The 72,089-nt window shown below is 41.6% G+C and overlaps 2 protein-coding genes and 1 non-coding gene across 4 annotated transcripts in view; all 3 read right to left on the bottom strand.

The window, feature by feature from the left end:
- The window catches only part of tcp1 (t-complex 1), a 14,495-nt gene extending 4,757 nt beyond the window's left edge, over positions 1-9,738 (bottom strand). The window contains exons 1-8 of the mRNA XM_036562157.1: positions 9,541-9,738; positions 7,358-7,443; positions 7,092-7,220; positions 4,871-4,968; positions 3,465-3,575; positions 3,075-3,256; positions 1,612-1,738; positions 1-135 (exon numbers count right to left, since the gene is read on the bottom strand). The exon at positions 1-135 is cut by the window's left edge and continues 41 nt beyond it. Of these exons, the coding sequence (XP_036418050.1) occupies positions 1-135; positions 1,612-1,738; positions 3,075-3,256; positions 3,465-3,575; positions 4,871-4,968; positions 7,092-7,220; positions 7,358-7,443; positions 9,541-9,613 (941 nt within the window). The 5' untranslated portion in view covers positions 9,614-9,738. The remainder of the gene's footprint in view (positions 136-1,611; positions 1,739-3,074; positions 3,257-3,464; positions 3,576-4,870; positions 4,969-7,091; positions 7,221-7,357; positions 7,444-9,540) is intronic.
- On the bottom strand, positions 5,041-5,177 carry LOC118801795. Its single transcript, XR_005006577.1, has one exon. It is a non-coding gene; the product is annotated as a small nucleolar RNA SNORA29 (small nucleolar RNA).
- A 5,546-nt stretch (positions 9,739-15,284) lies between the features above and the next one.
- LOC118801785 (pleckstrin homology domain-containing family G member 1) lies at positions 15,285-70,325 on the bottom strand. 2 transcript variants are annotated; one of them, XM_036562154.1, is made up of 18 exons: positions 70,129-70,325; positions 49,061-49,497; positions 39,315-39,415; positions 39,023-39,092; positions 35,362-35,408; positions 31,562-31,712; positions 30,729-30,860; positions 27,656-27,838; positions 26,452-26,547; positions 23,914-24,000; positions 22,244-22,274; positions 21,962-22,051; positions 21,810-21,845; positions 21,671-21,693; positions 21,360-21,530; positions 20,922-21,041; positions 18,891-20,826; positions 15,285-18,492 (listed from the first exon to the last, which is right to left on the bottom strand). In XM_036562154.1, exons 2-18 carry the CDS (start codon positions 49,382-49,384, stop codon positions 17,477-17,479), a joined length of 4,614 nt encoding a protein of 1,537 aa, XP_036418047.1. In that variant the 5' UTR covers positions 49,385-49,497; positions 70,129-70,325; the 3' UTR covers positions 15,285-17,476. The 2 variants fall into 2 exon arrangements, with proteins under 2 accessions (XP_036418047.1, XP_036418046.1); XM_036562153.1 differs by lacking the exon at positions 70,129-70,325 and adding an exon at positions 63,314-63,495.
- Positions 70,326-72,089: the final 1,764 nt, after the last annotated feature.

Genomic DNA, 72,089 nt, shown 5'->3' with positions numbered 1-72,089 from the left:
ACGCGGCGTACGGCCATGGCTCCCACATCCACAAAGTACTTCAGACACATGTCGTCAATCCCACCTGTCGTCAGGACAACATTCGCCCCTGAAGCCAAGATCTTCTGGATGCGCTCCTTAGTGATGTCCGACTCCCTGAGACACAAAATTCAACACCAGGATGAACAAACCGAATAAACGAATGAATAAACAGCACCGAATCGTCTAGAACAGGGCTTCCCTTAAGGTATCTGTGGCTCACACAACCATCATGAAACAATCATGAAGCTTTCACGGCCCACAAGAAAGTTTACCTGCCGCATAGTTTCAAACGCAAATATCACAATTTTCTGTTTGCAGCCTTTTGTCTATGATTGATAAACTCTATATGATCAAAAAGAGACCTGCACTGAAAATATGACCATATCTAGTTAGCTATGACAATTACATCAAACATCCATTTTGCCAGACCATCACTGAGCTCAACCTACACAGTCAGGTATTTTTGATCTTTATTTTGGCAAAAATTAAACCTGTTAAAAGCTGCTGGCTCTTTATATTGCAGTGACATTACACCAGTAAACGAATAAATAAATGAATGAATGAATGAATGAGTGTCAACACTCTCCAAGCAGCGCCACCACACCCCACTGGCTGAAAAGCACAGCTCTACAGAGTTAATATTAGTGCGGGTCACTGGAAACAGACTATGTGCCAAGATGGCAAACAGCATGAATGTATTTTGCAGAATTTTGGCTAAAAATTTGTGCTGCACTTGTTCAGTATAAAAGGCCACAGTGACGATGACAAGAGGTGCGTCCACCCATTTCTACCGTAGTGTAAATAACAGGGATATTTAAAACGTTTAAGAGAAACATTGACTTACAGGTACCAAGGCTTAATACAGCACATTTAATAATTTGTTTTATTGTATTTCTAATATATTAAAACAGAAAAATAAAAAAATTGAAAAATGTGTAGTAAACTGTGATATTTAAGTGTCCTCTCTGTAGAAAATGTGTGTTATTTTCACTTCAACATCCAGAAAACATGTTATGTGACCAGAGCTGCTCAAAAACATTTGCAACTGTAAATACGCTGCTTTTTTAAGTCAGTTCAAGGTGTGATCTTTAACATGGCAGTATTAGCAAAGCAAGCTTTGGTGAATTTTGCTGTAGCGCCATCAGAGATGATACCGTATGACAGCATGACATTGAGAAACAGTGTACGACCCAAAGACACATCAGAAACACCAGAGCGTGTGTATCTGAGTAAAAGGCTTTGGGTTCACCTTCATTTATCCCACGCGTATAACTACACACACTACAGTCAGTGTGGCAGCAATAGAAATGGGATCACAGGCAGTTCTGCGTGACGGGCTGTACTGAGTGGGGAACTCCAGCCCAGAGGGGCCGAATTCCTGCAGTTTGGTGATTTTCCTGCTCAAACTCACCTGATTCATCAGTTAATTACCAGGTTTACTTTGTGTGTTTGAGCAGAAAATCACCAAACCGTGCTGAACTCCAACTCTCGGCTCCCTCCACTGACCCACACACACTACAGTCAGTATGGCAGCAACAGAAATGGGACCATGGACAGTCCTGTCTGTGTGAGAAAGATCAGCGGTCAAACCTCTGTCTGATCTGGTCCAGCTTCTCTGGGTCACTGATGACGACCTGCACTCCCAGCTTCATCTTGGTCTTCTGAAGGCTGAAGTCCAGACAGGCGATCTTGGCGTTCTGAACACGTTTCGTCATTCCTGACAAAGAACAGACAAAACTCAGCTTCAGAAAGGCAGCTGCTGCTTTTAGCCACGTGACCTGCCTCTGTCCATGTTTATGGGAAACTGTGTGTCAATCAGAAACTACATAATCAAGTCTATTAGAGATGACTTTGGTCAGGCCGCCACCCACACAACTCCCCAGACCTCAACACATACACACACAGAAAGACACACAATATCTCAACCGTACACGGAAGATTCAGCTTCAGAAACTGTGTGAATCATCGGTGGGTGGGATTCTTTTATGGTAAGGCTGATTATTCAGTAACTACTCCATAATTAGTCAACAACTACAGTGGCTGTGTTTACATGCAAAGACTGTAAATTAAGACTGAGGTGTTTATTCTCAATCTACTCAACAATCTGATGAAAATCTCCGTTTACATGCTCACTACAAGTAATCAGATCCAAAATGACGCGCATGCGTAGAGAACCGCTTAGTGTAGATGTTACCATGACAGCGAACATCACGTGAGTCCAGTCAGAGTGAGATGAGCAGCAGTGAGCAGTGCTTGTGTTTATAAATGCTTTAAAATGATGTCAGACTCAGGAAAACGTCCTTCACATGTCCTTATTAAAGAAGGCCGAGAGGAAGACGTCACGTTCTGATACACATAAGCTGGACGTAACAGATTATTAGGCTGCATGTAAACGTGGCTACTGATTTATCCGCAAACCACTATGAATTTTTCGGTAAGTACTATGAACTACTCAAATAACCACTATATAATATTTGGGAACCATTATGAAATATTCACTAACCACAATAAATTATTCAGTTGCTGCTATGTAGCTAATGTGCTGCGGTTAGAACAGTGGGGACTTAAAGCGTTGGCGCAAACTAGGGCTGAACGGTTAATCATATTTTTTTTATTTATTTATACTGAAACCACCCTTTGAAAGTGTTTTTCCCCCCTAATGGCAAAATCTGCACATTTAAGTATGTTTTACTTTACTCACAGTTGGCTCAACATGTTATAAGAAGACCCTGAACTCATGAACTGACTGTCTGGAATAGATTCAGCATTTGAGGCTCAAGCCCAAAAGATGCGCTGGAGTTCAAGGACAAAGAGGCAAAGAGAAAAGCCTGGGGCTAAATTTATAGAAAATAATTGCATTTTAACTTCATTTTTACTGCAATTACAACATTTGGCAAAAAAAATCGCTATTAAATATTGTCCATAAGTTGTTCAGCCCTAGTAAAAACCCTCAGGAGCTGAACTCCTTTGTGTATCCACACCATCATTCAGGTACTACAGAGGAAACAATGAAGAATGAGCACATGAAACATCTCCTTCCTCTCTGAACACACCTTGTGAGCCGACGGTGCAGTTGAGCGCGTAGCCGTTGACGAGAATGCTCTCCTTCTGGCTGCGTCCGTGAGCCTTCAGCACGTTTACGGAGTTGATGGGGTAGCGAGCCACTCCTTTACCGTCCACAAACTTCACCGCCAGGGCAGCGTCCACCACCATGTTAGCGAAGAAGTCGGCGTCACTGAGGGGCGAGAAGTCAAGGCCCAACAGCGGACAGGCACCAGAACAGGCACCAGAACAGGCACCAGAACAGGTGCAGCTCTAAAGCCAGATTTTACACAATTTTACACACACACACACCCCACACGCCTTTGCAAACATACTCCATATATGAATATATATATATATTAAAATGAAATATATATTAAAAATGAAGAAATTAAGGATACACTCCGATGATTTTGGAGGACATGGAGGTTTTAGCAGCGTTCACCAAGCACTCTCTGCCCAGATCATCTGTGCCGATGGTCAGATTCTCATTGATGTAGCGCACTGCTTCCCTGAAAATGGGGAAAAAATGAGAAAAGAAAGAAAGAGGTAAACAAACAGGACAAACTGAAAGCCCCCTCATCAAATTCACATGGTTTTATGTACTAAAAACAGTCGATTAACACTCTCCAAATGCTCTTTACCCACTAGAATCAAACAGCCTGTGTTTGATACGGTGCCTTTAAGAACAATGTATGTAAATGAGCTCTGTTCTGATTGGCTGCTATGTGTTGTGCCTCATTTAAAAAGGAGTTAGAGCTGAAACACTCCTTATAACTTCATGAATAAGTGAATATACAGTAGTACAACAGTTACACAACTGAGAAAATCAGAAATCAGAATTAAATCAGAAGCCGTTTATCTGGGGAGTCGGTGTTTCTTTATTTGGATGGTCCCCTTTAGATGCTCTACAGATACTTAAATCATTATCACACCTTCTGGGGATGTTCAGTTGATGATCAACATTATGGTTAGGATTCGTAGATCTATGTTTTGCTTTGAGATTAAGGTTCGGGATAGATTTCATAAACTCTTTCACACTGAACATTTAGACTGTTACTTACAGACAGACAGAGCATTTACAAAGCATCTACAGTGAACCATCCAAATGAAGTGTTACCGTTTCTTTGCTCAGAAAACACCAACATTGAAATACATACAAACAATGATAGAACAGGTTGTGATTTTACTGATGTTACTGTGTTTATTTAACCATTTGCAAACCTCTCTTCAAAAAAGGCCAATATTATTTATAGTTATCTTTCAAAACTTCGTTTGATTAATTAATCCTTCATTATGTTGAATCAGGTGATGGACTTTCAAAAATCCATGCACCTCAGAGAGAAATCTGGAGCCAAACTGTTCTGAAAACCTCAGGACTACTTTTATCCAAATAAGAAATTCTTACTTTTTACTACAGTTTCTTTTCACTGTATTTATAAGTATTTGTATTTCTTGCAATGACAAATTTTTACCAGCAAAAACACTTTTTACCAAGATAAATGGCTTTAATTGATGTGCTCTGGTGCTTTTATACAGTACTGTATGTTAATGTGCTGCTTTTTGTGACTAAAACAATGACCTTACACTGTTTACATATTATCTCAGATTCTTATTTCAAAACATCGGGAAACGCTGTTCACAATATCCACCCTATGTAGCACCGTTTTCCAAAACAACTCTACCTCATTCCTCACTCAACACATGCTTATAATAATAAAGAAAGACAGAGTCTGACTTGAGAAAGAAAGAATGCATCTCTGTTCTTAATAAAGCTCCAAACGTGCTGACGGCGGGCGTCTCTTACTTGCAGGCGAGCCTGTATCCGCTGATGATGGAGGTGGGGTGGATCTTCTGCTTCACCAGCTCGTCTGCACTCTTCAGCAGCTCCGCGGCGATGATCACCTGAACGAAACAGGAAATACAGGATTAAAACGAAGGCTGAGGACATTCGAGAGCAAACTGACCAGCGCTGTGTTCGTACTGTACTATCAGTTCATATAGAGGCTGCAGGAGAGACTGCAGACCCTTCAGACTCTGACAGAGTTGCTCTATCCTGTTAGCATAGCCACACACCCTGATCAGGAGCAGGAGGGTGGTACTAAAACAGGACACACTCAGGCCCAGTCCCATCTCTCTTACCCCACCCCTTGTTTGAGTGTTGCCCCTTGGAACTGAGTTACTGAGGTTGTGGTTGAAATCCTCTACGAAATGAGACCCTCAAATAAAAAGAGCATCACTTCATTAACAGCTACCAGCGCTGCTCTGTAGGCGACCCTGCCAGTCTGCAGTGACAGCAGAGGAGGGTAAAGTTCAGCTCCTCACTGCTGGGCTTTAGTTACATTTAGGGCATCATATGACTTCAAAGAGGGGGCAATTATTTATCATCACCCACCCCTAAGGACCAATCCTATTTCACTCCTCACCCCTACCTCTTACTCCTCTGTTTTGGGCATTCGCGTCTAGGGGTAGGGTGTCCTGATTCATGTTGAGATGGAGGGGGAGGGTGAAGTGATGGGGCTACATGACCCTCCAAACAGAGGTTTTTCAGAGACTCCAAACAGAGAGATATGAAAAAAAAGAAAAACTTCCAAGACGGCTGAACAAGAGACCAAAGAAACACACAAATGTGAGAATTTTCTTTGTTAAAAATCACGATAACCACTGTATTTTCTTAGTTTAATGTCGTTTCAGTGTCTATGTTCCTTTTTCTTATAAGCATAAAAATAATAGTAGTGCTAATGTCTCGGTAGCTGGCTAACTTTCCTGTTCCACCTTAAATAGTCCAGCAGTTCTGACGCCTGAAGTGCCAGAATGTGACTGCTGCTCCATTAGCTGGTGAATATCTGACTTCAGCATCACATCACTGAAGAATTAGGGGTGGGTGATAATAAATAATTGCCCCTTTGAAGGCGTATGATGCCCTAAATGTAACTAAAGCCCAGCAGTGAGGAGCTGAACTTTACCCTCCTCTGCTGTCACTGCAGACTGGCAGGGTCGCCTACAGAGCAGCGCTGGTAGCTGTTAATGAAGTGATGCTCTTTTTATTTGAGGGTCCCATTTCAGAGGGAAGATTTCAACCACTACCCCTTATAACTCAGTTTCAAGGCGGAAGGTGACACTCGAAAACAAGGGGTAGGGGTAAAAAGAAGAAATTAAATTTAGCTAGCTACTGAGACATTAGCATACTACTAGTGATTTTTATGCTTGTTATGAAAAAAGAACCAGAATACACTGAAACGACATTAAACAGATCATACAGTGGTCACTGTGATTTTTAACTAAGACAATTCTCACATTTGTGTGTTTCTTCGGTTGCTTGTGCTCCATCTTGCCGGGTTTTCTTTTTTTCTCATAACTCTCTGTTTGGAGTCTCTAACACGTCGCCCTGCCCCTCTATCTCAACAAGAATCGGGACACCCTACCCCAGACCTGAACATGCAAAACAGAGGGGTAGGGCTAAGGGGTAGGGGTGAGGGGTGAGATGAGACTGGGCTTTATATTATCACCCCAAAACAGCCAATTAATTCTGTTTGAATAAGTCTGAGAGCTACATGAATAAATGAAGAACGGTAGTCTGGAAAGGAGACTATCTGAGTGAGGTTTAAAGTCGATTCCACTGTTTTCATTTTATTTATAGTTTTATCAGAAAACCCACCCCTTACTCTAAATGTGATTAATCACCTGGGACAAGTTCAGTTCTTTGCTTATGAGCTGAAGCTACAATGCTAACGCTAACTTCTATTCCAATAGCCTCGCAGCTCCAGAGTAAAACTAGGCGCAAACACTTCAGACACCAAAACAAGTTCTGGCTGATCAGTTACATTTGGAGTAAGAGGGAAAAAGCGAACAGTCCATTTTGTTGGTCAAATCTCTGCGAGTGTTCTGTCCTGGTTTACCTCCTACTGTGTGCACATGTTGTAGGTCACCTGCTGAATGAATGTGTGCAGAAATAAACAGACCCCCACAGCTGCGTGAGAAACTCAACGACTACATCAGAAGGAGAGACGACTGAAGAGGCATCTTACTACAGATGTGGTTCCATCTCCGACTTCCTTATCCTGCAGGTCTGCCAGCTCGCAGAGGACTTTAGCCGCAGGATGTTCCACCTCCAGCAGCTTCAGGATGGTGGCCCCGTCGTTCGTGATGGTCACGTCCTAAAGTACAACATAAACGTTACCGTTTGCACTGAGTCTCCCTTCACAGCCTTCATGCTTTTGGTTTCTACTGTTAAAACAGGCAGGTCCATCCAGTAAAGCCTAACCGAACAGGAGCTGAACGCTGCTGCACTTACACCAATGTCGTCCACCAACATCTTGTCGAGTCCTACGGGGCCGAGGGAGCTCTTGACGATGTTGGCGATGGAGGCCGCAGCCATGACTGTGGAAAAGAGAGCAGGATGGAGAGATCAGGAGAAAGTCTTTGTAAAGGTGAGGAATGACAGACAGGGGCTCGGCTGATCTTCTAACCATTATATCTCTATTATAATTAACTAACGATGCACAATCATATCAGAGTCATACTGACTGACAACCGCTTACAAATATTTAAAACTGATATTTAATGACAAAACATCTGGATTACTTGAACGATAAATATATGAAAACAACAAACGCTAAATACAAAACATTCACACTCCAAACGAACAGATACACATGAAAAGTGGAATGGACTTTTCTCTCCAAACACACACCATCAGCCACAAGTTTACATGTTTATTGATGTGTTTGTCTTTTAACATTTTCCTCACTTTATAACATTAATAAAGCCATCAAAACTATGAATAAGTTTTTAAAGAATTGCTTCAGTATAAAAATGCCTTTGAACAAACAGACTCAATTAGATTAGATTCACATTTAGTGTATTAAAAAACTGCTAATGAAAACTGATGCCTGTTAATTTGGGCTGAACGATTTGGGGAAAATATCTAATCGCAATTTTTCTGACCAATATTGTGATTTAAATGCCATTTTCTATAAATTAATTCCAGGCTTGTGTTTGGCCGAGACCAGAATATCCACTTTTACTGGCACGAAGCTCGAACACTGAGTGGGTCAGACGACCAGCTAGTTGTGACGGTTGTGATGTCACAAATACAGAACATGCGTGTTTTGTTGCTTCTGATTGGTCCAGCTCATCTACGACACTGTTGATGTATTATATAATAAAAGATTTGCAGCTTTTAAGATTTGCACATTTGCACTCTTGATATAAAACCGATTGATCTTTCAGCTCTACTGTTAATCGTGTTGCGGCACAGTTAACTGATAACAGAAGAGCTGGACGTCAGGAGGGGTGATGGAGTGGTTTGCTGATTGGTGCTGACTGCAAACAGTGGTCTTCAAACTACTGAAATGCATTACACATAATATTTAACATCTGTATACCTGCTGTATTTGGCTCTGAATCTTCAGACGCCAACATTACACAGAATTGGACCTTATCTAAACTCTCAGCTTTAACTTTTCTGTTTATATTATTCACTGACGCTTTCTGCTGCATGTAAAGCTGCTGTGAACACAAATTTCTCACTTCACAACGAGTCACCTCCTCTTTTCTTTCCCACACTGTTAGAAAAGATGGTTCTTCAAGGGTTCTTTAGTAACAGAAATGGTTCTATTTGGTATCATGAACACTCAAAGAACCCTTTGCATGATTAAAGGGTTGTTCGGATAGATGGACAACGTGCTGCAGATGGATGGAGTCAAAGAACCCCTTTAGTACTTTACAGAACCCTGTCCAGTCCAGATCTGAGCCCGATTAAATCAGATTAACCACAGCACACAGCGAACCGTTTAAGGCGTTGTTACCGGCCCGTCTGCAGGGGGCAGCACCTCTGCTCTCTCAGTGTGATAACAGGCAGAAATAACGCGGTAAACATCCACAAACTAAGGTTTTACACTGTGCAACCCTGGCGGACCGAAACTCGACCGGAGGGCTGAAGTTTAATCCTTCATTATTTACTGAACACCGTTAATAACAGGAGACAACAGGCTAACGACACTAGCCGCCCGGCTAACGGCGCCAGCAGAAATAACGGAGCCCCGCACCCAGCACACAGGGCAGCGGCGAGGCCGAGAAACGCGTGTGACGGACATTAACGGCCCCGTTAAAGCGGATAAACGCGGATTACAGCGGTAATAACGGCGGCTGAAGGCGATTCTGAGCGGATTTCATCCGCACGTGGACCCGGAATGACGAGGCGGCAGTTAGCGGTTAGCTTCTTTCTCGAACCTCCCGTTCCACCTTAAATGGTGCTGCGGTTCCATTCAGGCGCCTGAAGCGGACCGCGCAGCCTCAGTGTAACGGCCGCGCCAGTTAAGGTGGAACGGACAGCGGCGCGTGCCGGAGTGAGCGGTGTTAGCGGTTAGCATTAGCAGCGGCGGATAAACGGCGCTGGTTTCGAATCGCGTCGCCGGAGTTTTAGTCCGGAGAGCGGCAGGAGGCTCTCCTGCGTCCCGGGCGGGGAGAACTGACCGTTCTGAGTCCGGACGGACTCTCCGGTGGTTCTCTGACCGAGAACATTGAGCGGACCGTCCAGCGCAGACATGATGGAGCCGAGAGAGGAGCGGGGAGCCGCGCTGCACTCTGGGTAAAGACCAGCCGCTCCGCTCCGCCTAGAAACTTCTAGCAGAGCCGGTTCACTTCCGGTTCCTCCCGCTATGTCAGAGAGAGCGAGAGAGAGAGAAAGAGACACAGAGAGGCAGAGAGAGAGAGAGAGAGACAGACAGAGATAGTTCATCTCTCAGACGCTAGAGGGCGCTCCCGAGCGAGTCCAAAATGAATGGGTTGATATGGAGCATTTGAGCAAAATCATAGTTTATAAATGCTGAAACATTTTTAATGTAAAAGATTACAATCATTTCCTGAACACAGAACAGCATAAAACATCTTAACACTGCTGTTATATTTTTAAGAGCTTTTAAAACTCGAGTTATAGGAGTTTAAAACAGCGCCTCATGTACGTTCATGACGTCAGTGAGCGCGAACGGCCAATGAGCTGTTCCGCTCGCCAACCAATCAGCGCTCAGTATCAGTAATGCTAACCAATCAGCGCTCAGTAGCAGCAATGCTAACCAATCAGTGCTCAGTAGCAGTAATGCTAACCAATCAGCGCTCAGTAGCAGTAGAAAAGCAGTAGCAGTTTGCTGTAGAAAAGAGGAAACATACAGGCGAGTTTCCTTTGCTTTTTTAGTGAAATCCATCCTTCTACTGTCTAAAACTAAAGGAAAGTTCTGGTTCAGTGATTAGAAACTATTTTAACTTTTCATTTTTAGACGTTGAGCTGCATTCACTCCCATTCATTGATTGATTGGTCAGCATTACTGCTACTGAGCGCTGATTGGTTAGCATTACTGCTACTGAGTGCTGATTGGTTAGCATTACTGTTACGGAGCGCTGATTGATTGGCATTACTGCTACTGAGTGCTGAATGGTTAGCATTACTGCTACTGAGCGCTGATTGGTTAGCATTACTGCTACTGAGTGCTGACTGGTTGGCATTACTGCTACTGAGTGCTGACTGGTTGGCATTACTGCTACTCAGCGCTGATTGGTTGGCATTACTGCTACTGAGTGCTGATTGGTCAGCATTACTGATACTGAGCGCTGATTGGTTGGCATTACTACTACTGAGTGCTGAATGGTTAGCATTACTGCTACTGAGCGCTGATTGGTTAGCATTACTATTACTGAGTTCTGAGTGCTGAATGTCCTCCTACAGTGGAAAGACGTGCAGTCAGGTGTATTGGAGATGCTAAATCGCCCCGAGGTGTGACTGTGTATGTCTGTGTGTCGCCCTGAGATGGACTGGCGACCTGTCCAGGGTGTATCCTGCCTTCAGCCCAATGACCGCTGGGATAGGCTCCGGCTCCCCCACGACCCAGGAGGATAAAGCGGTTTAGAAAGTGTGTGTGTATGTGTGTGTGTGTGTGTGTGTGTGTGTGTGTGTGTGTGTGTATTATTTGTGTTATTTGTAATAAATCATTAATTATACCTTTAGGTTGCCATTTTAAGGCCTGACCAGGGACAACATATTAATATAAGCCTGTAAGGCCAACTCTGGGTCATTAACAGCATTTTCTTCTGTTCATTAATGAGCACTGTCCCTGTCAAATAAATGAAAAGGAAAAAAGAAAACTATTTTGATAGAGAAATCATAGATTTAGTAAACAGTTTTTTATTATTTGAATTTCATCATTTTGGAGAAAGATATATATATATATATATATATATATATATATATAAAGCTGAACACACCCTGCCAGATTTGGCTTTTTTGATACAGCACTACTGGCGCTGTTGAGCGAGATTGCACTACAAGTCCCATGAACCATCTGTCCTGTTCTTCCGCGCTCTGCTCTCGCGTCTTAGCTCGATAGTCCATCTAGCGGATAGGAGGATAATTACACCGCCACGCCCAAAAGCTCACCGTTTTTTTTTTTTGTTTGTTTTTGTGCTTTAACAGCGTCAACAAAGTGTACAGTACAAAAAGTGGAAATTTGTCAATATAAAATGCAATAGAAAAAAAACAAAACAAGACGTAAGTAAATCTACACAAGTATCAATACAACAAAGAAAGGTCGCAAGGCAATACAAAAACAGATAAAAAGAAAGAAAATGAGCAAGAAAGAAAAAAATGAATTAGATAAGAAGGTATTTCATCATCGACATATACACCTTTTTTTTTTTCCAAAAAGATAAACGTAGAAGGAGTTGAGTGAAGTCACAGATAAGGAAATTAAAAGAGGGTCTACATTTTTTCCATTTACAGATGTGAATATGATATTTACCCAAAAGAATAAAGACATGTATTAAATCTAATATGTGTGGCTCCAAGTTAGGTTTACAAAAAATAATATCATGGCTTTCAAAAGGAGACACAACACTGATTTTTAAAGAAAGCCAACAATGAGCGTCTCTCCAAAAATGCCTGGAATAACCACTGAAAAAAAGGTGAACAGTTGTTTCAACAGCAGAATCTCAACATTCCGTCTCTAATTTAAATCTCTTCTGAAAAGACTCACTAACCGGAGAGATCAAAGGCTCACTAACCGGAGAGATCAAAGGCTCACCGTTACTGATCTGCGTTAACAGAGCTGTAACAGTGCATTTCTGTGTCACTGTAGCTGCTGTAATGGTTTAATAAAGAGACATTAAATCATATTAAGCACAAGCTTAAAAAGAGGCGTCTTGTTTTAATTGCTTTAAACTATGTAAACCTCTCTGAGATCACTTTATCTAACTGTTTTAATAAACAGATCATTTGTAAATTAAATACTGTATATACTGTACACTTTAATTAAATGGTCTTTATTCTGAATTCCTAGAGAGACATGATGTGTTATGAGATTTCCTGTTGAAACTTGTTGACTGAAAGCTTTAAGCTATTATTAAGGTGAAGGGCTATTTTAAATAAGGAATTCAAAAGAATGTTCATGATATGTTTACATATGTATATGTATACATTTTGTTTAACATCAAATTAACTACATATAAACATATAAAGTAGATGTGTACATTAAACAATTATTAGTTGTTAAATCTGATCTAATTTAGATAATAAGTATATTATAAAATGAATTAATATCATTTTAATATTCTAATCTTATATTAGTCCAAACCAGTCAGTCCATTACTTGTCAGATTCATACAAATGTTTTAGACTGTAATAACAACTCAGTGACAGTAGAGGGCGACATTAACACTCCAAATGCAGCCGATACCCACGCACCCATTAGCCATAACATTATGACCACCTCCCTGTTTCTACTCTCATTGTCCATTTTATCAGCTCCACTTACTATATAGGTGCACTTTGTAGTTCTACAGTTACAGACTGTAGTCCATCTGTTTCTCTGATACTTTGTCAGCCCCCTTTTACCCTGTTCTTCAGTGGTCAGGACCCCATGGACCCTCACAGAGCAGGTACTATTTGGGTGGTGGATCATTCTCAGAACTGCAGTAACACTGACGTGGTGGTGGTGTGTCAGTGTGTGTTGTGCTGGTCCGAGTGGATCAGACACACAGCAGTGCTGCTGGAGTTTTTAAACACTGTGTCCACTCACTGTCCACTCTATCAGACACTCCTACCTTGTCAGTCCACCTTGTAGATGTAAAGTCAGAGACGATAGCTCATCTGCTGCTGCACAGTTTGTGTTGGTCATCCTCTAGTCCTTCATCAGTGGTCACAGGACGCTGCCCACAGGACACTGTCAGCTGGATGTTTTTGGTTCTCAGTCCAGCAGTGACACTGCTGTGTCTGATCCACTCAGACCAGCGCAACACTGTGGGGGTCCTGAACATTGAAGAACAGGGTAACATAGTATGCAGAGAAATAGATGGACTACAGTCTGTAACTGTAGGACTACTGAGTGAAACTATGTGGTCAGTGGAGCTGATAAAATGGACAGTGAGTGGAGATACAAGGAGGTGGTTTTAATATTATGATTTATGGTGTACACAACCCTGGTTGTCCAACAGCTTAGTGTGGGCACTGTGGTTCAAAATTACTGTCACCTCAACCAAAGGACCCATTTCCATGTAATTAAAACACCTCATCACAAAGCCTCTTCCAGCTTGAACCACACCTGCACACAGTCCTCTTTGAAGGCTTCCTGAGGTCGACAATGAACATGACGCTGAGCATCATATACCTTCAGGCAGAAACGAGACTCATCTGACCAGATATGTTTCTAGTCATAAACAGTCAACAGTTTTTGTGTCTCTTTGTTCACTGTAACCGGCAGCTTTGTGAGCAGAAATGAACAAAGGCCTCTTGCGTGCCGCTCTGCTCCATATGTTCATGGTATGCAGTTCCCTGTGGAGAGTTCTTTCAGAAATTGGTTGTGAAGAACCTGCATTGACTTCTAGGAGCAATTCTTGCCTGGAAGCAAAGCGACTTTTATTCACAAGCCATGAAACATGCTCCTGGTCCCTATCAGTCAGTGTCGTCTTTCGGCCGCAATTCTGACAAGAATTTCCTGTAGACAGGGATTTTTGCCACCGCTGGTCGACCCGTATGACTGTACTCTTTGATACACCTGCACACTCAGCGACTTCCTTCACACTGTGACCTTTGGTACGCCCAAATGCAATCACTCCATTTTCCCAATCATTAACATCTGCTTTGTGATCCATTTTTCACGATACATTCACGGCACTGTGCCACTTTTCTCAATCTATGAATCCCATCACACACCCTGCAGGTATTCATAGCCCCATCATCCTTGTGCAGCACCATCTGCAGGAGCCTGAAATTACTACCACCTTAAACATGCAAGGTGACAATTTTTTTGTCCAGGGAGCTTACTAGACATACATAGAACACACCAAACACTATGAACACGTTTAAAATGAACATTTATTTATTGCCTCAAATACATTTCCTTGAGCAGTTACAGCTAGGCAGTTTCTTAAAAAAAGTACAGTACATTTAATTTAAAATTAAATCATGACAGAGCAAAACTATAGCAACACTTACGACATCCTAAAATGTACATCTTTACAGAGTGTTTACAAATAAAAAATGAAAATAAAAAAATAACTAAAAAGTGCAAAAAGAAATTAATTCAATGAATAATAACAGTCTCCACCGGTGAAACAGAAAACAACATGTACAAATGAGAAGAACATTTATAAACATACTTCATAGTTTTATTCATTTTGGCATATTTACATTGATATTAACAACAGGCCGAGGGTTCTGATCGTTCCACCTTTCTGTTATTCGCTTTGATAAGGTGATATCTTTTGAACAGTGCTAATGGGAAAAAACAGAAAGTCACAGTAAACAATGTTTTGTATTATCAAAGCCAGATAATAAATATCATAACACCAGACTCGGAACATCTCAGGAGGGTCAAAAACAGGACATTTCTACAAAGAAAATAAATAAATAAAATCAGAAATATTCTGAAGAGTGAAGGTGACTGTGACGAATGACGGAGTTACCAACCAACCAGTGTGTTTTAAATGTGATGTTTATCAGTAGTGAGGGGGGTGGAGCTGTTTAATGAAGTAAACAAATGCAAAAAACAGACAGACAGACAGACATTTGTGAAGTGAAATTCTGAAAGGAAATATACATCTGATTACAGTACTCCTTTAAGCAAACCACCGGCTAATGTGGTCCTCTTGCAGATGATAAAATAAGCCTAAAATTACGAGATTCATAATTCATTTATAGCGATGGTCCATAGTGTTTCCCTTACGAGAGCACTAAATAAAAACTGCTCAAATCCTTACAGTTGTTTCTACCTTACTTTAAAACTGTGGCATGGCTTCTCATAGTGAGAATCCAAACGAATGTAAGCATGGCTTCCTTGTTGAACTAGCTAAAATATATCTATATCTTGTATACAATCTGATAAACGTCTATAAATTCCTATCATAAAGCATTTCTACATGGTGTATGGCCTTTAAGAACGACTTACAGACATAACCAATCGAAGACTGAGCTGTTACTGGCTGAAGTTAATTTTTACGTAGCTACTCTAGACGTAGCTGTTTTTATGCGCTAATATATTGAACTGATAGTCTGCATCGGCACATGCACATTAAATGGGATAAACACATTAAGATCCTTCAAATGCTAACTTGAAGGCTTTTACGGCAATGTGGCGTCCAAAAACAAGCGACTGAATTATGGCTTGTGGAAGGCAGCGGGGTATTAAAACGCAAACGATATAATGTTTGGAGCACCTACATAAGAAACCTTATAGCCAGCAGTTGAAATCTGATAGAGATCCCTTTTAGTCCATCGTTTTCCACTCTGCCTGCAAGCTTTGGCTTTCCAACCTTTAGGCTGAGACTTGAATTTTTGTTAAAAATATATATATTTAAACAGGTAACATTTCATTTGAACTAAACTTCTATTTTAAACACATTGGAAACTATAGCTATGACCATTGAGTAGTGCATCATGAGTCTTCATATGAAAGAAAAATAAATGGTTTCTTTATGTGATTGAGTGTGGTGTACTTCTTAGATCCACTTAAACTGTGATGCAAAATTTCTAACTTGGTGCAGGTGAAGCCGTATGAACATCATCAGTTTTATGTACATCAATGTTGTGAGCAATTGTGCTTTGTGCTGTTGTTAAGTAGTGTAACATTTTCCATATGGTAGCTTGTTTGTGCTGCGTTTTTTATTCCCTGCTTTTATGCATTGAGTGCACAGTACATTTCCCGTCATCCCTGCTCCTCAAGGCCACGGTACACTGACCCAATGTCCGCCAACAAACACTGACACTTCAGTGTTGGCAGCTGGCTTCAGAGCATTCCACAATAAGAACTGAAAAGCCAAAAGGCCAAGACCTTCCAGAACAACCTGAATGGCAGAGAACATTCTAGAAAAGTGGTCAACACCCTTGCTCCCAGAGATCTACCTTCCTGAGTTTGCTTGAACAGATCAGCAGTCTACTTAATTAGTTGGGTCAGGTGTGTTAGATTTGGGTTGGATATGAATTGTATAGGAAGGTAGATCTCCAGGAGGAGGGTTAATGACCACTGTTCTAGTACAATGTGAACACGGGAGAACATTCAAGAACAGTCTGAATGCACACTTTAAAAAATATTTTAAAAGGTGCAATAAAAGGGTTCTTTGAGCGATGCCATGAAACATTGGTTTCTGTCACGGTCCTCTAGGCCCCCCAGATGGTCCAGATTTTTCCTTCATCCCTATGTGTTGCAAGTAGGACTGGAGCAAAAATATGGACGGCTTGGGGGCCTGAGGACCGGGTTGGGAATCACTGCCATGGCAGAACCACTTCTGTTTCCCCGAAAGAACCATGCTTGAAAAAGAAATTTGAGAGAGTGAAGAACCTTTTAAAGGTTTAAAGAACCTTCCAATAACGTAAAGTCCTACACCAATTTAAAGGTTCTTTCTAGAATCTTTACGTCATATGAAGGGTCTTTAAACTTCTCACACATTTCATTTACAAAAATGGTCCTCTAATGAACCATCAGTTGAAACTTTCTTTAGTGATTCTTCTTTGGCATCATCCAAAGAACCCTTTCTGGCACCTTTATTTTTAACAGTGTGGGGGAGAACATTCTACACTCTTAGCAATAAAAGGGTGCTGTATAGTGCTGATAAAGGGTTCTTTGACTCATATCAAAAGTGGAACCCATTTTTGTGCTATACAGAGCCATTTTAAAAGGGTTATTTAAAGAACCATGTACAACTGTTTTTTCACTGTAGAGCAGAACGATTTGAGTATGCAAAGAAGCATTTATGCATTCCAGTGGTTCTTTTAGTATTCATGGTTCTATATAGAATAGTAACCATTTTTAAAGAGTGTAGAACAGTGTGAATGAGGAAGAACATTCTAGAGACTCCCAACGTGCAGGCATATCACATCAACCCAATGTTTGGGTTTGTTGAAGAACATTAGGTCTGTGTACTCTGGGCTTTACGCAAAACTGCTGGAACTAAGACACTGGAACTTGTCTCGCAGAGACTGGACGATTTTGGGCTGACCTAGACCTTGCTGGCCATCATCTGGGTCATTCCACATGTAGCCATGCAGTGCTGAGTCAAAGCTTCCTGAAGCCTCTTGTCCCGTTGCCAAATGGGTTTGCAAGGCTACATTTGTGCCGCCCTGCAGCTGGGCAGAGACAGGGGGCGCTCTATTTCTGTCCTCACTCTCGTCTTCCGATCGGATTTCAACATAATCATCGTCATCTTCCTCGTTGTCCTTGAAGTTGGCCAGGTAGTTCTGTGTGGCACTGAGTGCGTTCAGGGGTGACTTCCTATTCAAAACCAGCACTTGCTGAGAGTCCCTCAGTGTGAGGTCACATGATGAGGAGTGATCAGTGGTCATCTGGGCAGGACATTCAGGGAAGCTGTGTTGCCGAGGTCCCAGACCACGCCCTGCAGCGTTAGTCCCTGAATGATTTATGTGTCTGTCCAATCCCCTATTACCTGTACCCCCACTGTTCTCTTTCTCTTGCTGCTCAGCCAATGATGACGAGGACTGGCAACGGTTGTAAGGTGGAGTTTTAAAGTTGCGCTGTCCCAATGTGCTGTAAATGTGCTCAGAATCATCCTTGCTGGGTGGAGTCACACAGGCACTCCAGCGCTGATTGGGTGGAGTGCTCGGAGTGGGTGGAAGGCTCTTCAGGGCAGGGACAGAGGTGGCAGAAGTCAGCTTTCGCTGAGGAGTCGAAGAGCGCCCTCCTCCAACTTCAGCGGGCCAGGACACAAAGTCAGCAAGTTCACCATTGCTGTAGGTGCAGTTGAACCAGTCAGCCTCCAGGGTGGCGCTCTCAGGTAAGGAGGGAGAGGAAGCCAAACCTGGGCTTGAACGAGCAGAAAGTGGGTGAGGGCCTGCAAAGCTGACTGAGGACTTCAGCACTGGAGGAGTGGTGGGAGGCTCCTTAAACATCACCTGCTCATATAACTGAGAATACTCAGCTATTCTTGCTCCTAAGACAATGCAAATGGACAGAAAAGGGCATCAGATATTCAGTGGAAAACATCAGAGGAAAAATATGGCTTTAAAACAAAAGTTACTAGAGTTTGGTGTCTAGTTCGATCTGTAAGAAACTGGCATATAAATATATAGATTCTGCACAATTAAGTACTTAAATGAAAGGTTTTCAAGTCCAGACCCTGAATCTAGTTTTGGGTCACTGGTAGGTATGATACTAGATGGCCAACAGTTCAGTTATAACATAGCAGTGATTACAAAATCCTGGACCTAAAACTAAAACTTTCAAATATGAAAAGTTCAGACAAAAAAAATACTGAAACAGTAACCAGGTAAGCAAGAGAATGAATGGCAACAAATGGCTACAGGAAATCAAGTACAGCTATAAGCTCACCTATAGCTGCCCCGCCTTGCTTTTTCTCTTCCAGAATGGCAGCCAGGTCTTTTGGTTTGTTTGTCCTGAGTCTTGCACAACTGGGCTCATGGTCCATGCTCTTCATCTTCAGCAGCTGATTAGCCTTTTTGATCTTCTGACTGTACTGCCTTGCCATGAGGTAGACTCTGTTTTTACCCTTCTCCCCTAATTCAAGCAGCTGGTCCCCAGCTTCCCCACCAAGTAGAATACCAGAGGGTGCCAAAGGAAGGAGAGAAGGATCCAAACCACTAAACAGTGCCTGAAGCTCAGGGTCCTTTTGTGGAGGAGGGTCCTCATCGTCCATTCGGAAACTTCCACTGCTAAGTCTGGCAAGTTTGTTCCGGATGCTCTTGACAGTTCCAGGTTGGGGTTCTGGGCTAGAAACTTGTGGAACTGAAGGTGTAGCAGGAGATGGAGGGGATTCCGGCTCATCTATCTCAAACGTAGGCTCTCGCACAAGTTTGGGAACACTGAGGACTGGGAGTTGGAAGGTTGGAATGGGTTTGGAAACTGGAGGGCTGGGTGATGCAGCGGTTCTCTTCACTTTCTTAACACCCTCTGAGGGTGGTTTGAGAGGAGAGTCAACGTCCTTGCTTCCAGAGTTACATTTCTTGCTTGGAGATTGATGTGCCTTGCGTGGGGAATCATGAGTTTTTTGTTGGGATTCTTGTGCTTTCTGTGGAGATTTGTATGCTTTGGTTGGAGATTTTGACTGCTTATATGATTTGTCTGGAGAGTTGTGTGTTTTATTTTGGGAACTGCATGTCTTGCGTGGTGACTCTGGTCCATTGACAGGAAATGCAGCAGGAAGCTTGTCTGGTTTCTTTTCATTATTCCGGATGTAGTTTTCCAGATCATTCCAGATTTCGTCCACTTGTTCTGACATGCGATCAGCTACAGACTGTTGTGATGGCGTATCTGAAGTTAACGAATCACTGTCCATCTCCGTAATTGATACAACTGGAATTTCTGGAAGGGGTCGATTTGCCCCTTTGCTGATATCTAGATTTAGGCTCTCCTCTGAAACACTTGTGCCTGTGCTCTGATTAACAGTTAGGTCTATCCCAGGCAACAGCTGGTTATCTTGTTCAACTACTTGTCCATTTCCTCTCTTTGACTCAGTGGAAGAAGCTGGCATTTCACAGAACATAATGGTATCATAGATGTTTTCTTCCTCCATTGTCTGCAGGTCACTAGTTCCAAATGGTGCCCCCTCTTGGCCGGAGGACCTGTTGCTTTCAGATGAGGTTTCTGATTCCACTGGAGAAACTAAAATTTGTGGAGGCACAACAGGTTTGGGCTCTGCGACTACAGAAGCACGGTTAACCTCCTGCTCCTTCCGAATCAGTCCCATGGCCTGCAACTCCTCATAACTAATATTATCGTAAACATTCTCAATGTCATCAATCGTCAGCTGCTCGGCTGAGGAAGAGCCAGATATCTCGTTACTCGATGACTCAGTGTTATGTTCTTCTTCATGGACAGACTGCTTTGTAGGGCTTTGTCGCTCACTTTGTTTCTCTCCAACACTGCTAGCCCTGCGTAGCACTCTACTGCCACTGGCTGGAAGGTCTAACTGCATCGTCTGTGTTTGCTCAACATGCCAGCTGCAGGGTCGTCCAGGAGGATCATCGGTGGTATCATGATCACTTTCTGCATCCTGCCCACTTGTATCATTCTCAGTGGGCACAAACATCTGATAGATGTCTTCATCATCATCAATTTGGATGGTCTTTTGTCGAGTGGGAAACATGGCTCGGCGAACTCTGTGGTCTGCCCATATGTTTGGGACAGAATGCCCTCCAGTGGTACCCAAGAAATGGGAAATATGCTCATCAGCAGGTGGTTCAGCAGGGCATGTCACCTGTAGGATGGGAGTGTGGACTGCCTCCAGCTGCAGAGACTCTTTGGCTGCCTGTGAAAGAAACCCAGACTTAAACATAAATTCTGCTGTAACATTGTTTTACATGCTGCACATATTTTGCATATGACTCATTGCAAGTGCCCCACCTGTAGATCAGCATGGTCAAGGTTGTGGTTCTTCCACCGGTCGATGCTGTCCACTGACACCTGTGGGTTGAGCCTTTTCCTGCTGGTCTTTCCAGGTACACGAAGCTTCCCTCCAGAGCCCTAAACATACAAACATACAGAAGGATTAGGCCTGCATTCCCAAAAACATAATATGCAAAGAATGCTGCAAGATTCCGAAACTATTTTACACATTGATTCTCTTACGGCAATCGTCACAGATGAAAAATATCATATGACATTTGTAGGCCCAAATCAAGCATCCACCACAATCCACCATCATATTTTCTGTTTCTGAACAGTCGTATATATTTATATACAGCTAACAAAATAGACATGCATTGCATTACATAACCAAGAACCCTATGCCTTACAATACTTTATTAAAGACCAAACGCTACAGGTCAAACTGAGACTTACCAGTCCACTGTCATCCTCATCATCAGCATCCTGTGGATGTAACCCCTCTTCTACATCACTGTGGTCCCCAGGGTCTAACGACTCCTGTGACTGGTTAACGAGGCTACGGGATCGACCAATGGTGCCCAGATGGACCACAGGAGACAGCAGGGTGGCTCCAAAACTGCTCCGCTATAACAGGTCCGAACAATAGATTAGAAACCGAAATTACTATAAATATTTTTAAATATATTTTAGTTGTATTGCTAACATGCTAACTTTAAAACAACTATGGTTTTATGAAAGACTCTGATAAGTGAAATGGAACATACCTTCTGTATATCTGGACTGGATACTGTTGTTAAAAAAATAATCGAAAGCGAGATATTTGCTTAATAATCACATCAGATATAAAATAGCATTCTTATAGTCAGTCACAAGCAAAACAAATAAAACAAGAGTTCTACTTACTTGCGTGCTTGTTTTTGAGCAATTTGGATAAGGGTTCTAGGCACAGAGAGAGAAAAGCAAATCATTAGCATAGTAAAAAGTAAATAGTATAATCTATTTAGTCACACAAGTGTGCAGTCACTTAGGCTTATTCTACTTCCTGTGAGCCTAACCTGTCTTCCTGCGGGTTCTCCTGGGGGAGGGGCCTTCTTTAAGGTTGATTCTGTTTTGGCCCTCAGGGCTACACTGCAAGCCTGGGTGGTCTAGACAGAGGGGAAAAATATGTTAAACTAAAATATAGTTTCTTCACCACTTTCACAAATTTCACAAATTTTTGACAGTTTCTTGCCACTCAAAGACAATATGAGATATTTTTGTGAGGATGTTATGTCAAATATATCAAAAAGTAATGATGCCAGAACTCACTGCACTAGCAGAAATAAGGTTATACTTACGCACATCCATTTCCAGAATGGCTTGCTTAGCCTACAGAAGGAAACAGCAAGAAGTTACTACTCTTTTCTTTCATATCAAAATTGCAACATTAATGGGTTCCCCTTTCTGTGATGGTTGGTGATTAGGGTTGGGTATTGTGGAACTTTTTGATAAACAGAATTTTTTGAATACCTTCTTTTAAATCAAAAATTGAAAGTGGGTGTGGCCTAAAGAAAAAAATGAGGTGTTACTAGCAGGAAGTGGGATCATTTACTCATGTAACGAACTGAAGACTTATCAAGAAGTGCTGATATTAATAACATACATATGGAATGTGATACAGACAGCCAATCAGCAGTCTGGATTTTGCAATTAATTTTTCAATAGTCTGTTGTATTGAAGTCATTTGGTATCATAAAGGTAGCCCTATCAGCCCTGTATGTGAGACCCTTTTGAAAATACTTTCTAGGCTAAGGCTTAGTCTGCAGCCTAGAAACCAGAGCTTCTCTTCAAGTTTTAGGGCAGAATTTATTTGGGGCACTTCTTTTAGGTTTTAGAGGACGTCATTTACGTCAGGGGAGGAAAATTCATTTAGGAGAGTACTTTATGCAGCCGTACATTTATTTTAGGAATGGGGTCAGATAAACTGGGTGAGAACTGCTCTATGAAAAGTCCTGTACTCTGCTGCAGCATTTAGTGTAGGTTATTTAGCTGATCCTTTTGTCCGGAGCTTTCTTGTTTCCAAATGCACGAAAAATCACAGTGGAGCAATAAAATGTCTTGTGCTGTGATGTTTTGCAATCATGGGGCAACTGTACCACTACCGAATGTACCAGCTTCTTGTGTAGCTTTTGGGCACTGGGTGGCGCTGTGACCTTACAATCTCTACTAACAGCATTGCTGCTTCATTACTGTTTAATTTCTTTAAATCTCGGTGATCATTTCACTAATGGTTTCAACGAGCCCTTGTCCACTTGGTCTCACCATTTCCTCTCAGGGGAATCCCCAGCGCTATATTAAGGGCCATTCCATGCTTTATAAGCTCAAGAGAAGGGTGTTAGATGAGCCCTTGGATGGGTGAACAATCAAGTGAACACAAATGTAAGAACACAAAAGCAGAACTTGCCCAGAAATCATTGCATATCTCTTTTCAATCCCTAAACTAATGGTGGACAAAGCTGTATGTATGTAAGCCCCAGCTATAAACTACTTGAAAATGCTTAACATTCAATTTGGTGGGCTTTAGATTACAAACTACCCCACCCGTTATACATGAGTGCTGATACAACTTTATCACTTTATTGTGCTAGCTGGCTATTTAGCAGGATAAAGGCTACACTAACAAAATGAAAGGCAAGGCAGTAAAGTTTATAGCCAGGCAAATCAGTTATTCACAAATTTTGTGGATATTATATCCTCAACAAAGCACTGCAGAGTCTCCATGTCTAGCCGATTAGCTCACTGATGCTAACATAGCTGAAGTCAACTGTGTTCCATTAGTATAATACTATCCTCTCCTCCTGTTCTGCTGCAAGTGGTCACTTAATGTAACATAGGTGTGACGCATGTCTTGGCGATGACATAAAAAAAACATTTTGAGGGCAAGAACAGAGCAAAAGAGAGAACAGAAGTCTGAGACTATTTATTTAAACAAGTGCAAGGGGTGGGTATGTGCACTATGTGTCCTGACCTTGGCTGGGATTTTGGCAGGATGGTTCTCCAGGATGAGTCTTTTTAGGTGCTGGATCCACGTTCGCTTGTCCTGCTGTGACTTGGCCTGGAGGTGGAAGCAGAAGGCAAATGCTTAAAACTTCGGAGACAAACACACAACGCCTGTAGCAAAAACAACTACTCTGACCCGACATGGAAGACAAGAACCAAGCATATCAATCAAAAGCAGTGCCTTAGCTTCATCACGCTGCCCTGCAGGCAGAGACCAGTAACTACAGCCAGAGTGAACCTGAGAAAAACATCTTCAGTTACATCATCCCACCAAATATCTTGACGTTGACTGTTATACCACAGTCTTCCTGGCTGAAAAGCATTCTGCCCATGTTGTGACATCTGGTCTCTGCAGCCCTTGTAATTGATCCAGAAAGCAGCAGCATGGCTTGTCTTCGATCTTCTGTCACTCCAGTGCTGTGTTCCCTTCACTGGCTTCCTGATATACAACCCTGATGCTTGCCAACAAAGCCAAAAAATGCACCAGCCCCTTCCTACCTAACGGCAACGTCAAAACCTAATCACGCCCATCTAGCTTTGGGTATGGCTCGGCTTGACCTACTATTCTTCAAGACGTGTGGAAAACAAGCATCAAGACTCTTCTCAGTCCTGGCACCCAACAAACCTCCACCAGCTGAGCCTTCAAATGCAGACTGAAGATCCATCTCCTTGTGAAGCCCTTGAATGACCACTAATCTAGCACTTAAAATGTGCTGTATTTTGTAGCTTTCTTTCCAGCACCGGCTCTTGTTTCTGGCAGTACTTTAGCTCAAGAGTAGTTTGGACTAACAAAGCACAGGATGGTGTAAATGTGAAGCACCTCTTTCAGCATTCGTGCATCAATCCTGTAATTGGTTGCTAGATTCGTCCTGGAACGACTTTTTGGCAGAAGAAACTGCCAATATTAAAGCAATATTCAGGGGCAAACTTGGTTTACTTTTCAAAAAAACGTTGTATAAAACCATTCAAATAACCATTCAAGTAAATAATATCATGGCTATGATGATCTACTACAATCAAATCACAGCAGTGAGGGTGTTTGTGACACTCCCACCCTTTTGTGCTCAACTGTACTTATGCAGCGACAACAAGCTGACATAGAAAAGCAAGACAATTAAAACCTTTTTCTTCATTATCAGCCACTAAACTTCATACAGTTTAAGTTTTAGGGGTTTTTTTTCAGGTTCCAGATTGGTTGTTACATTCCGATGAGTTTTGTGATGCTAAAGTAGCGTAACAGTAGCCTGTGCCCAGCTTGGATCCTTACAGACCATCACCATTACATTACTATTACTCAGTGACATCACCATCTAAGTATTTGAGCTTTGACATTAAAGGAAACTATTCCTCGACCTACTAAAGTCCAGAACAGGGTTATTACCTTTAATGAAAGTGAGAACTAAACTAAAAACTAGCAGTGAATAAATTCACCTGTTAACTGTAATAAAATTGTCCTATTTTCTAAATGAATGGTATAATTTCATGTCTATAGCAACTAAACTATGAAATGATAAACTAAACAGTGCAATAGTTTTACAACAGTTACAATAGTTTTTGTGTTTGCAGTTCGAGGAGGGTCTAGAAATGTAATGGTGATGGTCTTTAAGGATCCTAGCTAAGCACAGTCTACTGTTTTGCCACTTTAGTATTGCAAAACTCATCAGAATGAGACAACCAATCTAGAACCCAAAACAACAACTTGACTGTATAAAAATTAAAACTAAAACTCTTCAGAACCTGAAAACAAAACGAAAACTCTTAAAACTGAAACTAAACTGAAATAAACTAAAATAATAACCCCGGTCCAGAAGGGCTGATGCACTGCTTGAGTTGCAGCTTCAGTGTCCCAGATTAACTCCCCTCACCTCAACCTGACCAGCACAAACAGCTGAACAGAGACATAACCAGCTAAAACAGAGCAGCTACACACACTGCAGGCTGACCAGTGAGAACAAAGAAATAAACAATCCAACTTCCATCATTTGTTACATAACGGCACTAACGGTAATGAGTCCATTGAAAAGAAGACAAAGGATGGGACGGGACGTTTTGCTCAAACAAAAGCAAACAAGCGAGGGCTCGAACAAACTTGAAAACTTACCATAGCGACCATGAAATAATATTCATAAAATAACAAGGCAAACGGGTTCCCAGAGAAACTGTTTGCTATAAACATGGATTAATAAGCGCAGGTGAAATGATGGGTTTACTGTTATTGGCTTATGTGATGACAGACAGAAAAGAGCTTCAGCCACACACACGCGCACACGCGCACACGCACACGCGCACACACACACAGGCTCATGTTTTTAGTTGTCAGGTGACGGTTCAGACTTGTAGGTCAGTTATAACAGTTCTGGCCTCAGGCTGGACCCACGCAGACAGACGTGCTGGAGTTCCTGAGTGCAGGGGTGTGGTGTTATTAGGCTAAAGTTCACTGCACTGGCCCATCCATCTAAAAAAAACACCCTTAGGCAGGACATTCCAGAGTGTGTGTGTTGTTTACCTGCACTGTGTGCTGCAGTTTGGGGTTCTTATAGTGAAAAACACTGAAGCTCAGGGGCTCCTTAGGAATGACCTCCACCAGCATCAGGTTACAGCACTAGAAAGAGAGAGAAAGAGAGAGATGAACAATAGCACCATAATCATGTCCTGATTGCAAAAGTCTGATGTGCCAGACACTACCATTCATTTTCAAAGCTGCCATTAAGTCCGAGTTATTTATTGGTATAAAATAAAGTGAAAATAAGGAGAAAGTCAAAGTGGAAAAACCAGGAGTTTCCAAAACTGGAAGTTCAAAAACTGATTAAAAGCTACAGAGAAAATGGGGCTCCTAACGACCACCTGGAAGACCTGGTAGACACCAAAACTGCCCCCATCAGATAAACAGCACTTAAAGCTTTCATCTCTGAGAGAGAGGAGAAAATCAAGCTGCTTCAGATCTGAAAACATCCACAGGTGTTTCTGTCCATCCTTCCACTGTGAGAAGACGACTCAGCGCTGTGGGTCTGAAAGGATGTGTAGCTGTTCAAGAAGAACCTCACTGAGAAAAGGAGGTGTGGAAGGTGTGTCTGCGGATTTCTTTGAGAAGCTGAAAGTGAGTCTCCTGAAACACACTGAATACTGAAAAAATGGCAGCGGAACATCTAAACAAACTGGAATCAGCCAGAAATGAACAGATTACAATTCCGCAAGAAACACGAGCTGTGAAATGCTTTACATGCTGACTGGAACAACCACACATTCAGCTTCATCTGGAAAATATTAAAAAGGCTGAGCTGAACCTGATATTTACGGCTGTATGCAAAACGCAAAAGGGTTTTACTTTTTAGGCAAAAGGAATTGCTGATATTAAAGCACATTGGGTACAATATTTGGTGCTTTGTTGTTTTAGCGTTTTCTTTATTTTGCAGATCTGTTGTATAAACACTTTGAAAATATCCAGCCAAGAGGGGCTCTGTGGTCAGACACTGAATATTGATTGAACTGAATATTGACTACAGGATGGCTAACACAAACTGCGGCACTACAAGAGAGGGCTTTATAATAAAGTGGCCGGGGTGGTCTCAAATACCTGTCAGTGCGGCGTAGCAACAGGTGGGCTATACAGTAGGTGTTAAAATGGCGTACAGGTACAAGGCAGATTTTACAGAATAATCTGGCAAATCAGCCCAGATGTGGATGTTTTCTTTGTATTTTTGTACCCTCACCAGTATGTGTGCCTTGTATGTGTAGGTTTCCTCCCGTTTCTTGGTGATGAGGAGCAGTTTATCAAAGAGGAAAAGCGTTCTCTCGTTCTTCACTCTCTGAACCCGGAACGTTCCCTCCAGAACCAGCTCACCATAGCCAATCAGATCAGGACCCTGCCAGTTGGTCAACAAACTCTGGATCTCCTGCAAGAGAGAGAGAGAGAGAGAGAGAGAGAGAGAGAGAGAGAAAGAAAGAAAGAAAGAGTTATTATCTCTTAGCTTCTCTTAATAGTTGAATTGCTACATTTGATTGCATTATCATTTTTATTGATAGGGCTGATATTCATGATCAGCACTCTTAGCTGTTCATTATTAGAGACAGACAAAGGTGAAAAAAGCTCAGATGCATTGATTTTGCAGCGTTTACTGGTATATATAGTTGGCCTGCCATGTTAACCTCTTTCTGCAGTGCCCCCTTGTGGCCATTCCACCAGTGGACCGGAAATCGACTGGGACATTTTTTATCAATATGATCTAATAAAATATTCTGGCCCTGTAACTCTGTTATCAGATGAACTGGGACACTGTTGTCTCTCTGTGTGTGAAATGTTGTGAGTCTGTGTTGAGCTGCTAGTGAGCAACGTGGAGTAAAAAGGGAGGGATGAAAATCTTCTGCTGTGAAAAAGCAGGCAGAAATTGCATTTTATGGCTGCTGTGAAAATGGAGACACTGTGCAAATACAATAAAAAAAGGAATCAAAAGATTTTAATGTGCCTTTTCCCATTAAGCTCATACAGCCACAAAACTGACATGCATCTAATCTAGGAACACATATGAAAGTGGCTTAGATCTGATTTGAAAAGATCAGCCTTGTGTGTCCACGCAGCCCTGAAAATATCAGATCTGATTCACATTAAGGTAAAAAAATTGGACTGGTACCATATCATACCTTAAATGGTGTACCAGTTGCATTCTGGCGCCTCAAGCACCATTTAAGGTGGAACAGGAAAATTCAAACGAGAGATGCGGGAAAAGTGGCTACAGCTGATCTAAAGCTTAAAGCTCAGCAAAGTAAGTCTGTGTTTTGGTTTATATTATATTTTTAGCCTATACTAGTACATTAACACATACTGAGACATATTTACAGCCAAGATGGTAAAATGGACATAAAATGTGGCTCCAAAGGTGGATTGATTTTTGTTGAAAGGAGAAAATGGCTTTTCTTAACATTTAGGTTGCGACTCCTGACATTTCACTTGACACACTCCTACTGCTTTTGTGTGTGTGCGTAATTGTGTGTGCGTGAGGTAGTAAAAGAAGCGTCTGTGATGTTATGTAAGTTTATTATCAGCTGGTTGATTGCTGGTTGCGTAAGGTGAAGGTAGAAGAGATAAACGAGCAGAGTCAGACTCGTTCACGTTAAAGTCATTAAAACATCCATCACACACACACACACACACACACACACACATTCACAACATGTAATTCACACCCAGGACCAAATACCCCCAGGATGATGAAAACATTGTGGGGACATTTGGCTGCTCTTTGAGGAAAAATGCCTTTCCCACTGCTAAAACCTGCTTTTATTAAAAAGGCAAAGGAGCCAAAAATGTCCCAACCAAAGAAAAACAGTTCTGGAATCAACAAAATACTCCTGACTTTTTAATTCCTATGATTAACCCTCTGTTGCACACACTGTGGCAGTACTGTTTAAAAAATGACTACATTCTGTATTTGTGTTATTTGTATTTATTGTAACATTCATGCTTTTCTGAGCAAGTAAACACATAATGCCCAAATAAGCTGCTTTTTTAAATATGATTTTATATATAAAAGTTGCCCAAAACTTTTGCTCTGTACTGTATTTGGAATGAAACTGAGTAACTTATTCTATATTTCTATATCCATTTCACTCTTGAACAGTGTTGCTTCTAGGCAACATACATGTTTAAGCAAAACTCAAATCATTTACATGATAATAAATGCTAAGAAGGAAATGACTTCACACTCCAACAGATGGATAGAAGAGAGAAAAATGGGGAAATTAATTTTTTGAAGGTAACTGCCTGGGACAGAAACATGGCATCCACAAGCCACGCCATGCCAAAAGACATTTAAAAATATCCACCAGGACCCACTTTTGACCAAGTAGAAACTTTTTATTGGTTTATTCAGACTCCTCCCTTTGTTACTAATCAAACATTTCATTGGGATTAAATTATCACAATATATTCATAATCATGTAATTGTAAATGGAGGAAAACGAGTTTGTTGCCCTGAGGCAACATTATGCAATAGAGGGTTAATATTTGGTTTAGGATATTAACTCTTGTTATATATAGATGCTAATATGTCATGCTGTAGGAACAAAACCTTGTGTCCCCAAAATTTAACTTTGCAGGAGAAGGAAAAAAAAAAACATTTTAGCCGTCAACAGACGTTAAAGGAACAAAATCTCAGTTTAAGTAATTCTGGACAGTTTCTATTGGTCCATGAAGCCCAGCTGCAGTGCATTGTTGCTATGACTGTAGTTCTTTTGTTCAAATACAGTTCATAAATGCCATCGATGGCTGTCTTGATAAGCCATTTCAAGCTACTGCAATGCTGTGACTCTGTAGACGGCTGAAGTACGTTGAGTTTGAAGTATCATTTACAAGGAAATTACAGCACTGACCCTTGCAATATCAGTAATATAAGGACCATTAGTGCTGGTCAGTGCTCGTGGGAGACCTATGGATACATCAGCAACCCGCAAACTAACAAAAACAACAGCAAAGTGAACTCCAGCTCCCCTCGAAACAAGACCTAACAGCAGTACGAGAGCGACAGGCTACAATCACAGATTAATCAGACAATTGTATGATTTTTGCATTCGTATGATTTTTGTTCAGGTTCAAGTTGAATTACTGAAGGAAGTTCTGATGAAGTTTATTTTGTCCACTTTTATAGCTACAACACTGTTTTTAAATAGAAAATCTCTCTCTTTAGGGTCAAATTATAGCAAATATGACATAAGCAAATAATCGAGACTAACTACTGATTATCCAATTATCACATGTAGATGCTTCTGTACATGTAACAAACATGCTACCTGCAGTCTGACGGTGTTCTCGTGTTTCCTCTTCATGTCGTTGATGTGCCAGGCCACTCTCTGCATGGTGTCGATGGCCTCCTGAACCACCTCATGCATCTCGGAGTCTTTCTCCAGGTGAGTGGCGATTTCCTGCACAACACAGCAACAGTGAGCAGCTGTTCTCAGATCAGCGCATACACACACACACACACACACACACACACAACACACACAACACACACAGACACACACACACCCCTCCAGCTGTGCATGATACTCTCAGAGAAGCACCACACACACCGACATATGAGTGTCACTGCTGTGCCGAGAACGCACCACCACCCAAACAATGTCTTGTCAGTGGTGGTCCTGTGGTGGTCTCTTTCCATTGATGGACAGGGTGGAGGGGGCTGGTAGGCTGTGCAGTAACAGAAGGGCTACAGTCTGTAACTATAAACCTACAAAGTGGACCAATTCGGAAGGTGTTTCTGATAAAATGGCCAATGAGTGTTGCTGGACATAGTAAACAGCACCTAATAAGCACAATGTATGTGTAGCAGTAGATGGTATTTGAGGATCCTGTGGACTGGTGTGTGTGTGTGTGTGTGTGTGTGTGTGTGTGACTTTGTGTAGCAGTAGATGGGGATTGAGGATCCTCCAGACGGTGTGTGTGTGTGTGTGTGTGTGTGTGTGTGTGTGTGTGTGTGACTTTGTGTAGCAGTAGATGGGGATTGAGGATCCTCCAGACTGGTGTGTGTGTGTGTGTTTGGTGTGTGTGTGTTTGTGTGTGTGGTGTGTGTGTGTAGGTGTGTGTGTGTTTGTGTGTGTGTGTGTGTGTGTGCGACTCTTACGTGTAGTAGTAGATGGTATTTGAGGATCCTTTGGACGGGTTTGAGCAGATAGGAGCCGAGGGGCAGGGAGTGTTTCAGACTCTCCTGACGCTCACGCAGAAACTTTGCAACGGCCTTATTCCGCATACACTCGCTGAGAACAGCCACTGACCTGCACACACACACACACACACACACACACACACACACACACACAGAGTTATTCTTCATATACTCATACATTTTGGTCCAAACCCCGTTATAGCCCGAGAACATTCTCTGTCTGACCCGAATATCAGCATCAAGTTTTTAATTCAAACTCGACAAAATTCTGTCAGAACATGACCACGTGTAACCAAATGCTGTCTGAACCCAACCGAATCTGATCAACCCGACCGTAGCTGACCAAATTCTGTGTGAAACCCAACGGCCGCTGTCCAAATTCTGTGTGAACCCGACCGCAGCTGACCATCTAAGCATATGATTATCTTATTGTGCATTTAGAAATCACACTACTAAGATTAAGGAAGGGAAAATTGGCTGTGAGGAACCCTAACTTGAAATCTGAACCTGACTCAAACCTGACAAATATTTGAGAAATGGTGCCTGAACCTGACCGAACCCTGACCAAACAGTTGACACACACACGATCATTACTCATACAGTCACTCTGCACAGGTACAGACCCTACTGGGCAGTTTGTGAGGTCAGACCCTGCTGGTAATGCTCTGACTTTACTGCTTATTGGATCTGCCGCACTGACTCGACACGCCTCAGCAACCCAGTGTGTGTGTGTGTGTGTGTGTGAACGTCCATGTGTGCATTCCAGTCGCGTCCTGCACACAGACACCACATTGTCCCGGTTGGAAATCTGACCTGAGTGCAGTTCAGACACAGCCAGTGTCTTCAGAGCACTACTGTACTCAGAATGTGTGTGTGTGTGTGTGTGTGTGTGTGTGTGTGTGTGTGTGTGTGCGTGCGTGTGTGTGTAAAAAAGACCGACGGCACGCCATGTGACCTTCATTAGGGTCACCAGCTGTGAAAGGGTGTGTGGGGTGAAGGGTCTCAGTCTCGGTCCAGACAAGAGACTATTCATAAACACACACGCAGTAATCGCTGACCTAACTCTGGCTACAGAATTTGTATGGCAACCATGGTTGCTATACCACTCAACCATCCCATAATACAACCATCATTCCAGCGCAGTTCCAACAGGAGGCCAAGTTTTCTGTGGAAGTGCCTAAAGGCTGTTCTGTTATACTGAGATAGAAAGGCATGTCCAGTCTGATCTTCAGGAGGACGGTGCTTAAAGGGAACTAATGATGAAGTAATACAGGCCAAAAGTATGGAAACAAGACCTTTTAAAGTAAAAAGATACATATCTGTCAGGTCTCAGGGTTCACAGCCCAAACCGGAGTCAACTATGCATTTGGACTATACTGCCCAGCATTACTGACCAATTCAGGCACCTCACATTAAACACCAGAGTGCTGATTTTAGGCAGTAATGTTTAAAAAAACCTACCAATACAGAGACTAAGCAAATTCAACCAGCATCTAAATGGTGTACATATGCAGTAGAAAATTCACCTGATACATCATAAAGTCAAAGGGATGATGTGCATTTTGTAAAACGTCGAGATTTTAAGTTAAGTTTAATGATTAATATCTGTGGCAGCTGACAGAGCAAATAAATAATCAATAAAATACTGACATTTTCAAACAGTGACTGTAATAAATAGAAAGAAGTTAACAATGTACTTATATAGTGCCTAAATAACAACAGAAAGAAGTGCAGGGTACAAGGTTTGGGGTGGGGGTCCTAATGTTCGCTAACATCTTTAATCAAATTATCCTACAGGTTCCCATCCAAACTTCTTTTAGAAGTTATTAAGCTGACTGGTATGAAATTCTCTAAATATTTTGCCACAAACCAACACACTAGATATGTCACTAACAGTGAATACGAGTCTAAGCAGGTTTGAGTAAGTTGTTAGGAAGGGATAACAGCAGCGGCAGCTCTATATCAGGACTCTTTACTGAATAACACGCTGTAAAACTGATACAAGCTCAAATATGTTAATGTGCATTGCAAACTGTGTACTGTAAGCTTCTTTGTACTGTAACCCCTCCCAGGTTGATGAGGTCGTATACAACATCAAAGGTTGTTGTACATAAAAGAATAAACATTTTGGGAACGCTGCATGCAACAGACTTACTGTTATTTTTTCAGAGAAGGCTAGTGTTTTGCAGTTTCACTGAGGGTCCGGTGCGATCGTATCCCTTTCGGCAGCTTTGCGATCCTTACTGTTGCTGTTAGCATGGCTGTTAGCCATCCACTGACGACCTTGGGTCGAGGCTGTCGACCAATCAGAGGCTGTGTACCTGACTTATTGACGGAGCAACGGGCAAAATGAAAGTACATCTCCAGCATGCAGCGTTCACAAAAATATTTTTTCTTTTATCTACAACAGAGGTAAAAATAAAATAATCCTCCTTTGCTCTGCCGAACGTTCAACACAGTTTAACAATAAATGGTCTTAAACGCTGAAGTTAATGTAGAACTGCTATAAATGTTGGTGCACAGACTGCTGGTCACCATAGCAACACAGACAAACAATCTCATCTAGCTAGTAGCTAACGAAAAGGCCAAGAGAAAGATTTAAGACAAGCATCGATAATATGGAGACAAATGGACTTATTTGCTTTTATAATCACTCCAGCTGGTTTCCTGATACGTTTAATCTGCAATGACAAACTGTCAGCTTCTCATTCGTATTTTTCCGTTCCACCTTAAATGGTGCAGCAGTTATATTCTGGCGCCTCAAGCACGTAAGGTGGAACGGGTAATTTTGAACAAGTAAGTCTGTGTTTTCATTACACATATTATTATATATTATTCGTTATATTTTTTAATCCTATACTAGTAAATCAGCACATACTGAGACTTATTTACAGAGAAGATGGTAAAATGGACATTGGACATAAAATGTTGTGGCTCCCAAGGATTAAATGGCTCTTCTTATTATTTGGGTTGCCGACCCCTGATCTACAATGCCCTTTGATGTTACATACATCGTCGACCTGAGAGGTTAACATAGAAAGACCAAAAATGTTAATGTACACAAGCGTTCAGTTTATTAATGTTCACAATTTTAACCCCCTATAGAGACAGTCTTATGATCATGCGAATTACTGTATAATGCAACTGGGGTTTTTTCTCGATTTTGACCTAGTTTTCACATTTCTGGCTTAAAATCGAAGGCCTACCTCTAATAGTCACGCTCCGCCACTGATATGTAGTATATAGAGAGAATAAGACATAAAGAAAGAGCTGCAGGCTATGAGATGAAACACCCATTCATACCTATGGAGCTATAATCTTACCTTCACTGTACAGCACAATGCACACAAGCACACACATATAACTGAGACGAGATCACACACCCAGTCGTAAGTTCCACGTTGCACATATAGAGTGACACACGTGTCCATACAATCACACTCACAGCTGAAGGTCATCAAGAGGTCAGGCTCTTCCCATTGGAAAAAAGCTTTAAGTTTTACGATTAAAACTCGTAAACCTGTTAAAACTCAGAGAAAGCAGCTTGTCTCCCACATGTACACCGACTGGGCTTAGAAACGCCATTTAGCAAAGGTATGTGCTGTTTTAGATCGTGGAGAATAAAAGTGGATAAAATGCAGCAACATATTTACATGTACACTTTAACTACCGGTAGCAATTTTGGGGTCCAAGCACTTATGTGCTTGTGACCCCAACAGGCAAAACTTTTTAACAAGGTATGTTTGCGAGTTACTTACTTCGGGTAGTTAGTGCAGTACTGCGTATATATGTGAAATTCTTCACTCTGTAAAAAAGAAAAAATAAGAAAAAAACATTGTTTTACTGATATACAAAGGAGTATCGTGACAATGAATGAATTGACACAAATACTGTCTGGACAAGAAGGACAAACATGACAAATCAAAGAAAAGAAAAGGCAGAAATAAGGAATGTAGAGAGAAAGTTAGCAAGAGGAGGCATGAAAAGAGATGGGGAGTGAAAAAGACTTGAGCTAATGAAAAACAATCATCTCCAAAATGGTAACTTTACAGGAGAGGGCAAAAACGCCCTTAACTTTTATTGGAAGTAAATGATAAGAGATTTTATTCGAATTGTTTTTGGGGCATTTCTATTGGTCCAACCATCGTGACATTTTAGCCAATGTTAAGAAGAAATGCTGTGTTCAAATGACATTGGAAAAATTGACAAAAATGGAGATACATGTTTTTCTTTGGACAGCGACATGTATCGTCACTGTGTCCACTTTTGTTGATTTATGTTTTTCTACATCATTTGAACCTGATGGCTGCTTTTTATGTTGTGTGAAGAAATTATGATGGACGGACCAACAGAAATGCTCCAAAACCACTTGGAATAAAACCTTTTTACATTAACCTGCATTAAAAGTCAGGAAAGTTTTTGCCTTTTCCTGTAAAGTTACTATTTTGGAATGTTTTTATCTGGACAGCGATGATCCTCCGTTCTCTAAGGCAAGAGTGGAGTATAATGAGTTGTTTACTGTAAAGTCAGTCTGGTGACTCTCTCCTCTTTTATTTAGTGCATCTCGCTCGCCCCGCCCCACCACCAACTTCAAAAGACTTGGGTAAAAGTACAGGGCAAGACACTATCAAAGTAATATTCTCTTCCTGCTCTCTCTCTCTCTCTCTCTCTCTCTCTCTTTCTCAGCAGTGCTTCATTGGCATTAATGTTTTAATAGTAAAAACAGAAATTTATGAACTTTCATATATATAAAATATACAGCAGGTCAATTAAGACTGAATAAGCATGAAGTACTAATATCTGTATTTATTAAGGTTATATTGTTGTTTTATATTGGTCTGTACTAACATTAGGATGATGTGTGTGCAACATATTGCTACTGTACATTAAGGCAAAAGCTTTGGATTAAATTTTTAATACATAGCAAAGCATATTGTGTGTGTGTGTGTGTGTGTGTGTGTGTGTGTGTGTAATAGTCTCTCTGTGCTGTGGTCAGCACGGATGGTCTCGTTAATGCTCTTCAGTGAAGATTCCTGACTCTGCAGGAAAAGGAAAAGCCCATTATGTCTTTTACAGACCACCATCTGCCACTCAAAAACATAAAAGCCCTTAAGGAAGAATGAAGATCCAGCAGCGCACATCTAAAGAACTGCGCACAACAGAATGATAAATGATATTTATCTGGGCAGTTATCTTTAATTTGGTCCGAAAAAGGCACAACAGAACTGGAACGTTAGCAGTGGGGAACCCTCAATGCCTTCCAGACCTTCAGAGAAGACTTGATTTCTGGAAATGTAATTAGTTACTTGTTGTATTTAAACTCTTTTTTAAAAAATTAAAAAAGTTTCGGTAGAAACTACAGAAACACTTGGAAACTTGTGCTCAGGATTTTTTCCTCGTATCTAGGCAAGCTTTCCATTGGTTAGGACTTCAGGAGCTGAGCTGTAGGCCTGATCTGATTAACCACCAACATTAGGAAGTGCCAGCTAAGAGTTTCCCCATCCATGGAATTATTTGCATTTTCCTCTACCAACCCTTCGGACATTTGATTAAAATCTGTTCAATGTTAGAATGGAAACCCCACGTGTGAAATTGAAGTTCTAGATACATCACTGACTGAATATGAGCCGTAGTCTAGCCAGGGCTCTTTACTAAAAGAGTCACGTGAAAACCGATAGATACAAGCTCAAATATATGTTAATGGCTGTTACAAGCTACAAATAAAACACATAGAATGTCTTTACAAGCTTCTAATGTTTAGACTTAATCTAGAATGGCCAAGAAATGTGGATGTGCAACAGAAAGCCCATAGGGACACTAGCAGAAATTAGCATCGTCATTGAGCAGGGGTGTCAAACTCGACTACTAAAAGGGCCATATTAAAAAATCTCAACAAATCTCTGTGCCAGCTGTGTTTTTATTTCATTTTTACTTAACATTTAGCCATAAACCCCAACTGGCCACTGTTTTTATTCAAAATATGCCAAGACAGAAAAAACAGGCACTAAATATTTGAACGATTAAAAAATAATTTTAGACAAAAATCTATTGTTTTATATAAAACATTAGACTTCATTAGCTGCAGAAAAACTGTCAGACCTCTTTAAATGTGCCCAATGTACAGTAAGTTTTTAAAACTGCCCATTTGCTTGAACTGGACACCTGACATTTTTTTTCTGCGGCCTCATAGATCATTGTTAGGGACGGGGTGGGAGCACACATTACGTTGCAGTGCATGCCGGGGACTGTAGTGCAGCTCATGGCTGAGTCAGGCTAGTATTAATAGAAAATTAATGACTAATTAAATGATTAAAATGAGGTACAGTTTTTGGTATTTATGGCCTAAACTGACGGCTTATATTTAATATCTAATTGTCATTGTTTGTCAGTGACTACTAGATAGAATTCAAATAAACATTATTATAGTAAACAGTGATTGTTCTGTCCATCACTAGGTTAGCGTTACCATTTCCAAACCTCTCTCGGATCAGCGCAGTACTGTATGACTGATGCTGCATGACGGGAATCATGACGCATTGATTTTGTAGGAACTGCTCCTGTAACGCCCAAATACAGCCAACTGAAGGGTGGAGGTTCTATAAGACCTCAGCACAACGCTGTATATCACACAGTACTTCACCACGTCCCGCCTGCAGACCCTACAGAAGCTCAGCTCAGGAATGTGACTGCGGTGTAACTGCCATTTACTGAAGGAGTGATTACTGTAGACATACAAAAACACGCAGAGGCCTCACAGGGCGTACGGTATGACCGCTTTAGGTCAGTAAGAATTGCGAGTGTTCGGTTTTGGTCTATTGTTTTGCCTCTGCCAAGATTTCTGAATGAATTATAAGCCTCACCAGCTCAACACGATCAAAATAAACTGTGAACATTACAACAAACATTAATTATATAAACTCAAACACCTCGTAAACACACACCACAGATAAACACACTGTGTGTGTGTGTGTGTGTTTACAGCATTCTGTGAAAGACGTTCTTCTGTGTTACTACAGCTGTTCGAAAAGACAAGCTCTAACAGGTAGAGAGAGAGAGAGAGAGAGAGAGAGATGAACAGTCAACTAACTAAATACAATAAAGCAGAGAGGATGAGCTGTGAAATACTCTACAGACTGACTGGAACACAACCTGTTTCAGCTTCACCTGAGCAGAACCTGACACTGTGACAGTTTTATGGCTCTATCCATAAAAAAGGTTCTACTTTCTTTGGCGGAAGGACCCGCCAACACTAAAACAGACTGATGAAATGTTTGGACATTCTTTGCTTTACTTTGTCATTAATGAAACACTTGAGGTTGTGTGTCGTCACTCCCTCCCTCCGTTATATAGTCTTCATTCTTCTTCTTCTGCTTCTTATTGCTCCTATTAAGATTTAATATCAGGCTCATTGAACTTTACCTTGGCTACGAAGCACTCCGCGATGGCGACCGGGTCCGCATTACACTTCTCCAGATCATGCAGCAGATCCCTACACACACACACACACACACACACACACACACACACACACACACAGACACACGTAAAATTTTAGCACAAAGTCAGTCATGCGTGTGTGTTTTTGTGTATGTGTGAGTATGTGTACATGTTTTTGTGTGTGCATGTGTTTAGATGGTTTTGTACATGTACATGTGTGCATATGTGTTTATGTTTGTGTGTGTGTGTGTGTGTGTGTACGTATGTTTGTTACCTGTTGAAACAGTAAATGTCACGAATGTTTCCGAAAAGTGAATTTCTGTCTTCAACTCCCAACAATGGCCGAGCCTGATTACTGATACAGTCCAGATAATCCTGAGAGAGAGAGAGAGAGAGAGCGAGAAAGAGAGAGAGAGGTACTTATTAATCAATTAATTACTAATTATACAGCAGTTAGCTCAGATAACTGAGCTCTAATCTGTAATAACAGCAGTTTATTCAGCACATAACAACTCGCTTTATGCTGCAGCTGTAGAGTTCCTACTTTACCATGTACAAAAACAGAAAACGGACACACAATCTAACTCCAATAAGATAAAATTTGACCTGCAGATTGTTTGGTCAGATTCTGAAGAACACAGTGACCACAAGACTGCATTAGATTCTGAACGCATTGTTGATTCTAAGTGAGCTTTTCAATCAGCAGCTGTTCAATTAAACAAACTGAAACCAGCCAGAAACCAACAGACTACAGTTCAGCAAACAAGATGAGCTGTGAACGCTTTACAAACAGAACCACATTTAGCTTCATCAGCGCTGAAAAAGCTGAGCTGAACCTGACAGTCACTCGCAAAGGGGATCTGTTTTTATAATGGAAGGAATTGCTGATATTAAAGCACATTGGATTCAATGTTCAGGGCTTCTTTGCTTTACTTTTGTTTTTATTGTGCAGAACTGTAGTATAAAAGCAACAGAACTAATTATTATTTTTTATTAGTAGTAGCGCTTCATTGTGCTTAGATGAGACAGAGTGAGAGAGAGAGAGAGAGAGAGAGGAGAGAGAGAGAGAGATGAATGAAAGGATGAGGTGTTATGAGTGTTAATCCTATCAGCATTCAGCCGAACCAGGCAGCCTGTCAGGCAGATGAGTACAGAGATGCCCTCTGATTGGCCAGCTGGGCTTCAGGTTTAGCCTTATTTGGCCTCATTGGTCCGGTTCAGGTCTGGGTCAGCTTCCTGTTAGCACTCCGCTCAGAACTAACAGAACTCAGCAGCTGCTGCACAGATCCAGCCCTATCAGTTACTTACATAAAGGGCAGTTTTCTTTTCTTTCTTCCTGTCAAAAGTTTGGGGACACTTGGCTTTTAATACAGATGCTTAGGTTTCCTGTGTTGGTTTACAGTAACTGACCATATTATAAACTGCTTTGATTTGGATTAAAACAACATCACGTGTAAATATTTGTGACAGTGCTATCTTGGGATTGAAGCCAAACTCCACCCCTTGGATGCTGATGAGGACTTTCTCTTTCAAGGTGGTCTTTTCCCCCTCAGTGAGGTACCAACCTGCTAGTTTGTCAGAGAAATATGTTCACTGTTGTTGGACCTAACTAACAGCTAGAGTGGTCCGTATATATACGTACATACTCACAAATAAGAGCAAACTTGCCCCATTTCACAGTTCTGTTAAAATCTAAAATTTGTGTTTTTACTTGTGATGAAAGCCAGTATTCAAATACTGAAATCACTGTTTGGGTATTTAAATATAAATAAACATAAAATCTAATGAGTTTGAGTTGTTAACAGTTTGAACATCTGTAGATAATCTATAGGGGAATATCCAAATAAAGTGACACCTACTTTACTTCCACTCAAGTATATTAGTGTGTAAAGGAATCGGTTACATTTTAGCCATTCAAACTTAGTCTCTAATTCCTTTGTTGCGTTTAATTTCATTCTGATTTGTTGGTAAAACATCTGTGGTGCTTTGTGATTGGCCAAAAGAATGTCAAAAGGAGAAGAATAGCACCGTACAAACCTCAGTTCCTCTGCTGACAGAGTACGAAGTTCCACTGCGGTTCTAAATTACTCAGTACTTCAGTAGGTTTTCGAGCTGCTACCTTTGTACTTTGAAAAGAATGTTTTTGGGAAGGCGCCTTTACTACAGTCATTATTCTACCCAATATTAACACTCTTACTTGAGGATGGACTGAGGCTACTGTCCCCATCTCCATACTTACATCCCTAATATCAACCAAAGAAATGTACTTAGAACAAAACCATGTAGGCGACGCCCAGTTTCCCTAATAGACAAAATGCCCCTGAGAGAGAGAGAGAGAGAGAGAGAGAGAGAGAGACTGACCATCACTCACAGAAATCTCTACACAAACAGCACAAACAGGAGTTAGAATGCAGTAAGTAGCAATGCTGGGAAAAAGGCCGGACCTTAAAATCCCCAACTGAAACACACACACACACACACACACACACACACACACACACTCTTCACTCTGTAGTCACCCCACGTGCTGACAGGTGGGATCAGTGCGTTCTCAGCCTCTAACAGGATCTTTCCTCGCCTCATCGCAGCCACTGCTACAGAACCAGACTGAGACGACACCAAAACACCAGCGTGTCAACACCCCCCCCCACACACACAAACACCTAACCTGAGAGAATGTAAACATAAAATACTTAAGCAGGAGTTTCACACCTGATATACCTCAGTAAAAAGTGCTACACTGAACTTGCTTTACACTGCGTGATCATTTCCACATTAACATCAGCACTATATTGATACACTGTCACTGTTGCCATATCTCTGAAACAGTAGCTCTATAGGTGAAAACTCAGTTAAACCCCTCAGAGACCCAAGCACTGTTTTTTTTACGTTGAGGTATTTTCAATTTTTTCCACTTTAAACACTGAAAATTAAATCTGATTTTTTCTTGCTTTGGGGTGAAATTTAGGGAAATAGGTGTTGAAGGTCATGATAGCTCCATTTTTTTCTAACGTTACTGACCCATAAAGACAGAAGGACGTATCCATGATATTTTATGTATAAACAGTAAATCAACATAATGTTTTAAATTGAAGGGTTTCTATAAAAAGTGTATGTATGAATTATGAAGTGAGTATGAAGATCACTAAGGTTATGATGACAGAAAGACTGCTAACTTTAATGGAGAAGATGAAGAATTGGTGGACATCTTTTACCTACTCAGGTCAATTATTAACACTAAAGGATCCAGCTCTAAAGGAATACGACACAGATTGGCGCTCAGCAGAACATGGATGAGAAGCCTGAGCAGATCTTCAAATGCAATGATTAGTCTCACCAAACAAAGATCAGAATGTCCAGGCTGTGGTCTTCCCTGTGTTTTTTTGTGATGTGAAAGCTGGACAATAAATAATGCTTCTGAACTTTGGTGTTGGTGAAGGCTTTAAACAGCAAAGAAAACAAAAGAATGGCTCCTCGATCAAATCAAGCCCCACCTCTCACTTGAAGCCCAGATGACCAAACTGAAGCTCTTATTTTGGACCAATTCATTGGAAAAGACCATTATGCTTGAAAAAGCTGAGGGTAAAGGAGGATGACCAGCAACAAGATGGATGGAAACAGTCAAAGGAATCAAGAACCAGCCATTCAAGAGTCAAACAGGGTATTCTGGAGAAACACTGTCCATGTAGTGGCCAGGAGTCAGAACCAACTTGATGGCACTTTTTGTTGACTTTAATTAGCTTTAGTCAGAAGTAGACATTCACAGAGTGCTTTAAACCATTGTTTGGGGTCTCTATTGGTTAATGCACGTTATTACAACAAATTTATTCCAATAATTCCCATTTCTATTGGTCCGTTCACCATTACAGACTCACCCAATATAAAGGATAGCTGATGTTTTTAAATGGTGTGAATGAAAACAGAAAAAAATACAGTGTTACGAGCAGCGCTGCCCAAAGCGTGACCCACAGGCCAAAGCTGGGCAGTGTGGACGTTTGATTTGGTTCGTAAGAAAGTGTCAGTATGTGACAATATGAAACTCAACCCCATCATCTCATAAGAGAACATATTTTTCTACTATACACGAGATATTGAACTCATATTTTCCTTGAAAAACAGTATTTTTTGCAGTATTTTAGCGATAAATTATGGTGAAATGTTATAAAATACATCTTTAAGAACATTGCACAGTTTTGTCTTTATGGTCCCTCAGCCCACCACAAACACTGCACTGCGCCCCCCCAAGACAAAACATTTGGGCACTCCTGGTTAAAAGGTTTTGATATGATATTCATACATTTCAGTGCAGCTCTTTTTCAATAAACACACTGTCATGGAGTCGGATTGTCAGTGTTGTTGTGTACACAGAACCCTGCCCCCCCCCCTCCTCCCCGGGAGGTCAGCAGTCATAAGCCACAGGTGATGTGTGTATTTGTGTGAAGTAGTCTAAGGAATGCAGGTCACGGCCTTCGGCCACACAACACCACCCACCCCCCCCCCAGCAGGCCATCACCCCCGCACCTCCAGCAGGTAAACTCTGAAAGTAGCACAGCAACTCGGCCACAGTCCAGTCTGATTTATAGTGAAGCTGAAGGACAGAGTCTGTAATTTATAACACAAGCTCTAAATGTAGGACCAGCAGCCGCTGACCTGAGGGAACATGACGCTCTAACGGGTTTGTTGATGCTATCCTTAACACACAGACGCATTTATCATCACCGCCAAATTCCCGTCTGAACTACTTTCTGACAACTGGCTTCCCTGTGATTCCGTATGACCAGTCAGGCAGCTGGCCAGATGAGATTAGATGCTGTTTCCAGATCAGACACCATTCCCAGTTCAGACCAGATGCAACTGTTCAGATCAGTTTAGACACCACTCCCAAATTAGACATCATAATTCCCAAATCAGATCAGTCACTATTCACAGACAAGTTCAGACACGATTCCCAAATGAGACATCATGATTCCCGAATCAGATCAGTCAGCACTCACAAATAAGATCAGATACTATTCCCAATTGAGACATCACGATTTCCGGATAAGATCAGTCATCATTCGCAGATGACATCAGACACCATTCCCAAACGAAACATCATGATTCCCGAAACAGATCAGTCACCATGCACAGATAAGATCAGACACCATTCCCAAATGAGACATCATGATTCCTGGATCAGATCAGTCACCATTCAGAGATAAGATCAGACACCATTCCCAAATGAGACATCATGAGTCCCAAAGTAAGATCACTCACCATTCCCAGATCAGACCAAATGCAAATGATCAGATCAAATCAGATCAGACACCGCTCCCAAATGAGACATAATGACTCCTAAATCAAATCCAACTCCATTCCCGAATGAGAAAACACCATTTCCACATCAGATCAGACACCTTTTTCAAATCAAACACCACCTCCACACCAGATCAGCCACAATTCCCTACAACATACTCAGATCAGATGAGACACAAATTCCAGGTAGGATTACATGCAGTTTCCAGATCAGGCCAAACACCATTGTGCCTTTCCTACTGCTTCATCAGGGAAATCTCATCTGCTGAGAGCAGGAGCTCACGCAGCAGAGGATGTAAACGAAGTTTAAAGTCTGCAGGCGGAGCTCGTGTGGAGACAGTAGATCAGATAAGAGCAGAGAAAAACTCTGAATACAATAAAAAACTGTAGAGCCGTTAGTTTACCCAGCAGCCCCGACGCAACACTCGGCCCTGCTGACAGATGAATGAATGAGCTGAATGCAGAACAGTCTGGGTAAATGTTTGTGTTTTCACTGTCACACCCCCGTTACGTCCTCTACACTGTGTGTGTGTGTGTGTGTGTGTGTGTGTGTGTGTGTGTGTGTGTGTGTGTGTGGTTAACTATATCATTACTAATCATAACCTCCTGTTAATGAGTTACTTTGTAGTGTTCTAACTGTGTGTTGTTACATTAATGCTGATAAAGCACTGATAAACTGAACGGAACCACAACTGAAACAGAAGTTAGAAGAGAAATGAAAGGGTCAGACACATTTAAGTGCAGTAGTTTCTCTCTTTATCGGCTCCTTCCATCCATTCTGCTCTCCTTCCCTTTTATCCCCCACGCTCTCACTCTCTCTTTCTCCAACCGAGCCATCCATCAACCTCTCTCAGCCAAGGGGGTTTTCACAGAGTGTGTGTGTGATCCTATTTCTGCCTACAGGCAGACAGAAATAAAGAAATAGAAGAATAAAGAAACAAAACACAAGAAATAAAGAAAGAAATGAAAAACAAGAAATAAAGGAAAATGGAAGAGTGACAGGAAAAAAGTAAAAGAGAAAGAAAGAAAGAAAGAAAGAAAGAAAGAAAGAAAAAGAAAGAAAGAAAAAAGAAAAAAGAAAGAAAAAGAAAAAAAAGAAAAACAAGAAAGAAAAAACAAGTACAAGAGATAGATAGATAGATAGATAGATAGATAGATAGATAGATAGATAGATAGGAAAAAGAAGAAAGCAGTAAAATAGAAAGAAGAAATAAGGATGAAAGAAAGAAAAAGAAAGAAAGAAAGAGAAAGAAAGAAAAAGAAAGAAAGAAATAAAGAAAAAGAATGAGAGAGCAAGAAATAAGGGAATAAGGCGGAATAGAGAAAAGTAATTAAAAAAAGAAGAAAGAGAAAGAATTACAGAAGAGAAACAAGTTGTTAAAGAAAGAAAAAAATGAGAGAGAAGCAAGAAAAAAGGAAAGGAAAAGAGAGAGAGAGAGAAAAAGAAAACAAATGGAGGGATATAAGGAGAGAAGGGGGAGTGAAGGAAGACAGGAAGTGTGTGTGGGGTCAAGTTTCGTCTGTACTTCCTCTGGATCTCTCACTCTCTCACTCACTCACACACACACACACACACACACACACACACACACCACACACACACACACACGCACACACGCACACATACACTCACACACACACACACACACACACACACACACACACACTCACACACACACGTATCAGCAGAGAGGAGTAAGTTCAGACACCCTGAGAATCACACACACCTTTCACTCACCACTCACCCACTCACCCACCATACGCGGAGAGTGTCCGAGTTCAGAGCTCAGTTCAGGCCAGAGAACCCTTAATGCTTATTTGTGCACGCCTATGGGATTTCTAGTGCTATGTTAATCTGAGCGTGATTGGCTGATTCCTCTGTTGCTTCCTAATTATGTCGGTGGTTAATTTAACATTTAAGGTTTTCAGTCCAGCTCCTGAAGCCCTAACCAATGGGAGAGCTCGCTTGGCTGTATCTGCCTAGATACCACAGAGAAAACAATCCTGATTGGATAATGTTTCACTGGTCGGTTCAAGAATTTAACAGTGAAATAACAGTATGACTACAGGACTCAATACAACAAGCACGATGATCCTATTCAATAAAAATCAACTAAAAATGATGCATTTTTTCATTAGGCATTCTGTAGGTACTGCAGCCACAGAAACAACAACAAATAAACACAAACATCCATAACAGAAAATATCCTGCACATAGTTATAAAGCACCTATAACACTTAATCATTATAAAAACATTATAAACACTTAAAATGCCATCACTGAGTACTTCAAGTAAAGTGATACTGTAGGTTAAACACATTTGGATGTTAACATTAACATATCGCTGCTGTCGGAAGAAAACCTTGCATCTCCATTTTTGTCGTTTTTCAGTTTTTGACATAATTTGAAAATACCGGTTGCTCTTTACTTGCGTAAATATCATGAAGAATGGACCAAAAGAAATGCCTCAAAATGACTCAGAAAAAAGCCTGGTTCCACTGACTTCCATTAAAAGTAAGGTATGTTTTTTCCTTCTCCTGTAAAGTTACCATTTTGGAGATACGAGGTTTTCTTCTGACAACCGCAATATACTGCTTCCTGTCTGGCAAGGTTAAGGTTATTGATGTATTCTAGTCATATTTGCACATAGTAGGACAAAAGTTGATTAAAGTAATGATTAGTGACATGTTATTAGAGCCTTATAAAGCATTATTAGAGTTTATAAACAAGCTTATACAGCGTTGTTACAAAGTTACAAAGAATTATAAGCACATTTGTAAAGGTTTACGGAGAGGGGCTTCACAGTAAGTGTTCCTCTAGTCACGTTTGTGTATTCAGAGTACTGTTTAAAAGTAATTCTGAATCACAATTTGCTAAAGAACCAAACTCAAATCCAATCAACGTGAGCCCAAAGACTAACAGTCATACTGAAGCTTGGCTCCAACCCTCATGTCGTGCTGCTTTCTGTATGAACTCTGAAGCGGTAAAGCCTTTCATTTCTGCCTCTTTCCTGTGAAACGTTTCATTGTTTTTGTAGCCTAAGGGCAAACCAGGAAACCGGAGTTTCACTCCGTATCAGATATCCTTGCCGCCCCACCTCAACACGGAAAACTCTCACAGTTATTTACATTTTTCTCTGACGTCTGGTGCGCTCAAATGCCAAAAATATCTGCTCAGCTTCATAAGAAACAGTTTTCCGTATCACTTAGAGTCTCATGTAATTAGTAGCGGCTGCTGCCAAATAGCTCATGATACAATCATCACGATTTGATGTATAACAATACATCATAATAATGTTAACACTCAAACTAATGGTGCTATTAAACTTGTAGAAAGCACAGATGACATGAAATACCCACCGAGACCCTTTAACAACAAATCATGAGCCATGTAACTTTTCCAGAAGAGCAGATTAACTGCATTAAATCATATTTAATACACAGTTTCTTAACAAAGCCAACATGAGCACCTATGTCCAACTTGAACACTGCAGCAGGCAGTCGTATGTCGTCTGTGGCTAATGTGTAACAAACAGCAAGGTGTGTATAAATACTACCAAAACAGCCATCGTGGGATTTGAATCCATAACCTTCTGGTTGTTGGCTAACCTCTCCTACCAAAAGGCTACCAGCCACCCAAGTGAATTGAAATATTAGAATATACTACTTATTCAATGAATCCAGAGCAATGGTTAATCAACTTTTCTGTTTTCCTGAACATGGAAACATCTTTTCGCAATGATGACCACAGTGCAAGGCGCTATCAGCAGGTTAACTGTGATATCCCCATGACTTTTTTTGTTATTTAGCATGTAAGTAGTGAGCAAAGACTGTTGCTTTGGTATGTTGCTTTGTGTATTTGATCTCCGTGGATATGCAGTAACATACATTTATTTCTGATCATCATAGCCGCCCCTACAGCCATCAATGCTTAAAGCTCTTAACGGTCCTCTATAAGCTTTGCCTGAATCATCGGGAGATCATGAGCCTGATCCCCTACGAGGCCACATGGCGAGCTTTGGTAGCAAGCAACTACCACAACCACCTGAACAGGGACTTAAACCCTGGAACCTTAGATTAAAAGTCTGATGAGCTATCTGGGCCCTGGATCCCTGCTGATGCCAATAATGATGCCATTGATGCCAATGATGCCACTGCCATCTATAGCTGTTGGTCCACGAGAGCATAACTGGCCTCGCTTACTCAGCAGATTTAGCAGATGTCCTCCTCCAAGCGTGTTAAACTCCAATAATGTTGTATTAATGGCAGTTGGAAAAGATGCAGTGGTTCTTCGAGGAAGCACATGCCACCTTCACCTTCCCAGCTTGGTAACATCGTGTGATAAAAGGAGACCTAGCAAGTGGAAGGGAACTGGCCTTTCGTATGGCCTTTCATAGCTGCTGCCATCTATGGACATAACACTGGTACTTCATCCACATCGACTGGACTATAGTAATAGATATGAATGTGCAAAGAAATGAATATCAGTGCAAGAGTCTAAAGTACTGTCGAAAACTAAATTCAAATTCAGCAACTAAATGTAGTATTGACACGTCTGTTTGTAAAGCCGGTACACCACAACCGAGTCCTCAAGGCACCCTAGATGCTCCTCATTTTTCCTTCATCCTTAGATGAGTTGGGTTGGAACAAAAATGTGGACCATCTGGGGGACCTTGAGGACCGGGTTCAGACTCTCCATCTGTCATCACTCGCTCTCTTTCTCACCTGAACGATGCTCATCAGGTCCTGTACGTAAGTCCTCTCCGTCTCCAGAATCTCCTGCACCACTCGGTCCACGTACGCTACTTTACGCCCACCATCTGCTTCCTCCTGATTGGTGGGTGTAGGCGTCTGTCTTCCTGACTCCGCCTCCTCCAGCTGACGGGCAGGGACCAGCTCCAGTCTGATTGCCCCGGAGTCCCGGTCACGCTCAGGGGTGGAGCCTAAAACACCCCGTCCCCCAAGAGAGCAGTGGCTGTCCCGGGAGGAGGCAGAGGAAGACGTGGAGCCATAGCTGATTGGACGATCGCTGCAGTGGGAGGAGTCCATGCTGTGGGCGGAGTTGTATCTAAGGGCAGAATTCCGGTTGGGGCTTAGGACCGCCCCCTCAGCGTCAGGGACCTCCAGCAACGGGGGCAAGACATCAGGGGAGAATGGGTACTCTGTTAGAGAGAGAGAGAAAGAGAGGGGGAGGGGTTTAGTTTTGCATACATATGAAGTTTTCAATCCAAGCTTCAAGGCTTCCCTGGATGTCCACTTTAGTAACACTACAGCGCAGCTATGTCGCTTTCCGGGCCGACTGCTTGAGTGATGCTATACCGCAGCTATCACACGTCCTGTGCTGACCTCTCGAACAATGCTACACCATAGCTACGAGGCTTCCTTGGATGTTTGCTTAAGTGATGCTACAGTGCAGCTACATGGTTTTCCCAGTCCGGTTGCTTGTGTGATGCCATACACAGCTATAAGGCTTTCTGGGCCAACCACTGGAGCAACACCACACTACAAGGCTTCCCTGGATGTCTGTTTCAATGATACCACACTGTGGCCAAGAGGCTCCCTGGGCCGACCACCTGAGCAATGCTACACCTCAGTTACATGGTTTCCCAAGCTGGTTGCTTAAACAATGCTACACTGCAGCTATGAGGCTTCCTGGGCACAATACATGAGCGATGCTACACCACAGCTGCAAGGCTTCCCAGGCCAATTGCTTGAGAGTCACCACGTGAACGACGCTGCTTGAGCGACACTGCTTGAGCAATGATAGCACAGCTACAAGGCTACCTGGGCTGGATGCTTAAGTGACACTACACTGTAACTATGAGGCCTCCCTGGTTGTTCGCATGAACAACGGTGCTTATGAGATGCTATACCACAGCTGTAAAGCTTCCTGGGCCAGCCACTTGAGTGACGCTATACCGAGGCTAGTTTCCCAGGCTGAGAATGACCTTCCTCCTCGGCTAAGGACTCTTTTCGGGCCAGCTAAATGACTACGCTGCAGCCTGGGGAGTTTCCCTCCTGCCTCTTGATCTCACCATCACAAAGAAATAAATTAATTTTACTGCTCCTCGATGGAACAGGTAAGTCAGTCTGTTTATACGTGAGGAGGTGAAGGAGGGCTCGGGTGTGTGTGTTCAGTTATGTGATTGTATTCAGCAGCCCTCCAGGAGCCCACAAGTCTAGACTCCCTCTCACTCTCATGGCTGTGGCTGATAGAGAGAGACGGGGGGGTTTAATGGTCAGATTAATGGTGTAATGGGAGACGTTTTCACTCAGAGACACAGTGCTCTGTGTGTGACAGCAGAGCGATCCTGAAATTGCGGTATAATTCACAGCAGTCTCTCTCCCTCTCTCTGGCCTAGTCACACTGTAACTCACTGCACCGCAGATGTTTAGGCTGGAAAACTAGACCTTTGTGAAGAATTAGCTGATACCAAACATGATAAATGCAGGAAATGAAGTTGAAATTTTCATTCTATTATATTTATATGGGCAGAGTGTACCAGGAACAGCGGTACCGTGTATGTAGCATCCACTGTGCGGCAGCCTTAAGGCTTATTATTCAGTAACTACACAGAAAACAGTGCAGACCGGCTGACTTATTCTGAAGCCGTAGGAGAGAGGAATGGAAGCCTGGACGTTTAATGGGTTATATGACCATCACCTGAGCGTTTGTCACTAAACTTCATGTCACTACAGAGCTGCAGCTTTAACCTCCATGTTTGGCTCCGTCCACGTGAGTGTTTGGCTCTTTCTCTGTGTTTACGGTTTCAGGCACTGACCCACTTTCACTTACGGTAACATGTGGGATGGTCACTCAGCAAAACAATGCCACATGCCAAAGCTCTCCTGGAGGAAGTCCAGTATTTACAGTTACCATCCAACAGCTAGTTTATCAAATCAATCAATCCATTAAATTAAAATCAGGCGCTGGTGATTGAACTGGACAGACCTGTGTTCTTCTAACTGGACTCATCTAAACAACATTAATAACTGTGTTGCTATATTTTACTGTATTACTTGTTTATTTATTCTGATGTTATATGGGCTCAATTTCAAATGGATCCCTACACATAGTGCACTACGTGAGTTTCAGCTTCTTTTTCTAAATATGCACTAAATGTCCAGTAGGGAATTGTGCACATGGCCCAGTCCCAAATCAAATATATTAGGCACTGTTTTGGGCTATTTTGAGACCCATGTAGTGCACTATGTAGACATTAGGGGCCATTTGACGTTCAGCTGTGTTGTTTTTACATGCAAAACACACTGAGATCACTTTAAACCATGTTCACGGCTGCCTAAGAGGACGTTCAGACGACTCCTTTTTACATGCGAGATGCGTCTCGTATAAAAGGAGCAGGACACGCTTCTTAGGAGGCGGCTTAACAACGGTTTGAGAGGACGAGAAAGACTGAGACGATCAATAAACACTTCAAAACTGACGTGAATAACATTAAACAGAAAACTCTCTCGTTCAGATTGTTGAGTGTTCGAAAACAACCAAAACTAGCTTTAAGATAATTGAGTAGAGAGACTTGATACTGATTGGTCAGCTGTGTAATGTGAACGCTCATCACAGAAAATCTACAGTTTTTGACTGAAATTCCATTCTTTTTCAACATTTCTGCACAATCTCAGTGTTTGGGATGTAAACAGAATCATTCAGAGTGGTTTGGTGTGAAATGGTTCAGATGTCTTTACAGTGGTGGTGATAGGAACCAGGGGTCGCCATGACTACAACACAAATATAGACATTTTATTTACTATCAAACCCACCAGTGAACCTACATCAACCTACATCTGAGTTTTTTTCATAAAATGTTGATGACAGTCGAACAGTGAAAAGTTTCTTTGGGGACTATTTTAAAAGTTTCTTAAAACTATCCTAAAACAGTGTCTCAGACATCAGGCAGTGAATTCATAACCATTTCCTGTAGTAACTTTCTGTGAGGGAGCTTTTAGAGGTGGACGTCTGGTTCCTATCACCACCACTGTTAACAGCTACAAGTGTTCAGCACCTGTTTCTGCCAAACTTTTGCTTTAATCAGCAGCTACAAGAGGAAAATGTGTGTTTTAGCACAAAGTGCAGTATAAAGAGTGTAAATACATATTACAAGATAGAACAGTAATATAATAACCTAAATACAAGAAAGGAGAATAATAATGATAAAGGTCTCCGAACATGTAGCTCCACAGAAACCAACAGTCGTGTGAACAAAGCAACAGTTGTTTGTTCTTGATCCAGCACACATTCCCCCAATGACACACCCTCTGAAAACACAGCTGAGTTTGGGTCCAAAAAAAAACACACACACACACACACACACACACACACACACACACACACACACACACACACACACAGCAGTGTGTTGGTGAACTTCAGAGGCCACAGTAACGTGTTGAGACACAGGTAATCAGGTAACGGTAAACCCCGCAGTTCTGTAAGATGATCATGTTCACTCTGATCTCTACAAACAAAACCAATTACAGCCCTAAGTCTCTAAATCTGAGCTCTACTCAGCTGAATGGGGCTGTGTTCCAGCTGAGCCTCTATAAGACCACCCAACACACTTCATTTACACTGTTCTTACCAGCACTCCCTCACTTACTCCCAGTACATCACAGTAAATCCGCTATCATCAGTGATCGGTATCTCAGTATATCAAACTAAGACTGAGCTCATCGCGATCTGCACCTTTACATGCTGAACTTTTGACTTTTAGGCCTAAAAGAAACCTCATTCAGCCGTTACGCTGCCGTCGGGTGGAATAAACTTCCTGAAGCTGTGAGATTTGATCAGACTTTTTAAGACTAGACTGAAAACATATCTGTTCAACTGTGCCTCTCACACAGACTGGTACAGAGAGGCTGTGAGGTAGTTACAATCCAACAAAAATTGTTATCTTGAAATAACAAGTTAGTTATCTTGTTGTCTCGAGATAAATTTGTTATCTTGAAATAACAAGTTAGTTATCCTGTTATCTCGAGATAAAGTTGTTATATTGAGATAGAGTCAATTATCTTGTCATCTCAAGACAAAGTTATCTTGAGATAACGAGTAAATTATCTTGCGACCTCAAGATAACAAAGATGTTATCTTGAAATAACAAGTTGTCTTATTTTTGAGATAACAAAAGTTGTTATATTGAGATAAGTAAATTATCTTGTGATCTCAAGACAAAGCTGTTATCTTCAGATAACAAAAATTATTTTGTGATCTCAAGATAATTAACATGTTATCTCAAGATAACAAACCAGAAAATTATAGCAACAACTCATGGCCTCTCCGGACTTCTGTAGATTAACCTTAGATGAAGCTTCTGTCAGGACTTTATACACTGAAAATACTGGACACAAATACTGGACACAAATACTGGACACTGCTGCAAATATGAACAACAGAACTACATCTGAAGTGCAGCTGATGTGTGAACAGGAGCTGCTGTAGGTGTGTGTGAGTGTGTGTGTGTGTGTGTGTGTGTGTGTGTGTGTGTGTGGTGTGTGTGTGTGTGTGGTGTGTGTGTGTAACGTTATGGTTCAGGATTATAGAGGATTAAATGGAGCTGAGGAGCGGAACAGCTTTAAAACTGATAAAGAAAGAAAAGAAAGCAGACAGAGCAGCTGCTCGCTCTCTCCTCACTTTCCTCTCTCTCTCTCTCTCTCTCTCCCTCTCTCCTCACTTTCTTTTTTCTCTCTATCCTCAAAGAAACAGTGAGACAGAGAGAGAAAAACTGTATCATAGTGTATCTCCAGGTATCTAATCTGTATTTCTTAATCTGATGTTCAGATCTCCTCCTTAGCTTTTCCATGTTTACCTTACTGTTTACTTTCCTCTTCTTCTTCTAATAATAAAATAATAATAATAATAATAATAATGATAATAATAATAATTATTATTATTAGTAGTAGTAGTAGTAGTAGTATTTTCTGTCCCTATTCATTTTATGCTTATGTATTATTATATTTATACTCCAAACATTAGTTTTCTTTTAATTATTGATCCTCATGAACGTCTTTTATTCATGTATATATTAATGATGACTCGATTTAACAGGTCATACAGTTTTTCCTGCCAATACAGCATGTTTGATTTGACTGGGACAGAAATGTGAGATAAAGGAGAGAGGGAGAGAGAGAGAGAGAGAGAGAGAGAGAGAGAGAGAGAGACGGACAGAGAGATTAACCCCTCCTCACTCCTGCTGCTGCTGAGACATGACATAATTCAAAACAGACTAAAGAACAAAAGACCCCCCCTCCCTCTCCCCCCCACCCTCCCCTTTTTGTCTATCTTGCACTAAAACCGCACATCAGACCATCAGACAGACATCAAACACATCTCTCTCTCTCTCTCTCTCTGTGTCTGTCTCTCTCTCTCTCCCCCCCTCCCTTCAGGACAGCATGTGTACAGTCATACAGCAGCAGGTCAGCGGTCAGCTCAGAGCCTCTTCACTCTGACTCTCAGTCAGCTGCTCTTCACGCTGAGTGACCATCTCAAGATGAATATCAGAACTACGTCCAGCACCGTCTCACTACATTAAACATGTACTGTCCTGTAAAGTTACCATTTTGGAGAGATGAGGTTTTGTTCCGACAGCGGTAATATATAATATATTAATAATGTTAGATCATTAAATATTAGCTGCATTAGTCTGAATTTGACCAGAATAACTGAATTTCGATTACTGTATGAATCTGGGGCTGTGATTGGTCAGAGAGCTCACAGAAGAGAGAAACACTGTTATTGGTCAGAAGCTCATTAGCATACTGCAGCCTTCTGTAGCATTAGTAGTAATACAAAGGCCTAACGAACGAAGGAATTAACTCTCCCTAACGAACTAACTCTCTCTTCCCCCCTTCCCATCTCTCTCTCTCCATACCTCCCTCTCTCTTCCCCCCTTCCCATCTCTCTCCATGCCTCCCTCTCTCTTCCCCTCTTCCCATCTCTCTCTCCATGCCTCCCTCTCTCTTCCCCCCTTCCCATCTCTCTCCCTGCCTCCCTCTCTTCCCCTTCCCATCTCTCTCCCTCCCTCTCTCTCTCTCTCTTTCTTTCTTCTGCCATCTCTCTCTCTCAAATTTGATTGAAGTTCAGCTTTCTACAAAGAGAAAGAGAGAGACAGAGAGAGAGAGAGAGAGAGAGAGAGAGAGAGAGAGAGAGAGGACAGAAAGAGAGAAAGAAAGAGAAAAAGAGAGAGAGGAATGATAGAGAGACAGCAAGAGAGAGAGTGGGGACAGACAGAGAGACAGAGAGAAAGAAAGAGAGAGAAGACAGAAAAAGAGAGGAAAAGAGAGAGAGGAAAGATAGAGAGACAGCAAGAGAGAGAGGGGACAGACAGACAGAGAGAGAGAGAGGAAAGAGAGAGACAGCAAGAGAGAGAGGGGGACAGACGGAGAGGGAGAGAGAAAGAGAGAGAGAGAGAAGAGAGAGAGAGAGAGAGAGAGAGAGTGAGTGTGTGTGTGTGTGTGTGTGTGTATGTGTGTGTTTTTAAGAATATATCTGGTCAGTGTGAAGCTGATGTAATGAGTATTTATAGCCGTGTTTAGGAGTGTTTCAGCTCCAGCTGTGTGTTCCACAGATCAGGAGTTTCCTCTACACACACACACACACACACACACACACACACACACACACACACACACACACACACACACACTGTAACAGCTCCTAAACTCAGACTAACCTCAGTGTAAAACTTCCTTCACGTTCTGTTGAAAAGATCACAAATACAAATTCCCAACTTCAGAGTTCTCTTTACATTTTTAAATATGGTCAGTCTCAGCGGTCAGTGTTCGGTCAGTCCTCCTTTTCCTAAATGCAGCGCACTTTAATAGTCACTGATTCAACCTGCAGGCATTTCCTCACATCTCTAACTTACTGTAACCGTCGGTTACGTTGCGCCTCCTGTTTTAAACGCTGTGATCAAACCTATCAGGCAGACAACATGCAGGAAATACTGTAAACAACAATCACACTGTAGTCTTTATGATCGAATGACTTCTTTGGGGCTCCTGAGACACAAAATATGGAATAAAACATCTGAGAATATCTTCTGGTGTCGAATTTAGAATATTTACCGTGTAGATTAATAATGAATTAAATAATTATGCCTAATATATCCACTCTACTTTGTAAAACTGGTATAAAGCAGTTACACTAAAGGTCGTATCACTCATAACGCGCTTGCTTGACTGATTTTACAAAAGGAAGAAACCAGAATAGAGCTAACTTAGCATTAGCAGTCAAATACGTTCCCAAACAAGCAAAACAACTTCCTGATTCTCTGCGTTTGAACTTCATAACATTTTTGCAAGTGGACAAAGAGGACGAACACACGAAGGCAGCAAAACACACACACACACACACACACGGAGTGTGTCTGCCTTGATGTCTCCATGACGATGTGTGCTTTACGCTGAGAAAACCTGCATGTCCAGAACCAACAAGATTAACTCTCTCTCTCTCTGTCTCACACACACACACCTCCAACACAGAGCAAAACCATACAATTAAAAAAATACACAAATTCTAAAACTATATTTATAAAATAGAATATAATTTCAGAAAACCAACCCCTCTGAAACTCTCTCTGAGCAGTAGAGCCCAAACAGAGCTGTGTGTGTGTGTGTGTGTGTGTCTGTGTGTGTGTGTGTCTGTGTGTGTGTGTGTCTGTGTGTGTGTCTGTGTGTGTGTGTGTCTGTATGTGTGTGTGTGTGTGTGTGTCTGTGTTAGCTCTTGGGGGGGATAACTCTGAGGAACAGTAGCTGTTCTGAGCTTCGTGTAACACTACAGATAAAATCAACAACACAGAACACAACCCGTCCAATATGAATAAAAAAACACGCTGAGAAAGAGAGAGAAGCCATTAGTCACGCTAAACCGTTTATCCTCCATCTCTCTCCCTGTATCTCTCTATCTGGCTGTAATGACTCAGTGCTGCTCATGCTGCTATAATTGCCTTCCCTTCTCTCCCGTCTCCTGCACATTCTCTCTTATCTGCCTCTCGGTTTCCTTTAAACTGTTCCATTCTGCAGACATCCAGACGTTTCTCCAGATTAGAGAACGAAACTTCCAATCTCCAGAGAGCATCGATAACAAGGTCTTAAGATCCTTCCACACCAACCAACCAAACACCCGCTAACTCTGAGACGGCCATCTGAACATAAGCTGTGTACCAACTGTGGAGCTGCGTCCTTGGAAGGCTGCACTTGAAGGCCGATTGTGTCACAGCTGCACAACTAGGCTGTCCCATTTCGAAGGCTCCTTCATATGTGGCCGAGAAACGTGTCCTTCTTTTCCATGGCAATGAAGGATCCAACAGGTGGATCCCGAGGTTCACTGCGTGTCGGCGAGGATTCAAGAACATGGCGGAGTCAGCAGAGGAGTGAACGGCGACTGAGAAGACACTGAGTCGAATATCTAACGATACAAATGTAAAAAAAAGCAATGTGGTCTGAAGCAAAACTTACGCTAACGTTTTGTTTTGTTTTAGGGAGCAAGGAGCCGACCGAGAGAAGCATCTCCAGCTCTGATAGATGAAAAACAAAAACTAAAAAAAAGGTTTCTGGCTCCATCTTTAAAGAACTTTAAAAGAAGTTGACAGGAGTGGCGTTTCGTGATGCAACGTTAAGGGCAGGAACAGTGGTGCTGTGACGCAAACAGGAAATCTCATTTCGGTTTAGCCTTCATGGGTCTACACAGCCTTCAAAGAACGCTGTCTATGAAGGTGTGTCCTTCGAAGGCTGTGAAACTGCAACCCCTGAACTGTGACATGGTTATTGTGTGTGATGGTGATCTTTTTACAGCGAATCTAAATCTAACTGCTTTGGAGCTACGAGGATAATATAACTAACAAGCAAGGGAAGCTGCCACCCACCAAGTAACACTGTGCTAACTGCATGTCTTAATAATCATAAATCATGTTCAGCTGATAAACTATGTACGATTTCTGCCTTTCTGATGGAAGTAATTGCGTATAACGTGCAGGAGTAGTGAGTGGAGCTTTGGTCAGCTTCCCCAACTAGATGAATCTGATGTTTGAAAGAGAATTCAAAGAGAACTCAGTCAAAGCTTGGTGAGGGACGAGTCTTCTGAGGATATGAGTGAAGATATCACAAATGTAGATAATTCATCAGTGTAGTCTTGATTTTGAGATCATTTGAGACCTAAACATCAAGTCGCACTTTGTTTTTGAGCCTGTGCATTTAACGTTAATATGTAAAGACATACAAAGTGGTAGAAAAGTTCCTGATTCACTACTAGCTAAAAACAGTAGCAGACATCTTGAAGCTTAAATTTTGTCTTTCAACTTGATTGTGATTCAATTTGATTATGATTCCCTAAAAACCAATACAGGAATCATGAAATCTTGAAATTCATGAAATCATGAAATTTCACCATGATAGATTTATTTAGGCATGATTCCTAATACAATCAGGGCTCACAAGTGGCACAACAGTCTAAGCTTTAGGAGAGTGAGAGTTCAATGTCCGGTGATGCCACAGCCATCCGTAAGACCAGCATAACTGTCCCCGCCATCATTTAATACAATGCTAAGCATCTGATAATAGATGTCTGATGTAAAAGAATTAGAACTTAGCATTCTCCTCCAAGCGTGTTGAGCTGTCCAATGACTGTTAGCTATAAAACAGACAAAATTACAGATAAAATTCAGATCACATTGTTTTTTCTATCTACTGCTGTTAACATGATGCTGACTGTTATGGTCGAAGATGGATGCTGTGACTATTTTTAGCTGTGTGAAGTACTTTTCTGTTACTTTTACTTTTTCTGTTTCATCTGCCCTTTTCACAGAGCACAAATGTTCATTCATCACCCTCCGATTCAGAATGAGATGCACACACAAAGATGGTCAGTAGGTTTGACTAATGATCAGCAGAATCCTCTGCAGAGCGCTCCTGTGCTGTTAGAGATGTCTGAACTGCATCTGTCCTGTCTGTCTTCTTAAAGAGACAAACACATTAAAGAAGCTCCACATCGGCTCCCTGGAAGCTGTAGTTAAAACGATAGTTTGACCGAAATTCTAATTCATATATTCCCCCCCCCAACCCCTTACCTCAAATGCAGCCAATCAGCCAGACAAAACATGTTTGGTGTCTGTTTACACTTTAGTTTTGCATTGGAGCTACGAGGCTAATGTAACTAACAAGTGATGGAAGCTTATAGACAACACTTACCATACAAACTGCAGTTGCATAGCTACAAAAGTACATCACCTGACTAAAAACTGTAGCCGCCAGTTTGAAGTCTGAATTTCGTCCATACCGTAATTCATATTCATAGATAACAGTAGGTTAACTTGCTAGCTCATATTGAGGTTAGGGTTGTGGTAAGTTTTCTCCCCGGCCACATTAGCAAGTGTAAACTCTTCTTTTAAAATAAAAGGATTAGGCAAATGGTTACTTGGCAGAAACCATAAGAGACGCTGGATTATGAACTTTATGCTGGTAACAATCTTCATGGTCCTTTTCTTCTTTGCCCTGTAGAACAATGTCCATTATTTCCATAAAGAATCTGAAAGGTTGACTCGTCAGACCGCACTACACCTTTCTACCGTGCATTAATCCATTTCATCAGTCCCGAGGTTAGCACCATAGACGTTGTTGGCAAATGGCTTCCACTCTGCACAATTCAGTCTTAACTTGCATTTGTGGAAGTGCGATGAACAGCGTCTATAGAGAAGTACTCCCATATGGTGATCTTCATCACAGAAGCAGGTCGGTTTTTAATGCATTGGCGTCGTTTCCTTTATGCACAGACAGATTCTCCAGATTCCCTGAATCTTTTGATTTTATGCAGTGTAGAGGGTGTAAACCTAAGATCCCTGCAACCACTTGTTGAACATTGTTCTTAAACCTGTGGATTATTTACTGTTTTTAATTGCAATTAATATAGTGTCCCAACCTTTTTGAAATTGAGGGTTGTAGACATTTAGGATATGCACAAAATGCACATGAGCTAACACACAAACACACACACACACACACACACCCTTGACCTACTGCTCTGCAGGTTTAATGTGTGTGAAACCTAGCGCCGCTCTTTAAATAGACCATAACACACACACACGAACACACACACACACACACACACACACACCGAGACACACCCCAACGCTAACACACACATACACACATGTGCCCACACAATGACACACCCACTCACTTTTTGAATAAACACACATCCAAAAGACTGAATTCCACTTCAGTTCTTTTATATATTTACACAAAAGATAAATACTTTGGTTTATAATACCTTCTAACAGATAAGGACTGTATGTGAACCCATCCATGAATTATTAAATACATACTATTCACTGGAGTCAGTCTAACCAGACGGTTTGGTTTAAAGTGATAGTTAAAAGCATTATTAGCAGTTTTGTTGCTGTTGGGAAACCGAGAGGATTTATTTTAATCCAGTATGAATCTGCAGTGTGTGTAGTTTTACAGTCTGACAGTAATAATTGTGGAGCGATTTTAATCCAGTATGAATCTGCAGTGTGTGTAGTTTTACAGTCTGACGGTAATAATTGTGAGTGATTTTAATGTGTGGAGTGTTGTTATTGTCGTTGAGTGTGTGCTGTGGTGTAATGCTGATGCAAATATTCAGGGCTTGACCCTTCAGTCAAATCTCCTCTGCTAAAACTAATCCTGTTCCAGTAGTGCTCAGGTGAGCCTTGTTAGCAAGCTAACCTGCATTAAGGTTACTGATGTTGAAGCTCTCAGATCAGAAATCAATACCGCAGACACAACAACCGGAGCATGACGTAGCAAACAGCCTTTGTGTGTGATAAGCTAACTGGAGCACAGAGAGCACTGGAAGTGCTGAAAATCTGAGGTGAAAACAAATTTCATAATAGCTTGGCAAACAGGAGTGAAATATCTACTCAGCGTCTGTTCTCTCTCTCTCTCTCTCTCTCTCTCGGTTGGGGCAGATGTCCCGTTGGGGCGGGTTTGGTCTGTATTGTCTAAAGTGTTTCTAAACTGCTATTATTCCACCAAACCCTCAAACCCCCCCAACCCCAGGGGAGACTAATTTAGGTCACTGGAGGAATGAGGGGGAGGGAGAGAGACCGAGAGAAAGATAGATAGAGAGAGAGAGAGAGAGAGAGAGAGAGAGAGAGAGAGAGAGAGAGAGAGAGAGATACTGAAAATATGTTGATGGAAAAAAAGAGTGAGTAAAACAGAGACTGAGGGGGGGAGAGAGAAAGAGCGAGCGAGTGAGAGAGAGAGAGCAAGATAGAAAGCAGGGAATGATAGAGAGTGAGAGAGAGAGAAAAGTAAGGGGGAGAAAGAGAGGGCGAAAAAGAAAGAAAAGAGAAAATTAGAGAGAGAGAGAGAGAGAGAGAGAGAGAGAGAGAGAGAAGAGAGAGAGAGACAGACAGACTTTGAGTTTCAATAATGATCTGCATCCATCATTACCAAACAAACCCAAACTACACACACTTAGACAAAGACAGTCTTGTGCAGAAACACACACACACAGAATCCTGGAGCTAACCACTAACAGCCGACACAACCATGTTCCTGTCTGACACTACTGACACACACACACACACACACACACACACACACACACACACACACTCAGCTACTTCATTCTGTTCAACATGCTGATTACCCACACCAGCACATGGGAAACAAACACTGCCTGTAATTCAGTAAAGTTCAGACCCTCTACACACACAAACACACACACACGCGTGCACACACACACACACACACACAAACACACACACACACACACACAGTCAAAGAAGTGTTTAAAAGTTGTTTCAGACTCTCTCTTCTCACACACACACACACACACACACACACACACACACACACACACAAACACACACACACACACACACACAAACTTTCAGTACACCTTTACTTATGCCCTCTCAGTGCTCTGTAGGAGCTCTACATAAGTTTATCTTGCATTCGTGCAATTCACCTTGAACTAAATGTGCATTAAACTCACTAACCCTAACTTAACTAAGCCTCAACAAAAACCTAAACCTTACCCAAAGCCTAATATGAACCCTAAAACTTAATCCTAAACTTGATCCTAAACTTAGCCCTGGTCCTAATATTGACTTTACCTGTAATCCTACACATAAATCCCATCGTAACCGTAAACCTAGTGCTAAACCAATCCTTGGACCTAGTACCAGTCTTAACCAAATACTAAACCTAAAACCTAATCCTAATGTAGCCCTGGTTTTAAACCTAGTCCTGGCCCCAATACTAACCCTAAATGTTAATCCTAAACGTAATCCTCCTCCTAAACCTAGTCCTGTTCCTAATACTGACCTTAACCTTAATCCCAAAACCTAATCCTAAATTTAAATTCTGCTCCTTTACCTAGTTCTGGCCATAATAGTAACTTTAACCTTAATCCTAAAACCTAATCCACATCCTAAACTTAGCCCTGGTCCTGATATTGACTTTACCTGCAATCCTACAAATAAATCCGACCGTAACCGTAAACCTAGTGCTAAACCAAACCTTGGACCTAGTACCAGTCTTAACCTAGTACTAATCCTAAAACCTAATCCTAATGTAGCCCTGGTTCTAAACCTAGTCCTGACCCCAATACTAACTTTAACCTTAATCCTAAAACCTAATCCTACATGCAATCCTGCTCCTAAACCTAGCCCTGGCCCTAATACTCAACTAACGTTAATCCTAAACCTAATTCTAAACCTAATCCTGCTTCTAAACCTAGTCCTGGTCCTAATACTAAGTTTAGCCATATTCCCAAAATCCAATTCTAAACATAATCCTGCTCCTAAACCTAGTCCTGGTCCTAATCCTAGGTGCAAATCTGTTAATCTGAAAGTCTGCAGCAGGTCTTCAGGGAAACACAGTGAGATCAAACTTTCTTCCACTTTCTAACAGAACTTAAACAGATTGAGAGCTGCAACCAGAGTCAACAGTGTGATGAAGACTACAACAGGACAGTCTTACCGGTCGGCATGGCAACCTGTGTGTCTTCACATTTCCTCTCGGGTCTTAGTATTCCAGTCTCGACTCGGTTACACTAATCCCCCCGACACACACACACACACACACACACGCTTCACACAGACACACACTCTCCATACACACTCCGTCTCTCTCTCTCTCTCTCGTCCGTCTGGGCTGCACTGAACTCACCCTCTCTCTCTCACTGTCACTCACACTCTGACTCGCACTCACTCACTCACTCCCTCTCTCTCTCTCTCTGAAGCTCCACCCCCTCTCCCACCGAAAACTCCACTCCACCTCTCCCTCTATGTCTCTCACCCTCTCTCTCACTTTCCTTCTGTTTATTTCTCTCGGAAGCTCCGCCCCCTCCCACTGAAAGCTCCACTCCACTTCTCTCTTTCTTCTGTTTATTTATCTCTCTCTTTCTCTACCTCAATTGCCCCACTGTTATTTCTCTTTCACTTCATTTTCATGTTTTCTTTCCTTTTCTTTCATCTTGCTGCCTCTCATTCTCTCTCCCTCTTTCTTCTCTGTTGCTATGCTACTGTTATTTTTCCTTTCTTTCTTGCTTTCCTTTCTTTCTGTTTTCCTTCTGCCTCTCTCTTATTTTTCTGCTCTCTCTGCTTACTTTCTCTCCCTCTGTATTTACCTCTATTGTTTCTTAGTTATTTCTTTTCTTTTCTTTTCCTTTCTCCTTCTTGTTCTCATTCTTTCCCCCACCTCTCTCTCTCTCTCTATCCCCCACTTTCCTTCTTCATTCCTTTTCTTCCTCTACACTTTTTACTTTCACTTTTTCAGGAATCTGTTTCCCCATTTCTTACCTTTATTTGTTTTTCTCTGTTTTTCAGCCTCCCCCCCATCTCTCTCTCTCTCTCCCTCCCTCTCTCTCTCTCTCTCCCTCTCTCTCTCTCCCTCTCTCTCATGTGTCTATGAGGAGGATGAGCTCCATGTAGATTTTTTTTGGCTAAAGAAAGACAGATTGTGTGTGTGTTTTACGAGGGAATCTGCTGACTAACACACTATCACTCTCTCTCTCTCTCTCTCTCCCTCCCTCTCTCTCTCTCTCTCTCTCTCTCTCTCTCTTTTTCTTTAGACGCTCTCTGATCAATAGCTGAACACTCCACATAAAGACCCCCCACTGCAGTTCCCACGTGAGCCGTGTGCTCCCCTAGAATGCACGCGCACACACACACACACACACACACACACACACACACACCTCAGGTGAGCCATTATTGTGTAGAGCTGTTCATTAAAAACCTGTCAGTTCACCTCATTCATTCATCAATTTACTGACAATTACTGAATAATTCATAGTAAATACTGAACAGTTCATAGCAGACAGATTCATAAGAGGTATGGAACAACTTATAGTTATTACTGAAAAAAGCGAAATGACTAAGTATCTGCCTGTAGTGGGTTATTACTTCAATATTAATAAAAATTAATAGAACAAAAAGTTACATGGAAATTACTTAGTTTGATTAATACCTAATTGACTAAAAGTCAATCTTATGCACGCACGTTATTTATTTAGGTAGTGGAGCTTCAGATATTCAGAGGTTCCAAACAGGTCCTTTAAGAGGGCTGGCATGCACACACCACAAGCATGTGTGTGTGTGTGTGTGTGTGTGTGTGTGTGAGTGTGTGTGTGTGTGTGTGTGTGTTCTGAACTGTAAATTTAGCAACTCCACCAAACACTCAGAGACGTAAGGAAGGCAGGCAGATTTATTAGAGTTCAGCTGAGTTTAGACCAAAACACACACACACACACACACACACACACACACACACACACAGTCTCAGAGTGGTCAGTGTAACAATAGTGAACCGTAGAAGCTATTCACACTCAGTGACCCAAATTAAACCCACCTCAGGACCCTCAGCATGCTGACCATCTTAGACACACACACACACACACACACAACATACTTATACTGCTCTGAACTGCAGCAGAACATAACCGCACACACAGGATTTTTTGGAGGGGGGGTGTGCAAACAACTGTTGCCATGGCAACCCCCAGGGCTGGGGGTGCTGGAGAAGGACTAAAGCACAAAAGCTCATCGTTAGAGAGAAGAAGAGAGAGAGACTTCAGAGTCCTCACACACACACACACACACACACACACACACACACACACACACACACACACACAGCCGGTAAACACTCATTTATATTCTCTGATCTGAATAGCTCTGTAGTAACATCTGCTGTGATTAACAATCTCCCCTGAGAGTGTGTGTGTGTGTGTGTGTTGCATGAAAATGTCCTCACTTTTGTAGTAAAACCAGTGAGAAAGTTCTAATCTACAGCAGCAGCAAAACGGCTCTGACACTTACACACCTATTATATGGGACGTATAGAGACATTATATACAGAAAATTAATATGGGACATTTAACACCAGAACATGAGAAGGAGTGTGTATCATCACACACAACATCCAAACAGAGACAAAAGGCCCTAAACTCTTATCAAACGTGCTGTAATATCAGCCACTCCTTCCACCATAAAAAGTAGAAGCCTTTAGCGTTTCAGACAGAGCTATAAAACTGTCTCAGTGTCAGCGTCAGCTTTTTCAGAGCTGATGAAACTGAACGTGGTTCTGTTTGTAAAGCGTTCGCAGATCATCTTGTTTGCTGAACTGTACTCTGTTGGATTCTGACTGATTCCCGTTTTAGTTGTTCAGCTGTCGACTGAAAAGCTTGCTTAGAATCAACAACGGGTTCAGAGTCCTGCAGTCACCCTCTTCCTCAGAATCTGACCAAACATGTTGTAGGTCAGTATAGACGTTATAGAAGTTATATAATGTGTCTATTTTCTGTTTTTTAATGAGCTGAAGTAGAAAGCATAAAGTGATTAATGTAGCAACTGGTGCTCAGCAGAATCACATAGAACACACACACATAAATTAGTCACCTTGCATGTTTAAGGTGGTAGTAATTTCAGGCTTCTGCAGATGGCGCTGCACAAGCATGATGGGGCTATGAATACCTGCAGGGTATGCAAAGGGATTCACAGATTGAGAAAAGGTGGCACAGTGCAGTGAATGTGTCATTCAATGTGTGGAAAATGGGTCACAAGACAGATGTTAATGAATGATTGCATTTGAGCGGCCAAAGGCCACAGTGTGAAGGAAGTAGCTGAATATGCAGGTGTATCGAAGCGTACGGTCATACGGGCAGTGGCAAAAATCCCTGTCTACAGGAAATTCTCATCAGAATTGTGGCAGAAAGACAAAACTGATGGACAGGGACCAGGAGCATGTTTCATGGTTTGTGAATCAAAATTGCTTCGCTTCCAGGCAAGAATTGCTTCTAGAAGTCAATGCAGGTTCTTTACAACCAATTTCTGAAAGAACTCTCCACAGGGAACTGCATACCATGAACATATGGAGCAGAGCGGCACGCAAGAGGCCTTTGCTCACTTCTGCTCACAAAGTTTCCAGGTTACAGTGGACAAAGAGACAAAAACTGAACTGATCATGACTGGAAACGTGTTATCTGGTCAGATGAATCTGGTTTCTGCCTGTAGGTAAATGATGCTGGGCGTTGTGTTCATCGTGGACCTCAGGAAGCCTTCAATGAGGACTGTGTACAAGGTGTGGTTCAAGCTGGAGGAGCTCTATGATGTTCTGGGGGTGGATTAATTACGTGGAAATCCCCAGATTTAAATACTCTTGAAAATCTCTGGGAATACCTGGAAGAGCGAGTAAGACGCCAAGGAAGGCTCCACGAAATCTGGCCAAAACTGCACAATTCTTTGATGCAAGAGCGGCTGAATATCGATGTCGCCTACATCCAGAAACTTGTCCAGTCCAGACCAAATTGAATCTTTTGTCCGGTGAGCTTATATGGCACATATCAGTTTAGTCAATATATACTGCTTTGCTGAAATATCAGATGATATTGATGGCCCAGTTTCAGCAGCATCAGCGAAAATATTGGCAATAATTTTGGTTGCAATCTACCAACATGACAAACCCTTAGAAGGCTCTAAGTGCCACTGAGGATCCCAATATAAGCCACTCTGTCTACAACTATATAATCATAACTATGTGTACCTAGAAATAACACACTGTTCATTCCTATGACCCCACATCTTAAAGAAGACTACACCTGTGTGTAAGGGCTCTTTTTAGCTCCTTTTCCCAGTTGTGGAGCTCAAAATCAGAACATCCCTATGGCAGCCTGGGGGAGGCTGTTCTATTCCTGAGTATAATGCATGACCGTAACCTTCCACTGTTGACCCCAATCTCACCTAGACAACAAACATGCCTCACATCCACACATACACACACCAGACCTGTCTGACCAACAGTACTAATAATCTGTACAAATGAACAGTGAACAATTCACTGTATGAAGGGTTGAATACTGAATATCTCTCATGCCAAGTTAACTCCACAGTATGAGTGCATAAGCACTGTGGTGAGAATCTGAAGGTGGTTTATTGAACTGCATCAATTACGGAATATTAGATTGAATTATAAACTCATAAAATGCAGCTTTATTTTTCAGCTATTAGACCAAGACATTTTATTCATGAGCTATTATGAATGAATGAGTATCTTTTATGAATTATTCAGTAAGTGCTATAAAATATTCAGTAACTAGAGCAAATTATAATAATGAGTTAGATGAGCTAGCTTTAAAGAGCAGCTTTAAATAATTCAGTAGCGACTACGAATTATTCAGTATCTACTACGAATGATTTAGTATTTACTTCAAATTATTGAGCAACTACTACAAATTATTCAGCAACTACTATGTATTATTTAATAACGTCTATATTTGTTTCAGTAACTGCTCTAAAGTATTTGGTTATTACTATAAAACTAATATGCAGGTTCTGTAGTTTCGTTGCTTCCACCTCCACCTCCTTGTTATAACAGCTTCCTTATTCCAACATACCTGTATTATTCCACTGACCTCAGGTTGCCAACAGCTCCAGGCTGCTGGAACTACTTTCTATGGCGGAAGAAACGGCCAAAGACTTTGCTTTACTGTTGTCTTTATTTTATAAACTGCTGAATAAAAGCAACAAAACACTTTCACGAGTGGATGAATCGCCTATAATTACCATGGCAACCTATGTTGCGTGCCTGACCTGCTTCTAGGCCAGCTAAATTTGGGATTTCAGATCATAAACAGCTCTTGGACCAATCAGGCCAAGCCTCTGACCAATCAGAGACAGAGCTGGTCATTTTACGAGCTTCTCATAATGTCCATGTTATTCAGCAGAACGATTCCAGCATCGCATCTTCTACAAAGAGCTTCACCAGCAACTAACAGTTACAGTTAACGACTGATCTACACAGTGAATGAGTGCAGCAGAGAGGAAGGAGAGTGGAAGGAAGGGGGGGGGGGGTTTGTGCACCAGCTGGGTCGTCGGAAGACGTCCTGTGTCCTGTGCATCTGCGCACATACGTGTACGTGTTGCGGTAGGAAGCGATGTTTGGATTTATACCGTCCTGCAGGGTGAGGGTCAGCAGGAAGAGCTAACGGCCTTCCTCTTACAGTCATCAATCACAAAATAGCAACATAAATCAGATAAAAATTAAAACCACACCGAAGATCCACGTCTGCTGTACAGCACCAACATATTTCAGACCTTCAGAGTGGTTTGGTGTGAAATGGTTTCAGATGTCTTTACAGTGGTGGTGATAGGAACCAGGGGTCGCCATGACTACAACACTAATATAGACATTTTATTTACTATCAAAACCACCAGTGAACCTACACGAGTCTTCTGAGTTTATATGGAACGATCATGATGGTAAAATATAAATAAATCTCAAAACTATACCAGGCAGTGAATTCATAACCATGTTTGTAATAACTCACTGTGAAAGAGCTTTTAGAGGTGGACATCTGGTTCCTATCACCACCACTGTGAACAGTTCTGACTCTGTAAGTTTCTCTAGAACAGAACGTTTCACACCAAACCATTTTGAACGACTCTTTACATCGTAACCTTTAAATTATGCAGGTATTTTGAAGCAAACCTCCTTTAAACCTATAATATTTGTGAAGTTTCCCATGTTGAATGTATTTCAGTCATGTTTTATGTTAAAAATCAGGATTTTACTCACATTTAAAAACAATCACAGTAACTCAAATCACCCAGAACTCAAAGAGCACCAACAGAAACAATACAGTAATAAAGATAGTAAAGCCATCGCCTATAACTCTCACTCTCACCGCACTGTGATGCAGTCAAAACACACACACACACACACACACACACACTAACAATTAGTGTGTTCACCTGCTGAGACAGAACATATAGTGAAAAAAACATAACATTACTGAAGAGGACTAGAATTAGCCACACGCTAAATGAAACCTCTCAGTTCACTAATACTTCACCTACAATTACCCTCAGAGAGAGAGCGAGAGAGAGAGAGAGAGAGAGCGAGAGAAATTAAACTCGTGATTCAGTTGAATCAATAGATTTTATAGAATCATTTATAATTGTTTATAAATACATTCAATAAATTATGCAATTATACGTTAGTACGTTCCAATACCGTGTAAACACTCCCTCCAGGTACTGTTTACATTTCCATAGTACCTTACAAGTGATTCTGATTCGAACCAAAATAAACAAATAGAATCGCTTGAGCTTATACGATTCTTTGAATCGTTTCCCACAGAATCGTAATTGCAGTGAATCAGCTCAGAGATTTACACTCAATTTCCCTGTGATCTGATAAGAGACGCGACCGTAACTGATCAGTCCATACACTGAAAACACTGGCATGTTTCTTCCAGTCTGTTTGTGCATAAATAACTAATAAACGTCTGTTACCTTTAAAGCCTCCGGGCGGCTACTGGACTCTCCTCCTGACCGCCGTTCTGGACAGTAAAATCCGTTTTGAGTTTAATTCCATACTCGGACGCTTCCCTCTCTCCGTCTCTCCACACACACACACACACTCACTCACTCTCAGCTGAGCTCAGACCAGACTGAGCGTCCACACCTCTGTGAGATCAGAGAGAGAGAGAGAGAGAGGAGAGAGAGAGAGAGACTCTGACCAGCCGCTAACTAGTGACTAAACTCACTAACACACGCCTGGAATATCTGGATCAGAGCCAAGAAGGACAACAACGAGAGAGAGAGAGAGAGACAGATAGATAGATAGATAGATAGATAGATAGATAGATAGATAGGGAGTGGGACACTTAGGCGTTCTCCCTAAAGGGCTACAAGTGGGTCACTTTAAAGAGGTTATACATACATACATACATACATACAACACACACACACACACACACACACACACACACACACACACACACACACACCCTCTCTCTCCTGTGCTGAAGGAAAGTCCCCTCCGTGAGGGGCGAGCACTAATTCCTGGTCAACACTTCCTGAGATTCAACTCCAGACAAGGCTTTTTTACAACACACACACTTATTGGTCAGAGATGCGGATACAGTGAAGTTTGGACATTGTCCCTGAATAACCGTGTGCAGCCCAACACACCCTCACAGAGAGAGAGAGAGAGAGAGAGAGAGAGAGAGAGAGAGAGAGAGAGAGAGAGAGAGAGAGAGATGTAGGTCACAGACTTAGCTTAACCTTGAGCTCTGACACACCCTATACATTATACATCCAACACACACACACACACATATACATTTATATACACCGATCAGGCATAACATTATGACCACCTCCTTGTTTCTACGCTCATTGTCCATTTTATCAGCTCCACTTACTATATAGGTGCACTTTGTAGTTCTACAGTTACAGACTGTAGTCCATCTGTTTCTCTGATACTTTGTTAGCCCCCTTTTACCCTGTTCTTCAGTGGTCAGGACCCCCATGGACCCTCACAGAGCAGGTACTATTTGGGTGGTGGATCATTCTCAGTACTGCAGTAACGCTGATGTGGTGGTGGTGTGTTAGTGTGTGTTGCGCTGGTGCGAGTGGATCAGACACAGCAGTGCTGCTGGAGTTTTTAAACACTGTGTCCACTCACTGTCCACTCTATTAGTCACTCCTACCTTGTCAGTCCACCTTGTAGATGTAAAGTCAGAGACGATAGCTCATCTGCTGCTGCACAGTTTGTGTTGGTCATCTTCTAGTCTTTCATCAGTGGTCACAGGACGCTGCCCACAGGACGCTGTTGGCTGGATATTTTTGGTTCGTGGACTATTCTCAGTCCAGCAGTGACACTGAGTTGTTTAAAAACTCCAGCAGCACTGCTGTGTCTGTCTATATATATATATATATATGTAAATAAAATTAGTTAATTTAATTAGAAATGTATTCAGGATATTAATTTTATTACAATTTCCTTCTGGGTTTTAAATTCTATTAGAACGTCTTTCTGGATATTTATTACAACCTTATAATGTATTTTAAATTAATTAGAAATTTACTCAGATATTCATTTTATTTTAACTTCATTCTGGATATTATTTTTATTTGATATTCATTGTAAAAATTCAAAAATTCAAGTTGAATCTCTATATTTAATTTATTTTAACTTCATTGTGGATTTTATTTTCAGAAATTCAATTAGAAATTTGTTCTTGATATTCTTACAGTACCGATATCACATTAGAATCATTTTATACACTTATCTGAAACTAAATTGGTATCATAAAATAATAAAAACAGTGATTTTAAAATGCTAAATGATAATTAAGTGTACAGGATTTTTAGCTTGCTTGAAACACATTTGTAGCAACATCTGTATTTCAGACCTGATAATTCTTTGAAACAGTTCAGTTTACTAAAGGCTGTGATGTGATTTTTGC

Source organism: Colossoma macropomum, unplaced genomic scaffold (genome assembly GCF_904425465.1).
Source record: "Colossoma macropomum unplaced genomic scaffold, Colossoma_macropomum, whole genome shotgun sequence".
Lineage (NCBI taxonomy): Eukaryota > Metazoa > Chordata > Actinopteri > Characiformes > Serrasalmidae > Colossoma > Colossoma macropomum.
Note: the sequence above shows the minus strand (reverse complement) of the source record. Positions and strands in the feature narration are given on the sequence as shown.

What these genes read in the sequence shown, in the direction of transcription:
- LOC118801785 (XM_036562153.1), bottom strand. An exon ending in TACTGCACTAACTACCCGAA is followed by an intron (nt 31,713 to 35,361) that starts GTAAGTAACTCG and finishes GTGTGTGTGCAG; the next exon opens with GTCAGTGGCTGTTCTCAGCG. An exon ending in AATACCATCTACTACTACAC is followed by an intron (nt 30,861 to 31,561) that starts GTAAGAGTCGCA and finishes TGTGTTGTGCAG; the next exon opens with GAAATCGCCACTCACCTGGA.